General features: G+C 47.8%; 1 protein-coding gene across 1 annotated transcript; it reads right to left on the bottom strand.

The window, feature by feature from the left end:
• Positions 1-3535: 3535 nt before the first annotated feature.
• Slc28a3 (solute carrier family 28 member 3) lies at positions 3536-53071 on the bottom strand. Its single transcript, XM_032884905.1, has 18 exons — positions 52955-53071; positions 31852-31941; positions 29216-29301; positions 26976-27067; positions 24784-24973; positions 23701-23845; positions 21370-21483; positions 20642-20719; positions 19395-19475; positions 18591-18671; positions 16408-16533; positions 14120-14250; positions 11469-11637; positions 10499-10696; positions 6527-6608; positions 5923-6021; positions 5580-5691; positions 3536-3662 (listed from the first exon to the last, which is right to left on the bottom strand). The coding sequence occupies exons 1-18, from the start codon at positions 53069-53071 to the stop codon at positions 3536-3538; spliced, it is 2118 nt and encodes a 705-aa protein (XP_032740796.1).
• Positions 53072-63778: the final 10707 nt, after the last annotated feature.

The raw sequence follows: 63778 nt of genomic DNA, 5'->3' as shown, positions 1-63778 counted from the left end.
CCCCCTCAAATTCACACCAAAAGTGACCCGATTTCCAGTGGGCTCTGCCTCTTAAAATGTCTGCTACTTCCCAGAGGCAACACAGACTGTAGACCAAGCCTTCAATACACAGACCTTTGGGAAGTAATCAAGATCCAAATTGTGGGGAATGTCTAACTTCTTCCCCTCTTTGGCATGAAATCATTTGTATAGTGCAACACACACACACGCATCCAGGCATAAAGAAAAGGGAAAGTTGGGGTTGGGGATTTAGCTCAGTGGTAGAGCACTTGCCAAAGGCCCTGGGTTGGTCCCCAGCTCAAAAAAAAAAAGAACAAAAAAAAAAAAAAAAAAGGAAAGTTAAATGTCTAGTTTTACAAACTAAAGAGAAAAAACTTTTCTGCAAACAGTCATAACTGCTTCCCTTGATGCAAGCTGACAGGCCTCCGGGGAAGAGACCATTCAGAGAACCAAGAACCAGAATGAACAAGGACAGGCATGCTAGAATCAGCAAAGAGGTTCCGTCAGGGATTCTCAGGAAGAGAATATAGTAGGGGAAAAAAAAAACCCAGAGAGTTAAAAAGCATCAGAGAGGCTGGAGAGATGGCTCAGTGGTTAAGAGCACTGACTGCTCTTCCAGAGGTCCTGAGCTCAAATCCCAGCAACCACATGGTGGCTCACAACCATCTGTAATGGGGTCCGATGCCCTCTTCTGGTGTGTCTGAGGACAGCAACAGTGTACTCACATACTAAAATAAAAAGAGAGAAGATAGTAGCTATAGAAGACAAGAAAGAGCCAACATGTGAAGAATTGGCGCTCCTGGTGTTGTACCATAGGCTGTAATGAAACCTTCTTTACAAGGGCACACAAATGGGTTTTCCTAAAGTATAAAGACTGAGAAAGATTGATGCAAATAATAGAAAATTAGGAAGACCTTGATCTGTTGACCAGGGACAGAAAGTCCTTTGGATACCCAACCCTTCCCCCTACACCACTAAACATAACGCAAAACCAACACAGGACCCCAACTATTTATATGTAGATGACTTTTTAATTGCTCTTTTGCATGGTCAGAAGGGGAGATAGAATACAACATCTAACTGCATAACCCTTTCCCCACTGAGTCTCTTCCTCTCACTGTTTTCCTCAGGTTTTCTCAGGTTTTCCTCAGACAGTGTGGTCTCTGCACCGTGGATACCGACCGACTTCATTAAAGTGCGTTCTCCTGATAACCCTCAGAGCCATCGATGCCCAGTGAGCACTTGGGATGCTGGTGTCTTTGCTGATTGACGGGAGAGCCAATGAAAGCCATCCCTGCCCCAGTGGGCATTGAGTTTCCTTCATGGTTGGCCCTTACGTGGCTTTTTTGACCAAGGATTAATGTTTTACAATCCTATCAAGAATATAACATAACTGTACATCAACAGGCCCATATACACAGTCCACCCGGTGACAGAGTCTTGGGAATGTCAGGCACATCGGTAGTCTATTGGATTACTTCTTCAGAGTGTCCACTGCTTTCCTGTTGTGACCGGAGAGTTCACGTATGGCCACAGACACCCGCCTGCCACAGGACTTCCTCTGACTCACAGCACAGAGTGGAAATGTGGATTGAAGTTTGGCTGCTGTTGCTTGGAAACACAGTCTGGCTATGATTCCTATCCCGGGTTTTGAGCTCATAGCCTCCCTGTCCTGGCTGCCAAGAGCTGGAATACAGGAGTAATGCCACCAAATCCGGCTCCTAGCAGACAAGTTAAGAGCTATCCTACGGTTTCTGCATGTTTCCCTAAGGTCAGCCCGCATAGGGGCTGCTTCTTTAGCTGGGGTACTGAAAACGGACACGATTAAGCCCCACTTCAGCGATGCAGAGACTCACGGCCGGTCAGCGTGAGGATACATGACTAGAGTGCTCAGCCCCAAACCGGACATTTATATCAACTCTCCTGAGGCACAGGGAACAGGGCCCAAGATGGGGAAGACAGAATATGAGAGCCAGGGGCTGGGGAAGAACTGTGAGATGCTGTCTTCTGGACAGGACATAGACTCTGCCCTCATGAGCTCACTGTAGAGATGGCCGCTTGTCACCAGCAAGCCAACAGCACCAGGCAACCTCGTGGCAGGCAACCCTAGACTCAGTAAGGTACAAAACAGAAGAGGACAGGAACATGAGGTGAAGGCAAGCTGAGGGGTGTCTAGGAGGGTGGGGGGCAGCAGGAGTTGGGGGTAGGTGTGGTCAAAGTACAATATACACATGTGTAAAACTGTCAAAGAACAAATGAAAGATATTCATTAAAAAAAAAAACATTAACTTTAAAAAGACGGGGCTGACTGCAGGTCTCTGAAGTTGATGAGACGGAGAATCTTGAAGCTGAGCACTTCAAACGTTTCCGTAAGAGGCTCGAAGGTGTTGACGTTAGCGGGGAGTCTTCGGGGAGTCTCTGCAGCATAGGCTCACGGAAGCTGGCTACTTGCAAGTCTCTACCTTTACCGACTTAAGTATTGGTTTTCCTATGTATGGCCTGCAGGCTTTTCCAAAGGACTCTTGATTTATGAGAAACATCTGGAGGGGGGCCAGTGAGTGGGTCATTGTAGAATAGCCCTCGTTCACAGGCGATTCCAGTTGAAGGTATTTCAGGTGACCCTGAGTGAGGGTGGGATGACCTTGCCTGAGATGAGTTTATATCACATTGCTCTGGTATACTGGGAACACCATACAAGGGGACGGCTGAGTCAGAGCCCAACTATTGGGAACTACCATACCATACACACACACACACACACACACACACACACACACACACACACACACACACACACTATCTATCTATCTATCTATCTATCTATCTATCTATCTATCTATCTATCCATCCCAGTTGCTGGGAACTACCATAACACACACACACACACACATACACACTCTATCTATCTATCTATCTATCTATCTATCTATCTATCTATCTATCTATCTATCTATCTATCTATCTATCCATCCATCCATCCATCCCAGTTGCTGGGAACTATCATAACACACACACACACTATCTATCTATCTGTCTATCTATCTATCTATCTATCTATCTATCTATCTATCTATCTACCCATCCATCCATCCCAGTTGCTGGGAACTACCATATATATACATGCTACAAGTATATGTATGAATATATATGGTATGAATATATATGTGTGTGTATGTGTGTATATATGTGTGCGTGTATATACATACAGACATGTATGTATATTTGTGTGTGTATTTACACACACACACATATGTATATATATATGTGAAATGCCTTGAAAATATAAAGTCAGAAAATTTTGTTGGGACTTAGGGTCACACACCTCAGCTTGGGACATCCTCCTAGGAATTCTCCATGGAGAGAGGATGGGCTAAGGAGAGAAAGGGGAAGGGAGATGCTGTAGCTTGGGAGGACTCACTCCTCACTTCGTCCCTCCTTTGCCATTAAGTCCGAGTCCAGGATGGAGTTATCTATCCCCTCGGGAGCAGGAAATCCAGCATCTGCGCACAGAATCCCACCGGGTACATGGCTGAGATCACGGTATGTTAGGGATCCAACCGCAGTTCAGCGTTGGTGGTTTCAGCAGGTTGCAGCAGCTCTTCAAAGCGTAGAGGCTGAAGTTCTCTCCTGGGAGGATGTCATTTGGTCCCTTGGCAACAGTGCTGGTGGAGGCAGAAGGAACTCATTAGTTGGGCCTTAGATGGGAGCAGGAGGGAAGTAGACGAGGGTGCACCGGAAATGGTACAGGACAGGAAACTCCCTTGTTCCCAGTCTGGATAGGTGAGTTTGAGACAGACTCCTGGTGGTTAGTTAGTTTTGGTTCTCAAATTTTGAGTGGCCTTGAGGACTCCCCCTGTTTCTTTCAGAATAGCAATCAATGACAGGGTAGAACTAATTCTTATAAAAACAACAAACAACAAACAAAAAGGCATGTGTACACGGGCTGAAGAGATGACTAAGCAGTTAAGAGCACCGGTTGTCCTAGAGGACCCAGGTTCAATTCCCTTGACCCACAGAGACGCTCCCAACTGTCTGTAACTCCAATCCTTGGTGATCTAGTGCCCTCTTCTGGCCTCTAGGGGTACTGCATGCACTCAGTGCACAGAAATACATGCTTATACATGAATTTTTTTTTTTTTTTTTTTTTTTTTTCTGGAGATGGGGACCGAACCCAGGGCCTTGCGCTTCCTAGGCAAGCGCTCTACCACTGAGCTAAATGCCCAACCCTATGCTTATACATACTTAATACATACAACAAACCCAAAATCTAAAAAATAATATTAATTCGTACACGAATAAGGACAGGTGGAGTGAAGGTGCTGATTTTGCAAATAGAAACCAGAGGGAGATGGCTGGCAGGGATCACGGGTAGCCTAGACCCTGCTGCTATCTGTCTGTTCTGTTACACATTCTCTGAGGCCTTGACTGGGATCTGAGTCCTCTCTGTGCCCCTGGGATATTGTAAACTGCCCGGGAAACCCCTAACATTTGTAGCTGTTGAAGGCTTTCTGTGAAGAACAAAGCATTGTTCCGGATCTAAACAGGCCTGCCAATCACCTGCACAGGAAAACACTCCCCAGGAAAGGGCTTTAAACAATAGCACCAATACAACGCTTATCTAAAAATATAGGTTGGCCGTTATCCACGGCTGTCCCTCGAGGCTGCTCTACTTTACTCTGCAATGAATACTACGCTACATATCTCCCCTGAGGCCACTAGGACCAGGGACCCAGGCCAGCCCAAAGGGAGGTTCTAGCAGCAGTAATTAAGGACATTGGCTTTGTGCACAGGCCTGCTGGGGCTAATACTACTTGAGTAGACAAAGTCTCCTTAAGGCTTCATTGTGTCACGTGCAAAGCAGAGGAAAACTGGAGCTGTGCCCAACCTACACGGTGACCACAAGGTTTAAGTGAGCTCGTTCACAAGTGCGTGACGCAGAGGGGTTCACACTACACACTCATGAGCAGCCTAGAAAAGTGTTTTAGCTTCTCGCTTTCTAGTATGACCTGAAAAGGTAGGTTGCAAGGTTGTAAGAAAGGCCGTGAGTTTTCTCACAGGGCCAACAGTTAGGGGATTGGGGGTTGGGGGGGGCGGGTAATGAAAATAAACGGATATGGTCTTCGTACTGGGATCGTAGTGTGGCTGTTTGCTCCAAATACAACATGACCACCCTATCCGCCTGTCCATCATGGAGCAGAGGTAGGCTTGGCCCAGTAGTCATGGCAACCAAATAAGTGACCTAATGCTGTGACAGCCAGGCCTATGGCAACGATAAGGGAGCAATTCGCCTTCTCTACAAGAAGATGGGTGAGGAAGGTCGAGAGGCCTTACCCTGGGATCACCCCTACCACTTCCGACCTCTGAACTGCATGTGACTTTGGAAGGGTCTAGAATATGCAGCAGATGGAAGGCTGGCTACGGGGGGACTCTGTGACGCAGCCGTCAGTGTTGTGTGAGATTTTTCACTGACACGCCCATTTGGGGGCCACCCACACTTCTGTAAGGAAGCCTGATCGTCACCCCCCAGGAAAAGTACACAACGGTTAGATTTGACCATTACTAAGAGACCAGAAAGCTACCTGTTGAACAGGTCTTGACAGCAAGACGCTACTTCAGTTGTGTTGCTGAGTACTTTGCTGCTCTCTAGAACATGGTAGCAGTTGATAGCCACCGGGGTGTCAGAGAGCATGCCTGGAAAGGAACAGAGTGCCGTTTATTGTCATAATTTAACGAAATCTCAGAACTCTCCTTCTGTTCTCAGCTTCTCCACCCCATCCCACACATCCCACTCCACGGCGTGTTGAGCCCGGCTCTGACTCTCAGCTTCTGCTGCAGCATATGGTACATGTGCAGCTTGGAAGCCTGCCTCCCTGAGAGACTCCGTCCCGTGGGCGCCCGGGACAGGAGGGATGGATGGTGTACCAGCGATGCAGGCTGTCATGAAGCAGGCAATGGTCCCAGCAATCAGGGCTCTCATGGCTCCTGAGGCAATGTCTCGCTTTCTGGACGGAGCTATGGATGCTGGAAGAGAGAGAGGCATTTGAGATTAGGTTGGTTAGAGACCCATATCTGTAGCTTCTGATAATACTTTGGTGACTGAACTCCCGGTCAATTGAAAAGAGGGAACACAGCAAAAGCCAATGGGTTACTGGGAAGAATCAATCAGATGAGATGATGTCTAAGTTAGCTGCCCCCATCTATGCCTCTACCCAAGGCAGACATCAGTAATCGATGGCAGCATCTTCTACAGTGAACTTCCATGGGCCCCAGCCTTTTCCTTCAGATGCCTGTTATGGGCATTGGTACCAAGTGGCCGATGTTATCATTGGCTTGGGAGGAGTGGATGCTCGTATGTATTTGTCTTGGGTTTTTACGTGTATGCAGGAAAATGGCACTCCGGGGCAGGGATAAAACGTGGACCTTAGAGGACTTAACTACTGTCGAGGAGCCATTTTCCCTGACACAGCATTTCAGAGCAGGAAGGACTTGCAAAAGTCTGGTGTCAAGGGGGGTTCTTTTCACTTACTAAGTCCACCGATCACTATTCCTAGGGAACCGAAATTGGCAAAACCACAGAGGGCGTAAGTTGCGATGGTCTCCGAGCGAATCTGGAAGCAAGATAAAACAGCGATCTGTACACGATCTGATGTACCTCCAGAAATCTTCGCTGGCTACAGAATTAATGCCGATAAACAGGCACACAATCAACTATCAGATAACCATCGGGGACTCCCTTGTGCGCTTAGACGTTGAGGGACTGCGGAAAGAGGACTGTATATTTAAGGACCAATTTCCCATGCACTAGGAGTTAGCGACCTTGACATCTAAAGAGGCTACCTCCTGCCCACTCATCACATCTAATATTGCATGTGACTTGATCACTGCCGTCTTATACCAAGCACAGTACTATTTGCTGGAGATAAGAAGTTGGCCCCAGCAAAGGCTTACATTATGCGTGTCTGACAAAGGACTTAGAATATATAAAGAGCTGCTATAATTCAACAATTAGACTACTGCCCGGGTTTTTAGATACATTGCGGCAAAAGGCAAACAAGCGGGCAATAAACGTGTGCTCAACATCTGTCACCAGGCAAGTGCCAACCACTAAACAGGGAGCCAAAAGAAAGCTTTCTTAAGTTGGTTTACTTTAGGTATTTTTGTCAGTGAACGAAAGAACTAAAATAAAGAAGGAAGGAACTGTGTACTATATATACTAAGTATGCGCAGGATTTAGAGCATGTGGGATGCGTGTGCATTGCCGTTATGCTTGATACTCGCTTCTGGTGAACTGGCAGAGTCCACACGCTGGCCTGAAAGCGGTGGTGGAGAACCCACCCTCCACAGCAGTTCCTGGGAACCTTTGATTCATCTCACGGATTTTGTAACAATGATGAAAACTGATTGATACATCTACAATGGGGGGGGGCTCATTAGCTGCCTATAGGTCTTCGTGTGGGGGGCATGTAGGGGAGGGCAGAGGACATAGTCTTTTAAGGGCCATGAGGGAAGTTGGTTATCTCAGTAAACAGGAAGCTCTGAGCAGTCACAGGAGCTTCCTTACAGTCGGCCATCCTGCCTGCCCGCCTTTGTTCGTCAGCTGGGACAATGCATGGGAATGTGGGGGGTGCCCGTTTGGAAATGTAAAAGTGGGTGTCATTTCTGGGGTGTTGGGAAAACAGTGAGTTAGCAGAGGGATGTGTGTGGCAGGGGAGGGGGGCTCTGCTCCTACTTATGGGGGGCCACACAGGCTGCACAGGGCGGGGAGGGGGGTTACACGGGCTGCACAGTCTGATGAGTGTTGCTTGGGCTGAAGGACTGAGCACAGAGGTTTCTGCGGATTCAGTGGGCACAGCCAGTCTGGCAAAGGTTTGGCTGAGGTCAAGCTTAAGGCTGCTCTGAGTTACTCCGCACTGTCTGAACAGTGGGTTTCCAGACTGACCCTCGTCCTGAAAGGCCCCCCGAACAAACCTGACTGAAGAAAATATGCAGCACCCAACCCAGACCCCCATAGGAGACACCTGACGCTTCAACGGGCACAGCCCACGAAGCTGTGACCTGATGGGGACCTGGGGGGACGTGTGTGCAGTCATGGCTGTGTACGGTTTTAGCAGAAGTAGAAAAGGAAGCTGGAACAACGCCACTTTCTTTTGCCCCCAATGTAAACGATCGCCGGCCGGGTGGAACAAGGCGGGCTGAGCTAGGAAGATAATAGTCTCCTGTGTGCAAGCCAAGATGCTCGGAAATTTGGCGTAAGTTGCTCTTCCCCCCGCCACTCAACAATAGCAGAGGCCGCTGAGCTGTTTCCACGTGTACCCTGTGTGCCTGCCTTCCGCTGGGCTCGATCCCAAACAGGATCATCTCTGCAGTTGGGGCTTCTCCTTCCCAACATGCTTTTCGGAGAAGCAACTAGTATTGCCAGAACTGGCAGCTTGCTTCCCTCATTAACAAAAGAGCACTTTCTCCTGGCAATGGGCAAACAGAAAACTCGTCAGCTAATTTAGCCTGTTGTTTGCTCTGGGCAGGGAAACAAACTGGCTTAGGTGGCATCCAAACCGTGGAGACAGTTGGCCGAGTCCCTACTGTTGTTTCCTGAAAGATGAACAGTGAGGGCAGAAGACCCACAGGGTCTGTTCCTAGCAGATTTCTGGGGCGCGGTGCCCCCGACCATAAAATCACTCACGTGCAGATTTTCTTGGGGGAGGTGACCTCACTTACAGTAGTCTTATGTTTGGTCTCTGGGAGTCCAGGAGCTAAGGGGTGACCTCTGGGGCGAGTGTCTCAATACTGGGCAGTGTGCTTCAAAGCTGGGGACACTAATGGGTCATTTCAGAGAGGGACAGGGATGGTTAGAAACGTCTGTTTCTCTTAGTTTCTTTGGGAGACAGTTCTGATCTTCAGAGGGAAGTGAACTGGAGATTCAGCTACAAACGTGTCTCCACCCAAACTAAGCTCCTTGGTCCATCAAAGCCTAAGGTGGCATGAGTGCCTCTTGGCATGATTATAGGGTGACCGCCCCAAGGTTCCTGATCACAGAAAGAAGCGTTTTATTGTCCCTCCTCCCTTACAGGTAGCAACTGTGCCTCGTTAAATTTCGATGGAGAGGCTCAGAGTGACAGGCAGTCCGTTTCTTAGAACTCACGATGCTAGGGGAGGCCTTCGTGATCAGCTGTCGGCTCCGAGAAGGTAAGACCTGTCATATCTGGCCCCTGAATATCCTCCCAAGACCTCTGTACTGAGGTGGGAGGTGACAGACTTCAGGAGGTGTGAAGTCTAATCTTTTCAACTTGACACACCCTTGCCTGGGAAGACAGGCCCTCGACTGAAGAATTGCCTACAGCAGTTGACCCGCAGCAGGTTTGTGGGGTATTTTCTCCATTGCTTATGGATGTAGGAAGGTTCAGCCCACTCTGTGTGGTTCCATTCCTATGCAGATGGGCCTGGGCTGTGTAAACAATGGTAGCTGAATGAGAGCCTGTGTACAAGCTGGCAAGAAGTGTTCCTCCTTGGTCTCTGTCTCCATGTTCCCTCCCTTGGCTTCTCTCAGTAATGAACTTTCCTGTAAGTATAAACTGGAATAAACCTTTTCTTTTACCAGTTGCTTTTGGTCATGGTGTTTAATTACAGCAACAGGAAAGCAAACTAGGACAGGAAGTCAAGCCCAGGAAAAGAATTTAGGACCACATTCTTGAAGGGGACATTGGGACGCTGTCCCCTCCTCCTCCTTCCCTCTACTCCTCAGCTACTCTGTGGTGAATAGTCCTACTCTGTTATTTGGGTCCACTTTGATGAACTGCTTTGTACAGAAAGCAACAAGGCCAGTGGGTCATGAGCCAAGATGAACCTTCCTCATCTTAAATTGCTTACCTTGGGTGACGAGCACAGGGCCTCAGGCACAGAGGTAGCTGATAAATCTTTGTGCACTGATGTCCCAGCTCATGCGACCCTAGGTCTGTGTCTACTTCAGTCTTTAAGTTTCACCCACTCTCTCCCCCTTTCTCTCTTCCTCCACACAAATATCACTCAGTCAAGAGAACATGACTGAAGATTATGCTGTGCTCGTCATGAGCTCTATACGAGCAAGTGCTTGGATTGTTCTGTCCTGCCATCATTCAAGCTCCAGGCAGACAGAGGAACAAGTCACAGTGTATCTATGTGATAAGAATTACACTTACTGACATATATTACTGCACACCAAGTCACAGTGTATCTATGTACTAAGAATTACACTTAGTGACATATATTACTGCACACCAAGTCACAATGTATCTATGTGATAAGAATTACACTTACTGACATATACTGCTGCACACCAATTCATAGTGTATCTATGTGATAAGAATTACACTTACTGACATATACTGCTGCACACCAATTCACAGTGTATCTATGTGATAAGAATTACACTACTGACATGTATTACTGCATACCAAGTCACAGTGTATCTATGTGGTAAGAATTATATAACATATAGAATATAGACATGAAGAACTATACGTACTGACATATATTGCTGCACGCCATTCACAAATTTGGGCCCAGCCGCTTTCCTCAAATTGATGAATTTTGAGAGGTGTTCATAAGCCACAAATTCATTGAAGAACGTCTTGTAGCCTATGAGTTTGGCGACCATAAAGCTGTCTTGCCAGTCAACTCCCATCATGAAGGAGAAGGGCATGAAGATGTAAGAACAGATGAGCTGCAAGGGACAGAGGTGGTGACACTCATTAAACAGCGATTGCCTCAAATTCTGCCACATCCCCTCAGTGACAGAGTTGGTCCTGCTCTTCTGGGCGCAAGGAACCCATCTTCAGTTGCCCATCTTTATGTATCAGGGATGTACGGTTGGTCCTCAACAAATTGGTCTTAAGGCTTGATTCTCATGTGGTGATGTCAACGGGTACTCGAGCCTTAAAATCAACGAATGTCTTTCCTGTGGTATCGCATTAGTTCTCTGTGGAATGGACTAATTTGAGTGTTTAAACAAGGTCAGTGGCATGGGTCCCCCACCTCCATTCATTTTGAATGTGCCCTTTTCTCTTGTCTGTGGTGCACAGGACTGCGTGTGATCCTCGCCATGTATAATCCCCCGACTGGATTTTAAGCTTGCAGAGTGGCAAGTTAAATAAACCTTTTATCTTTATAAGGCTTCCCGATCCAGTGTTCTGTCATAGCACAGACTAAAACAGGAATTGGGTTGGAAGTAGCTTATATTTTTGGGAAGAGGTCAGGAAAGAATGATTGCTTTGGGGGAATGGTGGGGCAGCAATTTAGATGCCTCTATAGTGTGTGAGAGAGCACAACACGGCTGACTAGGAAAGGCTTACTCTGTAGCCCACGTTGGCCTGGGACTCTGGCAACCCTATCTCGGCCTCCTAAGTGATGGGATTTAAAGGTAAGCCACCATACCTGGCTTCTAAACGTGTCTTCAAATGAAGGTAGTTCAGAAACAAAACAAGGTAGAGCCATACCTCGAAACTCAGCTGTGGGTAGTCGAACATGCTTCCAAACCAAGACAGAGCGGAGTTCACAAAGGAAAGCAAGGCCAGGAAGGCGATCAGATTTGCAGCGATGTTTGCCACCAGGGGGATGGACGAAGATGCACCCTGCGTGGCCGCCTCCAGGAGATTCCGCGAATCACTACATCAAAAAATGGGAATTCTACAATTACCAAGGAATATCTGCGGTGGTTTGCATGTGCTTGGCCCAGGGAGTGGCATTATTTGGAGGTGTGGCCTTGGAGTGGGTGTGGCCTTGGAGTGGGTGTGGCCTTGTTGGAGTGGGTGTGTCGCTGTGGGCGTGGACTCTAATACCCTAGCCCTAGCTGCCTGGACATCAGTCTTCCACTAGCAGCCTTCAGATGAAGGTGTAGAACTCTCAGCTCCTCCTGCACCATGCCAGCCTGGATGCTGCCATGCTCCTGCCTTGATGATAATGGACTGAACCTCTGAACCTGTAAGCCAGCCCCAGTTAAATGTTGTCCTTATAAGAGTTGCCTTGAGGGGGCTGGAGAGATGGCTTAGTGGTTAAGAGCATTGACTGCTCTTCCAGAGGTCCTGAGTTCAAATCCCAGCAACCACATGGTGGCTCATAACCATCTGTAAGGAGATCTGATGCCCTCTTCTGGTGTCTGAAGACAGCTACAGTGTACTTCTATATAATAAATAAATCTTTAAAAAAAAAAAAAAAAAAGTTGTCTTGATCATGGTGTCTGCTCACAGCAGTCAAAACCCTAACTAAGACAGTATCTCTGGAACTACGGCATAGCAATGAGCTAATCATAGTGACTCGGTAAGGGGTGGACCCTTAGCCACATCCCTTGGTCAGAGTACGCAGTCTCTTACAGCCTCAAAATTTGATGGGCTTATGATCGTGGATGCTTGGCTGTGGGGATGTGGAGCCCACTGCTGTGGTACCTTTCTCTTGGTGGAGGCTGAATCCTGGGCTTTGGGTGCTAAGCATCCACTCCCACCTCTACTCCATTGGGTACATTTATAATAATAATAATAAAAAAAACCCTAAGAAGTGACAAAACCATATTACGTTTAACTACTATTTCAAAAGTAGTTACCTGCCAGGGACTGTTGATAAAATCTCCCGGGACTACCAACTAGCAGTTGAAAGGAAACCCACATCACCACCGCTTCACTAAGGACTGAACCCCACGGTGTGCTCCTCTCTGGTCCCCCACGAACCCCTCTCATCTGAGAGGTCCATCCCTAAAATCTAAGCCCCCCAAACCCCATTTCTTTACTATTTCCCTACACAGCTGCATCCTTACATAACACACCTGACCTATACACACCAAGCAAATCTTCATGGTTCCTGACTCTGTAAGTAGAACCTTCAGGATGCTACCTAACCTCCATCCCAATTACCCAGACCAAAAGCGTTTCCTAGTTTGGTGTTTGGAATAGTTGCAGAAATACATAACAAGAAGTCCTGGGCTGGAGAGATGGCTCACTGGTTAAGAGCACTGACTGCTCTTCCAGAGGTCATGAGTTCAAACCCCAGCAACCACATGGTTGCTCACAACCATCTGTAATCTGGTGTGTCTGAAGACAGCTACAGTGTACCTATATAAAAATAAATTAATTAATTAAAAAAAAGAAGTCCTGTGGGAGGAGGGGTAAGGATTAGAATTCAATGATGATTAACTAATATTTCATATGCACCTAATATGCAAAACCTGTGACATATTTTTTTATGCAACATTTTAAATGTTGATTTGCTATCACCGTGTGCGTGTGTGAGCATGATGTATGTGGTGAGGGTGAATGGGCCGAGGGCACGGGACAACTTCATGGAGCCACTTCTCTTCTGCACCTTTAAGTGACTTCTGGGCTCAGACACAGGTCTCTCACCTTGTACGGTGAATGACTTTACCTGCAGACCCCTCCTGCTGCCCTAGACGACTTTTTAATAATCTGTGTATAGAACAAAGCTGAGCGGCCTGGGTTTTCCCGCTTGTGGCATCGACATGGAAGTGAAAGACTTTTCGGGTTTCAGAGCGGTTTTGATTTTAGGTTTCTGAGTTTCGGACGCCTGCCTTTCACCTCGTCCCTTCCACAAGCTGTCTTCACACTCCGCTCCCAGTCATGAGTATTTCCACATGAATGAGGCCGCACATTCGTTAAATTGTGTGACATAATTCATATCTTACGGGTCTCACTCCTGAAATCCCTCTGAGGTTTTTATTTCTTTTTCACAGAGTGGAAGAAAACGAAGCTGCCTTTTTAATCCCATGAGGGAACCTGGGAACATCCATTCTGAAACTTTCCGATAGTCTTAAAGCTGGGCTCAGCGAACAGTGCGTGTGTTTATCAAGAAGCACTTCATAAGGAAGAGGTGTTTAGAAAGGCTTTCATGGGGGTTGGGGATTTAGCTCAGTGGTAGAGCGCTTGCCTAGGAAGAAAAAAAGAACCCCCCCCCAAAAAAAGAAAGGCTTTCATGGGCACTAAAGGGGGGGGGGTTGACTTCGTTTCCCAGGCAAAATCTAAGAGCTCACTGGGGAGTTAAATGTGAGGCATTCTAAGGCCACAACCGTCTGTGCTTTCTTCCCGTGATCAAAGCCCGATTCTGGCCTCCCGGCCTGTACGGTTGTTAATTAGGCAATACCTACCCATTTTCCATTTTCATGGCATTCTTGAGGGTTATTTTGGGTTTCTCTGTTTCAGGCCAAAAGAGTTTGGCCACAGCCAGGGCTGCGGGCGCCGACATGACAGAGGCGGTGAGCAAATGTGTAGATGACACCTGCAGCAGTGAAGAAGGAAGGGGCTGATCCAGTGCAGAGGCTGGGAAGACCATTCCAGGAGCCCAGTCAGAGGACAAGGCAGGAATTCAAGTCACCTGACTACCCCCTTGGGAGAAGCATAGATCCTCAATCTATGATTATCCGGGATGAGAATTAATCCTGCATTGTAAGAACTTTCAAAGACTTCTCAACCCCTCTGTTGTCTCTCTGATCATCCACTGGTCCCTACAATCCATAATTGTCACATCCTCCGTGCAGATGGGGTACGCGAGGTGGAAGGAGCACGGCCCAAGCAGAGACGGATGGTCCCCACTCTTCCCACCCAGGAACCCTTCCTGTCTTTACACAACATTAATCCACCCACTGTCCCTTTAGATGTAAACTATTTCTACCCACCATTTCTTACCCACCCTCGTAGTTGGATTATTCTGGATTTTCCCCACTACGGTGATGGCTAATCTTGGTCGTCAACTTGACTGTACCTAGGATCAACTAAAACCCAAGCCCAGGGCACTCCTGGGTGGGACTTTTTTTGATTAGATTGTTTGAAAGAGAAAGGGTTCACACTGTGGACCTCAGTTTCTGGTGGCAGCATGTTTGAAATAACATGAAACAAACTTGACTTTCTCCCTGCCTGCCCCCACCCTCTCTGTTTGCCCCCTCCCTCCCTGCTTGTCCGGCCCCCCCACCAGGCCCCTCCCCCCTTGCCCCCACTTCCAATGGCGAGTCCACCTATCCTGCTGCTGTGCCCTCTCTGCGTTGGTACTACAACCTACTTCATCCGGCTCCAATATCAGATTCGGACTGCTGAGACAGCCAGCCCTAAGGACTGAACAGCCATTGCATTCATAGCCCTTTGGTGTAAGACAGCCATTGTTGGACTACCTAGGCCATACTCTATCTTAGAGACTCCTGATTAGGTGTGTTCCCCACCCCATTCCTGTCACGCCTAGCTCATCGATGAAGGCAGCATTCCTACCTACGGGGCAGGAAACCAATCACTGGGTGAGGAGGCGCAACTTCCGGGTTGGGAAGCGGAAGAGGGAACAAACGCAGGAGAAAGAAATTTGCTTTTGGACTGCTCGAGTGAGGCGCTCACAATGTAGGAAGCCGGAGGCTGTTCGTTTGAGTGGTGGATCCACCACCGGAAGATTTCTAACTTAGAGTAGTTGGAGGGATTAGGATGCTAGCTTCTGCACCCAGCGATTGGGTTATCTGCTGATTCTAAGCTAAGAACGTGTGGTGTTTTCCTTCACGAGGCGACTCAACTGGGTTCCAGAGAAAGGTAACCGCGGCAGAGCGTGGGTTTGCAGCGAAGTGCGCCCCAGCCAGCCGTGGGAGCTTAGCAAGCAGGGTGGAGAGAGCAATTCTGGAGCTGAGTCAGAGCCAGCCTTGGTGGGACAGGCTTTGGCTAAAAGGAAAGAATGCGGTCTCAGCATGTCTGCCTGGCTGGAAACAGACCGAGGCTGCCGGTCCGTGCCTAGCTGGTGATAGCCTGGTTTTTTGTTTTTTATTTTTCTTTTAATATTTCATGCTACAGATGGCTAGGTCTCATTCCATGAAATTCTTGTTTAATTACACACGGGTGTGGGCCAGAAAATCAGGACCTTTAACAAGATTCATGTGAACCAAAACAACCCCTTTCCAGGTGGCCCTAATGGGTAAAGGTTTGCGACCCACTGCTCTTGATCACCGCTTCTTTCCCAAGAGTCAGGCCTTAGCTCGGTTGGCCGAACTACTCGACACACACAAGACAAAAAGCACAGGGTTGTCTAGTTTCCAACAAAACCTTCCACAAAGATCCAGTAGGGTCTGGATTTGGCTCATTAGCCACAGTTGGCTGACCCTTGGTTTACACCATCTTTGCTTATGTCAATAGTAGGTTCTGCTTTTCCACACACACACAGATTGAAGTTTTCAGGCAAAGTAACCTTGTTCATGGACCACCACTGTGTTGTGGTTGGATAGAATTACACGACGGTGGCAGGAATCTGGACTCAAAGCTCTCAGATTCCCTAGGTTACTATTGCAAATGCCAAAGCCACGGTGGGCTCCGTTTGCCATGCTCGAAAGTGTCACTTCCCATCAGCAACAAGAAGGAAAAAAAGAAACCAGAAACAGGAAGTGGGAGACTGAATCGACTTTGACCCTCTTACCCCAAAAGAGATGTACGCGCCCAACACGCTCCCAGCAATCGTGGCAAAACCAGCTGTCATGATGGTGTGCAGTTCTGACTTGGTGACGTGTGGTAAATATGGTTGAACCAGTAGTGGAGACTCTGTCTGGAGACAAAGAATACATGCTACCTTTTAAATGCTCAACGCCGTGGTCCCTAATGCATTTGTCAGAGTGACTCTCAGACCATGTCTGTCGGTCCCAGGAAAGGCAAGCCCTGGAAATTTCACCTCTGGAAATGGAAAGTCTCCAACTGGAATCGGAAACTCTGAGGGTGCCCTCCCTCCCCCCACTTCCCCGTCTGTACTTTGACAGCTTTCTCGTTAGTTCTGGTACCAACTCCTGGAGTCTCCCCACCCCCAATGGAAACACCAAAGTGAACTCTCATCAGCGAGTTTTTATAGTCCTGGGTAAATCCGTGATATTTGAGGCTGTTTAAACAGTCCTCAACCTAGCTTTGGGCTGGATGCGATGAGGACTTGAAACTCTCCCCTGAGAGTTAGCTGAGTAACTCCACCTGGTAGTCTGGACTTATGAACAGGATTGCTAGACTGCTGCGAGCGTTCATCTTCTGCCTTGACAGACCCGTACATGTCGTGTGGAAATGGAGACCGTTACAGCACAAAGACTAGGAGAGGCACCCACAGGCCCTTTCATAGCGGCCAGGGTATAGTGGAACAGGCTCGAGGCTCATTAGGGAGGGTGGGCGGGCAGCTCAAGATGTGGGGCTCTCCATTGATAATAGCAGCACTTTGGGCATATTAAATATCAGATCGAGGGCCACAGACACATGCGTGCAATCTTACAATCTTCTGCTCGTTATGCCTAATTGTTCTGTGAGATTAAATGTGTTGAGCCTCAATTTATAAACTGAATAGGAACCCGGCATGTGAGACCTTTTACCCTGCGGGTACCAGCAATCATCTAGAGACGGTGCCTTAATTAGTCCAGAGAGATTTTATGACTATAATTATTATAATTTCAACTCCTAGGGAAGGAAGCATTATCACTGTACACACCAAAGACTGCTTCGGGCTCAGCGTAAGCCTGGGATTTGGGGCCATGTGTTTTTCTGTGGCGTGAATGTGGTTTGAGTCCACTTTCTTGGGGCAGGGTTGCTGGCCTTATCGGGCAATTGTTTCCCCTGAAGCTGTGTGTCCCCAAGCATTGCATTCCCGACCTGTGCATTCTTAGGGTGGTTCCAGTTTTGAGGGATCACCTTTCTCTGCTCGAATGGGCCTCAAGCAAAAGGGTGTGTATCCATCCAACGTATTAGGGAAGTGATGCGGTAACCTACAAGCTTATCTGTCATGAGAAGAAAAGCATCTGAAAGCATTTCTGCAAGCTCAGAGGAGTGGCAGCTGATGAGGCTGGACAAGGCATGTGTCTGTGCCTGCAGGACTCTTAGTGGGATAGCTTTCTTTGTCTCCTTTGTTGTCACCGGCATTGCCGTAAAGCATGTGAGGTACCCTATTCCCTATCTGCAGCTTGAAGACAGGGTGACCATTTGAGCTGAATGGCTGCTAGCCTCTGCTGAGTTGACCAAAGGCCTCAATAATGGAGAGGAGGTTTTGGAGAATGTGTGCATGAGATGCCCTGTGACTTGACAGAATGGTGGTGTTCTTTCTCTGAGCTTTCAATAACTCAGTTCCATATTAACATAACCTCCCTCCCCTACCTTATCCCTTTTTTTCTAGACACACAAATGCACGCATGCACACACACATATACATGCTCACATGTATGTGCACATGTATTCATGCACACACATATGCATGCACACACATATGCACGTGCATACACACATAGATGCATACACATGTGCACAAACACATGTGCACACATGCACACACATGTACATGCACACCCATATGCTCACATGTATGCATACATGCATGCACACACACGAGCACACAGGCATACACACACATGCTCATTCACATGTATGAATATACATATACACATGAATGCATGTGCACACATGCACACTCACTCACATGTATGCACACACATGCACACACAGTACTAGGAATTTCTTATTTTATACCCTTCACTCTATCCTAAAGAGATAATGCATCCACAGGCTCCTTGCCACCCGTTTGGAAAGAGAGCATCCCCACCAGCAAGTGTTTTGCTTTGCTCGCTCTCTCTCATTACAACTTACTTGCCCAACAAATATGTTGCCAGCAGCTACTACGGACTCAATGGGAGATGACCCCATAGTGACAAGCATTAGCCACCCAACCTACAAGGAAGAAAAGGACAGAGTCAGCAAAGAACCACTCATATAGCAAAGGGCTTTTTCCACTGGTGCCCAGCAAGGCCATCCTCTGCTACATATGCAGCTGGAGCCATGGGTCTATCCATGTGTACTCTTTGGATGGCGGTTTAGTCCCTAGGAGCTATGATTGGCTGGTATTGTTGTCCTTATGGGGTTGCAAAACCCTTCAAAATATCTTATGCCTACAGAACTCTCTCCAGAGCAGAAGAAACTTCTTTTTTTTTTTTTTTCCCCTGGAGCTGGGGACCAAACCCAGGGCCTTGTGCTTGCTAGGCAAGCGCTCTACCACTGAGCTAAATCCCCAACCAGAAGCAACTTCTTGTTCCTATTTCCGTACTGCCTTCGAGAAAAGGAGGGTCTTGGGTACTCCTCGGGAAGCTGTGATTATGGAAACAGTGCTGTTTCTCTGGACAGGCATCTGATCCCCTGTCCCTTCACTGCAGAAGTAACTTCTGTGGTTTCACGGAGATATCCACTGGGTTGCAAATCCAAGCCACTTTGGAGGCTCCTGAGGTAAAAGTCTTGCTATGGGTACTGGAAGGATCGTGGGTTGGGATCTAAGGACTTAGATGGCGGTAGAGGAGAATCTGTAGAGAGAGGCAGGTGTGGTGCGAATACCTGAATCAAGGTGTTTGGATTGAACCTGAACTAACTGCATGGGCCCCGGAGCGCCCTGCACCCCAGTACCTTTCTGATGATCCACTGCATCAGTCCCAGATAATAGAGCATAGACATCACGGTGCTGAAGAAAACCACAATGGGAAGGATCTGTGGGTGGGGCATAAGCATGGGCACTGGTCAGGGTCAACAGTACTGTGAGCTTCCTATAGGCTTCCCCTCCACCTCCTTTCTGCACCTAGCAACATTGTAACAGAAGCGAAGTCCCTCTGGACGGAAGACTGCACCATCCACCCAGCAGACAGACAACCTCTAACTCTTAAGTTCTCTATTGCGTTGGTTTGAGTGTGTCTCCAAAAGCCCACATGGTGGGTGTTAAAATATCAGATGCAATGGTGACGGCGTCTTCAGAAGGTAGTTAAGGTCAGAGGAAGTCACAGGCTGCAGAACCGGCTCAGTGATTAAGAGCACTTGCTGCTCCTGCAGCAGACCTGAGTCTGGTAACCAGCACCTACAATGGCAGCTCACAGCCGCCTGTATCACACCTGCAACTGTGTTAGCATTCTGTCTAAGCTCCACCCTCACAGTTGCCTGGCAACAGCCAGGTATGCTATAAAAGGGGCTGCTTGCTCTCTTGCTTTTCCCCTCTTCTCCCTTTGTCCCTTCTCTACTCGTTCCCCTCCACTCTTCTCTTCACGTGCTCATGGCCTCCCTCCTTCTCTCCATGTGCTCATGGCCGGCCTCTACTATTCTCTTCTCGTCTTCTCGCGCGCGATCTCACTCTCTCGCTCTCGCTCTGCCCTACTACCCTCTTAACTCCCCTCCCTATGCCCTAATAAACTCCTCTCTTTATTTTTCTATCAACACAACATTGGTACGGAAACCCGGAACATACTCTCTTTTTATCTTTGTATAAACACATCAGTCTTACTATAACTCCAGTTTGACAAGATTTAAAGCTCCCCTTTGGCCTCTGTGGCTATTGTACGAACGGGATGCATATACATCTACACAAACAAAATGCTCATACCCACTAAATAAGGCAAACCAAGAAAAGAGATGGGACGCAGTCGTTGAAATGGGACGCCCACAGCAGATATTCCGGGTCCCTCCTCAGAGCCAGCCCTGCCCTGCCTCACCCTTCCCCAGTGTCCCTTAGCTTAACAGGTCAGAGGCAAGATGCCAGGACAATTTGTGCAAGACCTAACTTAGAAAAATCTGTTAGTAATAAAGACCCTTAGACACGCGTTGTGCCTGGGCATTAGGGTTCTTTTCATTTTGATAGGCGGGCATAGAAAAAAAGAGTCCGGACTTACCTTAAATGCAAAGAAGTGGTCTGTATACTTTTCTCCAAAGACAAACTGGGCTCCAGCATCAGTGTAGCCCAGAAAAGTCTGAGAGAGAGAGAGAGAGAGAGAGAGAGAGAGAGAGAGAGAGAGAGAGAGAGCGAGCTCGTCACATGCCATGAACCACAGGAAGGATGGATAAACACTAGCAAACCCATTAAGCAGAACTTGGGAAGTTATGGACGTCACGAACCTCTGTTTAAATCATCCCTTCAGGCAGACTTCCTGCCATTTCTGACGTCCAGTCTGCTAGACAGGGATGACCCTAGTTACCACGAGCTGCAGACAGAAGCTCTTCCTCTGTTTCGGGGGAGCCACCTCTGAAGTGTGGCACCGCTTGGGCAGGATGATGGGGTCGTAGGGATAAAGATGTGGCCCAATGGGTGACATGGCTAGAGGGCAGTGGCAAGCTTAGCTGACTACCTAGATGAGCATGTCTGACAGATGCAGCAAAGCAGCAAGCCTAATTAGCCTAATTAGTGCCATGGGAGTAAAATTAGGGTACAGTATTATAGATGAACCACCCACGTTTAAGATGTCCCGAGGGCTACATCCAAATGTTAAAAGTACAAGAAAAACAAAGAATCCTTTTTATTTATTTTTGAGCCAAGGTCTAATGAGCCTCAGGTTGTAGCCAAAGCTGGTTGTGAACACCCGACCTTCCTGTCAGCCCACCAGCTTTCATCTGACCCACTTACCTGAACTTGTTTCCCCATCCAATCAAAAGCAACAAATCCAGGCCTAGTCCTTATAATTAAGAGCCCAAGAAGAAACTGCAGTCCAATTCCCCAAAAGACAGGCCTCCAGTAAACCTGGGGAGAAAGATGGAGACCATGAAATACCGTGGTAACTCAAACACCGTAATGCTGCTAAAATGGGCAAAACTCAGAGTAACGCTGGGCACTCGGGGACTAAGCTCTCAGAAACCGAGACAGACCCCTCTTGATTATAGTTACCTCACTAGGAAGTTAACGGTGACCATAGACTTCCAAGGGGGCGCTGATCCCTTGGGAACATTCACACATGTCCCTAGGGAAGCCCAAGCAGACAGCACCAGAGGATTTTTCCTAATTTAATTTATCCTTTGACAATTTCATACATGTGTATATAATCACGCTGATCACCCTCCCTCCCTATCCTTGCTTATCTCCCTCCTAGCCTTGCCTACCCTCTTTTTCCTTACAAATCTCTCAGATTTCTGTTTGTTTTATTTCATAAACAGGGTCCTCTGTGTGCCGGGGGCTTTTGGGCTGGAGTCTGGTGGGTTTGGAAATGGCTGCACAACGGAAGACGACGACTCTGCCCCTCTCCAAATTTACCAGTACTTGGGTCTCAATGAAGGGTTATCTAGACCAGGTCGACCTGTGGTTGCATTTCTTAGGGATTCCCTTTATTACATTGAAGTGGGATGATTGTGGACTGTGGGTGGCACCATTCCCTACACAGCAGTTCCTGAACTGTGGCGAGGAAAAGGGAACAGAGTTCAAGCACAAATGCACCAATTTGTCACGCTCGATCGAGACTGGGAATAACATGCCTGAGTGATTCACGCTCCCACCGCCACTTTAATTCACCTGTGGTGATGGACTACACCCTGGAATCACGGACAAATGAGCCATTTCTTCCTTAAGCTGGTTTAGTCAGGGTATTTTATCAAAGCATCAGGAAGTGAAACTAAGACCCCATGCAAGTAGACACCACACAGTGGTTGTATTTTACGTTCTGCTGCTGCTCTTCCATGGTGCTCTCTGAGCCTTAAAGGAGATGTTAAAAATATCCGGGTACTCAGTCACTCATTCTCAGCACCATGGGCAGCTGCAAGGGTCTGCATTCACCACCCACACACCACTCACTCCAAGGGGAGACCCCAGAGAGCTTTTAGATAGATCCCAAACTGTTAAAAAAAAAATCAGGTTTGAGCTTATTCTTTATAAACCTGAGTGGAAAAGCTGAGAAAACTAGATAACCCCAAAGTCCTCACGAATGACCGGGACCCAGAGAATTGGCTACAAAAAACCTGGTCATGTTGCAAATGTTCCCCGTAAAATTATCTCTCCACTTGGGAATGGAAAGCTGGAAATTGATTTTTCTGTGCTCAAAGGCTGTTTATCTGACAATTTATAAGAGAATTAGATGAAATCCGGCTCAGTTGAGGGGCTCCTGTTCCACAAGTGAAGGGAGCCTATGACCTTGAGTGAAGACCTAAGAGATAGGAGGGATGCACTGTCCTCTGCGTCTAACCTCAGAGCAGAAACGAATGGCTTAAAATCTCAGGGTTTGTTGATCTGAACGGGGCAAATAATTTCCATTGTATCAGGAGGTCAAGTTGGTCTCTGGTTAATGCTTTCTCCGTGGGTCACCCTCTTAGCCAGAAGGGGCTGCCTCAGCTGGCCATCGGGATTCGCAGACAATAGCTTCAGTCTCAGAACCCGTGCCCATCTCATGGGCTGCAGGCTGATAAGGGGGGTTGAGGGGGCGGTGGAGGAAGAGAATCCGACGCAAAGGGCCAAGAGTGTAACAGGACAAATCTGAGAATGAAAAAGCCCAAATCTAAATGGAATCTTCATACGATACAGGACTGAAGGCTGGAGATACAGCTCGGCGGAGGACTTGGTTAGCTCGTGCAAAGCCCTACAGCACCCCCCTTAACCGAGCACAGTTGCCCTTGCTTAGAATTCCAGCACTTAGGAAGCAGGAGGACCGGAAGTTCGAGGTCATCCTTGAGCGAATTTGAGGCCAGCCTGGGATCTATAAGTTCCTGTATCAAATCTAAAGTAGCATGGGATTGAGTATAAAATGCTAGTAACTAACCATGTGGGAATACAGGCCAAAGGAATGATTTCCCATGTGTTTGTAATGGAACCCCGAGTGCACACGAGGAATGCTTTACTACTAGGAATAAAAGCAACCCCCGACAAGCACCCTCGCACCTCAAGGCCTCGAACGAGGTGGAAATTCTGCATAGTTAGATTCTTTTACAGCAACTGCAGTCCTGGTTTCCCCTCCTCCCGCGGTCGGTCTGTACTTACTCGGGTCGGATGCTTGGAAAACAGGAATAGCAGAACAATATACATGACGAGCCCACCAAAGGATATCAGCTGCTGTTGGCCCAGCCTGGCGGTGTCTAGAGCCAGCCAGAGAATGATCGCCAAGATCAGTGAGCACCAGACCACCCTGTGAGGACAGAAGGAGGGGGCGTGTTCTTTTTTTGGCCAATTTGAATATTGTAATGAGGCTTATGACACACCCCAGAACCAGCTTCAGACAGCGGTGGCCTTCGCTGACATCTGACCCTCTTACAAAATCCTAGCTCCCACCCTCAAGTCCAAGGTTACGCACATGCGCATCAGGTAGGAGAGTGGGTGTTTCTACGGGGATGTCTGGTCTGTGTTTAAAGGATCTTTGAGAGATACCTTAGGCTTCTCCTCATATATATAAAATAAATAAATCTTTAAAAAATAATGATAAACAGACTAATGATAATAAACAAGTGAAATAAAACATTCGACTGTATCAAATATAGTCCATGATTTCCATTTTGCAAAGTGAGATTATGGCATCACTGTATAAAAAGACAAAAGGTAGAGAAAAGCCCGCAAACTCACACTGTGAGCGACCCTTGCTGTCTTGTACTTGTGTGAACCAACCTTTAAGTCAGCACTGAAACCAGGTGGCATCTTGTGCTGTTCTCTGACCTGGGCCAGGACAGACATTACTGATTGATAACGATCTCTTGGCACTGACCAGGTCGGAAGAGCTAAAGCCACCCCTGCATGACTAAAACACTGCATTGTCCTGTGTTCTTATCCTATATCTCAGTATCTGGGCGTCTTTGTCACACAGACATGCAGGTGGGTGGGTTGTCTTGGGCTTTAACCAGCACCTGAGCTAAGGGGCTTCGTGTGACACTTGAATAATTTTAAGTGATTCATTATCTCATCCTGGTCTCATTTCTGGTTTGTAAAATGGAGGCACCATAACGGATCGCTTTTGAGGTTATTTCTAGCATCAGTATCCCATAAACGAGGACGGGAGTTTAGAACACACTTTTGGAACAGCGTTGGAGACAGCCAACATCCCATCCCCTGCAGCAGGGGAAAATTGGTATTTACCATTTCAGCCAGAACCAATGCCTCTCAAGCAGCCTTTTGCCGGGAGACAGGACATCATCGATTCGCTGTTCGTATTTGGCCATCAAGCGATCCCAGACGACGAAGAAGATGGTCACCAAGGTGATCACAAAAAGGGGAAGGGCTCGGTGGAAATTTAGTGCACAGGCTGCAATCACCAGGGCCAGGAAACCTGTCCGGGAGGCAAATTCAGATGTTTGTTATCACCGGACCAGTGGATCTGGGCTTCCGGCTTGGGTCTGACTTGGACAAGGGGAGGCTTAGTCAGGCACTTGCTGGAGGCAGGGGTGCTTGGTGTGGGCACCCACTTCTCTAGCTGAGCCTTTTGCTTTTCTTTCAAAGAAGTCCCTAAGATTTCACCAGGACGGAGAAAAGGATGCTGTCTTCCTTCCTTCTTTCCTTCCTTCTTTCCTTCCTTCCTCCCTCTCTCCCTCCCCCCTCTCTCTCTTTTTTTTTCTTTTTTCTTTTTTTTTGGAGCTGGGGACCAAACTCAGGGCCTTGCGCTTGCTAGGCGAGCGCTCTACCACTGAGCTAAATCCCCACCCCCCCTTTCTTTCTCTTAAGTATTTTCTAAGTTCTGCATTCTGACACTTGGTCCCTTGCCTGCATTCAACGAACACAGTCTAGGGTAAGAATACCAGGCATGGTAGTGCACACCTTTATTTCCAGCACTTGGGAGACAGAGACTGGCATATCTCTGTGAGTTCAAAGCCAGCCTGATCTGCATGGTGAGTTCCAGGACACCAGGAGATATACAGTGAGACACCGTCTTAAACAGTAAAGAGAGAAAGATAGGAAGGAAGGAAGAAAGAGAGAGAGAAAGAAAGAAAGAAAGAAGGAAAGAAAGAAAGAACAGGAAGAAAGGCTTCTTACTCTACAAAGTTAGCAAACTGTAGCCTACAGGATAAGTTACTAGGGAGGTGTGCAGCTCATTGCATTGACTTGTGTGTACGTGTGTCCTCCACTCAAGTAGAATTGCAACGCAGACACGCATTTCTACTTACACACTATCTGTGATTGTATTTCTGTTACAGTGGCAACATTGACAATCCAGTAGAGCCAGACCTGAGACACCGTGGCCTCCTAGAGGGATGATGGCCAGCCTCGATGTCGCTTTTCCAGCTGTTGAGCATCAACAGCACTCTTGGCTTTGGCAACGCCGCCTTCTTATTCAAAGGTCTATGGGCTTGAGTGGGAAGGTTCACATTTTACAGCCAATGTTTATTTTGTTTTGTTTTTGTTTTCATACACTGGGCTTTGAAGCCCTTTGCTTTGAGAAGACAGAGGAAAAAAATTGGGGTACATTCTCATGTGCCTGTAGGCTAAAGTCTGGGCTAGAAGGTCCAGGTCTTACCCTGTATTCACTCCCACAACTAATGTTCATTTGTGTTTAACTTTGTGTCATTGGGAAGTCTGCCAGTTGCCCAAGGAGGCTGGATTTGCATCAGCCAAGGTGTTTTCTTCCCATGAGCCCCACGAGTAGGGTGATGGTATGGTTTGAATGTATCCCTCTGAAGTTTGTGTTTTGGAAACTTAATCCCCACATTCGTATTGTGATAGGAGCAGAGGTGGGGCTTTGAGGAGATAATTGTGATTGGATGAGGTCCTGAGGTCGGGGATGCCATGATGTTACTAGTGACTTCATAAAAGGATGGATAAATAAAGACATGGGTTAGCCTGGGTTATTTAGTGTTTCAAAGACCCTCCTCTGTGTTTTGATGGAGTAGAGGGCCTTTGACAATGGTCTTGGTCTTAGACATCTCCTGTTCCAGGGCCTAAGTAAACATCTGTGACTCAGCCTGCAGTATTCATTTACAGCAACAGAAAATGAATGAAGACAGTAAGTGACTTTAAAAAAATGGCTGGTTGGTCTCATAAACAAGGCAGGGACAAACAGGCTTGTTAGGTTTTCCCTCCAGGGTTTTTTTTTTTTTTTCTTTTTTCTTTTTTTCGGAGCTGGGGACCGAACCCAGGGCCTTGCGCTCGCTAGGCAAGCGCTCAACCACTGAGCTAAATCCCCAACCAACCCTCCAGGGTTTTTTGATGGACTCCACCACTGCTCTGGGTGAGTCTGTGAGATCCAAGGAAGGGAGATTTCTTTCCTTCTACAGAAAGTAACTCTTAAAAGACCCCAAGGAAAGGCAACAGTCTTCCCACTCCCCTTCGGTATTTACCTGTCAGTAAAACTGCCCAGATGGTGTGCTGGAGAATGACTCTGTGCTTTCTACAAAACTCACAAACCGTATCATACTTCCTTTCCAAGAACCTGCAACACGAAAGCAAACAGGTCACAGAGGCGGATACCCCAACATGAAGTACCTGGCGTGTGAGGCCATGGTTAGGCCATGTAAAGCAGCGACAAACATGTTTCTGAAGCCATGTCCCCGAGCAGAAATGGGACGTTCATTTTAGCCGGACACTGGTCATAACTTGGACTGGCCAGCGAATGAGTGTGCCAAGGCCTGAGGGGGAGAACAGTGACTAACCAATCAACCACAGGAAGAGTAGAGCTTCTGAGTGGAAGGCCTCAGGGTGTACAATACCCCTGTTACCATGGGAAACGTTCATGACTAAAAGGATGCGTGAGAATTCGTGCTGAGAATCTGAAACTCCACCCTAGGAGATATCAGGGGAATTGCAATGTGGTAAAGACCAAGTTTCTTGGGGTCTAATTCAGGAGAAGGAAAGCCAATAGCCCATGATCCTCAGTTGAGGAGGAGACACTGGTTTCGTTCTTAAAGCAGCCATGATAAAGAGCCACTGGTCTAGACCCCCTCTGCTGTGCACTGGCTCCTACAGCTCTTACCCTACAGCAGCAGAGAAAGTATGTAATTCATCACAGCAGTCTGGCCCTGTAGCCCCGGCATAGACTTGCTTTGTTTGGTTGTCTGGGCTGAACAACCCACGGGTGATCGCGTCAGTGCCGTGACCATTAGTGAAACCTCGGGGTGCATGGTGCCTCCAGAGACCTTCTCAGCCCTGGGTCAGAGCCTCATAAGAAGTGTGGAACCTGGCAAATGTTCTTGGTGGTACTCAGATGTCAAGACTCTCAACCCCAACTCTGTTTTATTTTTAAAGATTTATCTATTTTTATGTGAGTCCACTGTTGCTCTATTAGGATGCACCGGAAGATGGCATCAGATCCCATTACAGATGGTTGTGAGCCACCATGTGGTTGCTGGGAATTCAACTCAGGACCTCTAGAAGAGCAGCCAGTGCTCTTAACCGCTGAGCCATCTCTCCAGCCCCTCCAATTCTAATTTTTAAGAGACATTATTCTGATGCCTAAGAATAAAAGTTCTTCAGGGACTGGGGCTGCTCGGCGAGGAGCTCACACCACTCCTGAAGAGCACCTGGGTGAGCTTCCTGGCACCCACATGGTGGCCCCCGATCATTTAATAGTCCCAGCTCTGGGGATCCGACACCCTCTTCCGGCCTCCACTGGCACCAGGTACATATGTGGTACACAGACATACATGTAGGTAAAACACACATACACTAAAAAAAATATAGATACACCTTTGAAAAGTTCTTTAGAGATATAGAAATTTAAGTAAAAACATTTACATAGGAATTTAGAAAATGCACATGTATATTACGATACGGTATCGGCATGAAATTCCAGGCTCTCAAGTAGACTGCCCTTCATTTCACTCACCCCACACCCAGAGAGCAATATTGCTTCAACCAGGTATGGTTGGCTCACACTTACAGCCTCAGGGTTTGAGAGCAGGCAAGAAGAGAATGGTAGAGGCATGTTCAAAGTCAGCCTGGGCTGGAGAGCAAACCCTGTCAAACACACAGCTGCCCACTTTCCTGTCTTAGGGATGGTAAGAACTTGGACTAATTCAAGGCTACAGTATAATAAAGGCGACAGTTTATAAAATTTTTATCACGCCTCCCTGTTTTGTATTTATGTGTGTGAACACGTGTGCCACCAAACAAATGGGGACGTCAGAGGACAGCTTTCAATAGGATGCGCAAGTCTGTCCTGGGGATAGAAGTCAGATCATCACGCTGGGCAGCCGTCTCCCCGGACCAGTTTTCTGAGATTTAATGTAGATTTTGAGAAATCAATTGCTATTAATAGGTATGGGGAAGATAAATTGACTCCTCATGTATGGATTGGAGCCATTAGTAGGTAATTTATACCTTTAATGAGAAGACTGTCCTGAGTATAGAAATAGATTCGAGGTTCTGAGAGCAACATTGTTTCTAATTGACTGCATCCATTACCCTAAATGGCCATTGCTTTTTCCAAGGGGTGCTGGCTGGGTGGGAGGTGATGGGGGTGGTGACAGTTTCTAAGGAAGCGTAGTAAAACTGAGGAGTGGAAGAGAATAAAACAAAAAGACAAAATGCAGGATAACCCCCACACGGGGTAGGGTGGCTGTAATTGGCCTAAGAACTGTACCCTTTCTGACGTTCATCTTCGCCCTCTTCCTCCGTGCCTTCTTTGGGTCCTACAGGCTCCTGCTCAATCGTGATCTGCCTGTCGTCCTGGAGATCAAACATCGGAGCAAAGACAATGAGAACCCGGGCGTTAGGAACTCTGGACTCCTTTGCTCAGAGTTCAGGCAAGGAATGTTCAACACTCTCTCTTAAATTATTATGCAAGCAACAGGTCATCTGTTTTCTACTGGATGGACAGTTCTTTTTCTTTTACAATTAAATCTGGGGCCATATTTATGTTCTCCTTTCACCCTTTGGCATTCCCGATCACCACTTTTTCTTGAGGGGGGGTTGCTTTTTTTTGTTGTTGTTGTTTTTAAAAGGAAGCGTGTTTGCATTTCTGATTTTTTTGTTCCAGTTTCTGCAGCAATCACTCAACACCAGACACCATCTCTGCTTTTTTTGGCGGGGGGAGGGCTAAATGAAGTTCACAGCAAGGGCTGCATTGTCCTCCCTTTACCTGGAACCTGCCCATTTCCAGAGCCCGAAACCAAACTGAGGCTTGGCTTGCAGATGTAAGCTCGTGCCTCATCCTTCAAGAGCTGACAGACTCCCTTGGGACTCACGCCCTCTAGCCTGGGAGCACTGCCCTTGCCCTGATGACTTAAGTGTCTGTGTCAGAGGCACTTTTCATGGGCAATTTTTTCCTGGAAACAGTATGAGCTTCCGCCCAAATATCCATGACCTATCTGTTTCCAGAACAGCTCCCCTCTCAATCCTGCAATTCCTCAGCAGGTGAAGCTGCCATCGTACATAACTGAGGAGTGTTCAGGTGCACGTGGGCTCTGAACACACCCGGAGCTCGGCTTCTGTTCTCTGACATATGCAGAATGACCCTTGATCCTCTGGGCTTAGAACATCGGATCCCCAAAGATACCAAGGATGCGGACCCCATAGCACGTCAGACAGACACTATTCTTTCTGTCTTTCGTCACCTGTGTTTTCCACAGTGGTCCTCAAGAACTAGAGAGGCTTGAACCATGGGGAAAGAGGCTGAGTCCAAGGCCCAGCACTACAGTCAGGGCAGAGGCGAGTCTGCCCTTTACGTCTTCTTTTAAAAACAGATTTACTTATTTTTATTTTGTGTGTATAAATGCTTCGCCTGTATGTTTATGTACTATGTGCGTGCATTGCCCATGGGGCCAAAAGAGGGTATCAGGTCCTGTGGAGCCCAGTTACGGATGGCTATGAGCTGTCATGTGGGTTCTGGGAATGGCCAGCAGGTCCTCAGCAAGAGCAGCCAGTGTCCCTTACTGCCGAGCCGTCTCTCCAGCTCCTTATCCATTTATCAATGACGACATATAGCTTGACAGTGATTTGGTAAATATTTAATTTAAATGATTGTGATGTTCTTAATGTATCCCAAGCTACCAGACACCTATGGAGTTCTTTCTTTTCTTTTTTCTTTTAGACTTATTTATTTATTATGTATACAAGGTTCCGCCTGCCTGTATGCCTGCAGGCCAGAAGAGGGTACCCGATCTCATCATAGATGGTTTCGAGCCACCATGTGGTTGCTGGGATTTGAACGCAGGACCTCTGGAAGAACAGTCAGCGCTCTTAACCACTGAGCCATCTCTCCAGCCCTGTTTAATTCCCTCTTATCTTTTTAAAATGGACATGCAGGCCACCCTCAACTCCATTATCATAGGTTATGCTCCATTTCCCGGTCAGCGCGGGCTCTGTGCATTCCCAGCTGCTACTCAGCTGCACAGTCCTGCTATGGCTGTGAAATCGAAGGCTTTGCTTTGTTCTTTTGTGAAACAACCAAAAAGAGCAGACCTTTGAGAGAGACTGCAGCAAAAATAAGCCGTAAACATGGAGATTTCCCATACATCCTCTCACGGCCCATCCTCTCCTGACCACACCCACCTGAGTGGTGGTCCATCTGTTACCTCAGATGAACCTACTCCACCGATGGTCACACAAATCCCATAGTTTACCACCAGGGCTATGACCGTGGGATTTTTTTTTTTATCTTAATTAAATTAAAGTGGGAAGGCCCAGTTTTAATCTGAGTCTTTGGAAGTAGGAAGATCCACCTTAAATCTGGGCCACGTATCTCTCTCTCCCTCTCTCCCCTTCTCCCCTTCTCCTCCTCTTCCCCTCTCCCCCTCTCCCTCTCTCCCTCCCTCCCTCCTTCCTTTCTCCCTCCCTCCCTCCCTCCCTCGCTCTCTCTCTTTCTCTGGCAAGCCCATTCCTTCACCAGCATTAGAGCCTACATCTTCAGGATTCCAGTAAACGCTGCAGCTAAGGTCCCCTAAAGGATTCAGGCTTGATGGGACCAAGGGCGGGGCGCCTGGCTTGCCTCTTTCACTGGTGTATTTGGTCTTTGACACCAGGCTAGCCCTGACTCCTGCCTCTGCCCCTGAGTCGCTGGGGCTACAAGGATGAAGGTCCACGCTTGCCTACGACTAGACCTTTTGCCTTGAGATGATTTCCCTTTCTTGGAAGTCTGAGGCTGCTCTGCAGAAGTGAAATTTCAACGGTAGGGTACGTGAGTTTTCTTTCTGGCTCTGCCTCAGACACACTAACCACACAGGCAGCGCAGTTTCTCCATGGTAACAGGTCCCGGATCATCCTCCACACCTGCCCTACCTGTTTGGCCCGTCCTTGCTCCCCACTCTGTACAACTCTGCTCCTGACTGTGCTGTTTCCTGGAGCGTTCTGCTCTTCCAGGTCTTCATCCTAGGGAAAAAAAAGCAGAGTGAAAAACACGACGTCAGGGCCCTACACAAGTGTCCTTCCGCAAAGATTCCTGGAAGGGTCCCGGAGAGCTGCAGAAGCCGAGCCTCTGCATTCAGAGGAGGCACCGGGTTCAAAGAACTGACAGGGACTCACCGGCCCAAGGAAACATGATTCTTGCTTTGTTTTGCTCTGATGAGAACAACGCAGACTGAGGAAGAACAGCCATTTCCCACCTTAGGGAAATACACGCAGCCGTACCAGGTTGGGGTCCTAACATTTCAGCTGGGCAGGTCAGTCACCCCTCAGGAAGGCAGATCCATCCACCTTTAAGCCATGCTCAGTCTATAGAAGGAATAATTATCCCTTTAATGAGATAGTGTGCCTGTCCTTCCTAGGATTCCTGGCCCTAGCGCCAGCGTGCACAGAGCTCCCGCAGCAGCTTCTGAATAAATTTGAGAAGCAAAACCTTGGTTTTTCTTTCCATCCTTTTTTTGGTGTGTGTGCGCGTGTGTGTGCTTCTGCCTATGTTTCCCTAACATGTCTAGCTTCTTTCTCTGAAGTTCCCTTCTGGCAGAGTGGCTGTTTGCCCAAATGCTGCTCACCTTAAAGATGCCAGGGCTGCTTTTCTTTCTTTCGGGTAGATGCTGCGATGTACAGTTTGCTGCCCTGGGGTTTTAATTTTAAATTCTAATAAAATCGTCCTTGTGGGTCTGTTCTTAAGTCAGTCTCAGTCTCTCTCTCTCTCTCTCTCTCTCTCTCTCTCTCTCTCTCTCTCCCCTTTCTCCCTCTCCTTCCTTCCATTTTTCCTTCCTCCTTCCTTTCTTCCTTTCCCCTCTTCCTCCTCCTTTTTCCTTCTCCTGTTTGTTTTTTTTGAAGCCTGTACTCACTATGTGGCCCTGGCTGGTCTTGAACAGAGATCTGACAGCCTCTGTCTCCTGAGTCCCGGATTGAGGCGTGCACCACCGTCCCATCTTTGAATTCTTGTAAGGAGACTAAGGCCACAAGAGGGCACCCCAATTTCCCTGTAACACGTGGTACCTCTGATGGGGCTCCCCAGAATTCCTGGTAGTGGTATGGGAGGAAATGTATGATTATACAGAGAACGGAAAGCGGCAGAACCGTGACTGTGGTACTCAGTAGCCCTGGGGACTCCACTTCTCTCTGCGTTCATGGATTTTCCTTAACGCTAAACTGAAAACAACAGGACCCGGGAAGCTGAATTACATGAGTGAATAAGCCAGGGTCCCTGATTACACGTGCGACCCTCAGCAGGTCATATCACCCCGAACTAAAGGCATCTTATTCACACAGCAGTGTGTTCTTCCGGGCTGTCTGCAGAACCCTCAAGTTTTCTCATTGGCTGAGCGAGCCTTAGTTTTCCGTTTTAAGCCGCAGCCTTCTGTTGCCCCCTGCTGGCAGCATCTGAAACCTTTGCTGCATGAATAAGTCAGCGAACATGGAAAGTGCTGTTGTATTTGGGGGTGAAGTGCACGCTGTTTTGCATGCTCACAGAGGAACCCTGGACGTCTCCCCCACCCCCGCCCCCGTGTTCCCAATTGTTTTGTCCAGTGGCCTTGCAGCTTGGGCACAGAAATAGGAGTTATGGTGGGGGTGGGGTGGGTGGTAAACAGCCAGCTCTTCTCTTTCTCTGTAGGTTGGAACTGTGGGTCTGTAAAAGAAGTTTCAAGGGCTGGAGAGATGGCTCAGCGGTTCAGAGCACTGACTGCTCTTCCAAAGGTCCTGAGTTCAACTCCCAGCAACCACATGGTGGCTCCCAACCATCTGTAATGGAATCTGGTGCCCTCTTCTGGTGTGTCTGAAGACAGTGACAGTGTGCTCACATACATAAAATAAATAATCCTTTAGGAAATAAAAAAGAAGCTTCTAACCACTTATTAGCCAACATTGTTCTACTTACTACGCCGATTACTGACACCTCTCTACCTTTAAATTTTTAAAAGTAATATTTATATATATTACACCGTAGTAGTCTTCAGTCAGTGCTCTTAACCACTGAGTCATCTCTCCAGCCCTGTACCTAACATCTAGAACCTCGTCAGTCGCCGACTGAGTGGGAGAGTTGTGGGGACCTAAAAAAAACTCATATGCATAAAAATAAATAAAACTTAAAAAGATGTTAAAAACATTTCTAATAGAGTGCACATACATCTTATTAACAGTTAAAAATAAAATAAAACCCCGAGGTCGGGGAAGGTTAATGCATTGTGGGAATTCTCTCCTCTTGGTCCCTGGGAGTGTAATGAGCTGTGCCTATACTGAAGTCTTTCCCTCCCATCTGCTTCATGCATCTGTAAATTAAGAAATAGTTATATTTTAAAAAAATCCCAGCTGAGGGGCAGAGACAGGTGGATTTCTGTGAGTTCAAGGCCAGCCTGGTCTATCAAGTAAGTTCCAAGACGGCCAGGGCTACATAGCTAAATCCTATTTGAAACATCTATTTATGCGTTGTGTATTTTATGTGTGGGTGCTTCCCCTACGTGTATATATGTCTGCAGTTCCCATGGAGGCCAGAGGAGGGCACCAGATCCCCAGCGCTCTTAACCTCTGAGCCATCTACGGAACAATTATAAGCGGACAAATCTGTGAGCACAGGAGCCCCTTCACCTTAGTTGCACATTGGGAAGTCTTGGGTTTGCCTCTGGAGCCATCCATACTATGGTCTGGAAGTTTACATTGTGATCATTTAGATTCTTAAACAGGAAGCGAGCGGTTTGGACATTGTGCTTAGCTGTCTAAAATCCTATTTCGTGGTTTCTCTAACAGGGTTGCTTTTTCCCACTGGGATTCGTAAGTCCTGGTTATATGCGCACTGTCCACTTGGGGGCTCCACTCCACCCGAGCTGTTGGGACCGCGGCGCAGCTGAGGTGACTCCACCCCCCACCCCGCCCCCGCCCCCGCCCCACCAGCTCCACTTTGATTTCAGCGGGCTCTTGGAGCAGAACCTGCTTAGGAATTAACACACTAACTGGGCAGTTAGCCAGGCCTTGTAGACTGCGCCCTCACCAGCGTTCCAGCTCCCACGTATAATATGTAAAGATGGAGACCTCAGGGGAAGCTTTCATCTTTGGTCAAAAGAATGGGGATCGGGAGCAAAAGAAATGGCTCAGTGGTGAAGAACACTGGCTGTTCTTGCGGTTCAGTTCCCAGCACCCACACGGCGCCTCACAACTGTCTAGAACTCTGGTTCCAAGGGATCTGATGCTCTCTACTGGATCTCATCAACACCCGGCAAGCATGTGTGCAAAGACAAACAAGAAGGCAAACGTTCACACACACTAAATTAAGCTGAATTAACTATGTTTATAAACAAGGAAGTTATAAACAAGGAATCTGGCCTCAGTGAAGAACCAACATACTGATCTGCCTTAAAGGTGAAGATGTCAGATACTGTGATCCTCTCCCACCCAACTGCCTCTGCCCATCACCTTGCTAGAACACTCCAACGATTTATTTGGAAAGTGTGTTGATTTGTGACTGCGTTTGCTTTGCTACTACAAAAACTTCAGGAAGCTGTTACAGAGTTTGGGGTAACTTAAATCTCTGTCCCTGGGCTGCGGCCACTTGTATTTGTCTCCGGAATAAACCACCCCTCCCCCTTTTCGGTGAGAGCTGGCTTGCTTGCTTGTTTGTTTTTCCCTCCCTTTAGCCTGAGTTATTCCAGACGCCACTGCCGAGGAAAACAAATACACACAAGTACTGGAGAATCTGGTAACTGCAAGAAACCAAAGAAACAACCAAGCCAGCCTCGTGTGGTGTCAGCCTGACAGGAGCTGGCATTGCCTGAGCTTCCAGGGAGAGCTGTGAAGGTGATGCTGACCAGGTGAGCTGAGGTGGGAAGACCCACAGTAAGAGAGGGCAGCACTGCTCTCTGAGGTACGGGAGAGGAAGAAGTGAGCCCAGCATTGCTTCAAGCCTTTGCTGCCTTGATGTTTGATGTTCCTGCCACTGGGAGTCCCCAGGGTTAAGTCCTCTCTTCCCTAAACCGCTTAAAAAAAAAAAAAAAAAAGTACAGGGTCTCTATGTAGCTCTGACTGTCCTAGAACTGAACGTGTAGACCAGACTGGCCTTGAGCTCAGACCTCCCTGTAGGGATTAAAGGCGTGTGCCACCAATAGGCCTAAAATGCGTTTGTGACATGGAAACATGTCATGGTGACCATGGTGACAGGAAAAGGAATTAGTGTAGAAGATATCTCTGGACTCTTGAAAAAAAAAACAAAACAAACAAACCGCAAACAACCCACTTGACGCTGTTGAACTGAAGTGTGCTGTTTGTTGCTTTTCTGGTGACTAAGGAGAAATCAGCCACTCTTGTGAACCCAAAAGGAACTCCAGACTGACCGACTAGGGCAAGGTTAGACGTGATGGCTGTGGGCATGCACATGTTCTGGTGGGAGTGCGGTTTCCAGCATGTGGAAGTGGTTAACGACAAAGGCCAGACTCTGGTCAGGGCCCTTTACGCCTTAGACCTTTGTCTTGACCTATGAGGAACCGTAGTCTCTCTGCACATTTTCCCACAGGAAGAGACTCAACAACCACTAACGTGACGTCTAAGAGCTGACAGCACAGAGGAGGCAGACTCCTGAACAGCCAGAGAGCTAATTTTCTCTAGTAAACCCTTTCACTGCCCCCTGGAGGTCTCCACCTAGCTTCTCCGCCCAGAGCTGACTTAGACCCTTGGCGAACGTGTGGGGGTGGGGAATGTGGGGGCGGGGAAGGCAGCCAAGTCCACTTGGCCATAGGAGGAGCCGGACTTAAGTAACTGTGGGTTAGCACATCCTCCTACCCTTTCCTGCTTTTTGCAATGTCCACACCTCTGACTGGGCCGGAACCTCTCCCTGTTTCCTCATTCTTCCTCAGAAGGCCCACTCTCCTCTGGAGAAACTGAAGCTAATTACGGAGTGAAATCTGTCTGCACTGATTTTCCTGATATCAGTGTCTTGACTCGTTCTTTCTGGGAAAAAATATCCAACGCTCTGAATTCAGACTCTATGGACCGCTTCTGAGATGTCGTCCAGATGACGTCGCTGAGGCTAAAGTTGTACGGTCGCAGAATCCTCCATTCAGTCACGGTGTAGACCACTAACTTGTCTTAAATTCTTTTTTTAAATACAGGGCAATTATGAAAGACGATAACCATGATTCAGACGATAGAATAGGGTGGGTGTAGATGAAGAGGCAGTCTACTTTAACAAGGAAAAGCAAACTTAGCTAGCTGATCGCGTTTGCTACTTTTCAGTTGGTAAGTATGTATCGGTCATACGGATTTGGGAGCAGCAAGAGATTTTAACTTTCAGAAATAAAAGATTTCTACCAGTGTCTGTGCTGCGGCTGTCTGTAATGCCCAGCACAAGACTATAATTTCAAACCCAAACAAATCTTCACACAGAAGCTCATGCGCTGTATTAATATCCTAAGCAATATAGAATTATGTATGAGATACCACTGTGGACGAAGAGGAGATGCACAAGGTGAATGTCACATTCAAAGTATGTCAAAAGCACACACGAGTGTCTTACAGCACTGCCTGCTGATGAATACATGGCCCCGCCTTTCCAATTATCTTAAAACCTGCTGTTTCTCTTGCCAGATAATGCAGTCAATAACGCCCATTAGCAAATGATTTGCAACTTTTACTACGTGTTAAAGATATATTTAATTCTCTTCCATTTAATTAGTGTGTAAATGATTCCCTTTCAAACTTAAGGATGCATACTGCAACCCTTGAGAATTTTATCTACAGATTCATGTGCCCATGTTAGCTGCTTTAGCTTCAAGAATTAAAAGAAGGAAGAAATGGCTTAGCGGTTCAGAGGACCTACTGCTCATGCAGAGGGCCTAAGCCAGGCCCCAGCACCCATGGGATGGCTCACGGATGTCTGTAACATTGGTTCCAGGGTAGCTGATGCCTTTTTCTGGACTCCTCAGGTAGTACATATACTCAGTACACATACATGCAGGCAAAGACACTCAATGCACACAAAATAAACAGGGCTCAGTGGTTAAGAGCACTGATTGCTCTTCCAGAGGTCCTGAGTTCAAATCCCAGCAACCACATGGTGGCTCACAACCATCTGTAATGGGGTCTGGTACCCTCTTCTGGTGTGTCTGAAGACAGCGACAGGGTACTTATATAGAATAAATAAACAAATCTTTAAAAAATATATTTTAAAAGCTTAAACATTATTTTCAGAGAGGAACGAGATTGGTTTGTAAACAACCACCTTATATTTTAAATCTGTAAAAAAAAAAAAGCTATCATGTTATTAGAACATATTGAAATAAGGTAAGGCCTATATTTTTCCAAGTTCATATATGGAGAATGGAGAACATAGAACCATAATTCTACAATAAATCAGGTCAGTGTTTTTTTAAAGAGCAAACAATGAGCTTTTGGGTTCACTTGTACATTTATAAACAGGAAAATTTACAATGCAAACTTCACACATTAATAGAACTTAATGGCTGAGCCTGGTGGCACATGCCTTCAGTGCCAGGACTCAGGAAACAAACAGGTAGACGCCAGCTTAGTCTACATAGTGAGTTCCAGGACAGCTGGAGCTGCATAGATAAGCCAACCAACCAAACAAACAAAACCAAAACAAGAAAAAACAAAACAAAACAAAAAAAAAAACCCAAAAGAACAACAGAAAACAAAAAACAAAACCAAACAAACCAAGCAACCAAGTGAAAACCAAAACCAAACCAAGCAACAGCAAGCCCAGCTAGGAGGGTAGCGGAGAGGGTCAGTAGAGCCCTTGCTGACCTTGCAAAGGACCCAACCTCCATTCCAAGCTCGCACACAGTGGCTCACTAACACCTGTAATTCAAGAGGACCTGATGTCCTCTTCTGGCCAGTGTGGGCACCTGCACTCCTGTGACGCAGGCCCACACAAACACACATAAGCCATAGGAATAAAAAGTAAAACACAGCCGGCCCCGGTGCAGCGCATTTTTAACCCCAGTACTCAGAAACAGGTGGCTTTTTAGACCATTCAGGTCTATGTAATGGGTTCCAGGTCATTCAGGGCTATATGGTGAGACCTTGTCTCGAAAAATTAAAAATAAATAAATAAATAAATAAATAAATAAATAAATAAATGGATCTGTATTGGGTTAGAGAGATGGCTCAGTGGTTAAGAGCACTGGCTGCTCTTCCAGAGGTCCTGAGTTCAATTCCCAGCAACCACATGGTGGCTCACAACCATCTGTAATGGGATCTGATGCCCTCTTCTGGTGTGTCTGAAGACAGCGACAGTGTACTTATATTAAATAAATAAATAAATAAATAAATCTTAAAAAAAAAAAAGAGCCTATGCTTACCTTATAAGGCAAGCGTATTAGTAAGGATTACTGTTGCTGTGATGAAACACCATGACCAAAAATAACGTAGGGAGGAAAGGTTTATTTGGCCTACACTTCTACATCAGGGCAAGAATTCAAGCAGGGCAGGAGCCTGAAGTCAGCGGCTGACGCAGAGGCCGTGGAGGGGTGCTGCTCACGGGTTTGCTCCCATGGCTTGCTCAACCTGCTTTCTTGTGGAACTCAGAACTACCAGCCCGGGTGTGGCTCTGCTCACAATAGGCTCAGCTTTGTCCCCAGTCACTAATTAAGAAAATGCCCTAGGGGAGCAGTCTCGTGGAGGCAGTTGCTCAATTGAGGCTCTCTCCTCTCAGGTGACTCGTGCTGTGTCAGGTCCACTCAGACTAGGCAGGCAGCCGGGCTGTCCAGAAAAGCGGCATTGTGTGCCACAGTGTTGCCATTGAATACCTTACCTTGCAGATTCATTGTTATTCTGTAAAGTCTGATGTTACAGAAAGATACAAATACGTTAGTCTGTTTCTTACAATGTTAGTCTGTTCCTTTCCTAGTATGCTCCCTGACAACAATCCCCTGCCTCCTCCTCTCAAGTGCTAAGACGACAGTGCGTAGCCATGCCTGGCTCTCCCATTCTCCTAAGGTTGGTTGACTTTTGTGCTCCCCAATAATTTGTGTTGTATATGATGACTTCTGCCTGGTTCTGATTTCCTGTATGATTTAGCCTGTGTGATGTAAAGGTAGATAGTCCTGTCAGAAGGTCTAAGATACATCAGAAGGGAGAGGACCAGAGAAGTCTCCAAGCACCAGGCAGCTGATCCTGAGAGCAGGTGTATGGCCAGGCCTCTCTCAGGCAAGCCCCGGTGTGATTCTCCACGTGTAGCTGATGAACCTCTTCTCCATGGTCTGGATAGGCCCTACAGTGGACTGGGCCCTCTGACATCAATCATTAGTCAAGGTAAGTGTCCCCCAGACTTGCCTGCAGGGCAATCTAACTCCTCAGTGAAGAGTCTCCCTTCCCAGGTGACTTTCACTGGTGACAAGTGGACAAAACATTGGACAAGCATAACCATGACTCTGAGGGCCGCTCTCTTGTTCTCTCCCCTACCCCTGTCACAGATTTCTGAGCCTCCAGAACTGTGAGGAAATTTCTTCTTTTCCTTTTAGACTGCTCTCTGTTACTTTATTATTTTAACCCAATTTCTGTTGTTTTGGTATAGCAGGAGATGGGTGTGCAGCCTTCCTCCTGTGCACCTTCAATATTCCCGCTGTTATTAACTCTTTTTATCCTGAGGCCAAGAATCCTTAGGTAGCCAGTCACCTTTCCTCGCTGAGGAAGTCAGCCTTTTCTTTGAGCTCACTGCTTTTACGTCTGTTTCCTGAGTTTCAATGTTTTTCTGTGTCCCTAAATCCAGTTTTTGTCATACAAGGCCCTAGTCCTCTTTAAAATGTCCTTGTCCCCTTCCTCTGTCTGCCCGATGGCTATCACAGTTCGAGTGTTTCCTCCTGGCTTCAGACTGCCTCCTCCCTTTACTGTGCTTCTAGGGCCCTTTTTCCTCAGCCCTGAATGTTCTGGAAGTGTCCTGAGTTTTCTCATTCATCCTTCCAGCAACTAATAACTGTACACCCGTGGGAGAGGCACCTGTGGCTAGGTGAAGGAATGGCGTATGTGGCTCCTATGGCATGGGGTTCTGGCACCAGAAATCAGATATTTGATTGCTTAATTGTAGTTGTGACGACAACTGTCAAGACATTCAAGGTGCCTGTTCATTTCCCCCTCTTCTTTCTCATGGTGCTGGGATCAAACCCAGGGCACTGTACTTGGGAAGCAAGTGTCCCCACCAGTGAGCTATGTCCCCAACCTCAAGATGCCATGTCGTAGGCTACTTGGAATGAACTTGACTGTATCTGTAATTTCAAAAGCATAACTTGCTTATCACGTGGAACAGGCACCAGCAAATCACCAGATGCTGGGGAGAGAGAAAGTAAACAAGGACTTCTGGGCAACTACAGGTGAGTTTTCATGTTTATAATTATCCTTTTGGTCTGCCACACCCAATCATGGTGGGAAGTCTTTTCTCTTTAAGGCTCCTGATAAATGTTTGTGATTAGGAATGCTTATATGTCGTCTAATTCTCCCTCCCTCCCCCCCTCCCTCCTTCCTTCCTTTCTTTCTTTCTTTCTTTCTTTCTTTCTTTCTTTCTTTCTTTCTTTCTTTCTTTCTTTCGAAACAGAATCTTATACTGTAGTCCAGGGTTTCGACCTTCCTGGCAGTAGAGAAGATATTTTAAAGAGAGACACTTCTGCTCTCAGACTATCTAATAGAATTCAAAATACTCCAGGAATCTCACGCTGGGGGCAGGGAAGCCTGCCGCTAGCCAGAGTGGGAAGAGATCGCACACAGTTCTGACAGTAGGTCACCATGCTTAACTGACCAGAGCAGACACAGGGAAGGTCAAGGATGAGTGATGGGCAGGAATACATCGTGGCCAGGATCACTTAATTACACAACCCCCACCCTTTGCTTAGACCTGCACCTCATATGGAGGGCCTTGAAGATGACCAGTTCCCTCTTCTTTCCAATAAGTCTCCTTTCTCTGCTTGTCACCAAATGGTGACTGGTGTACTGGGGACAGGAGGCTGAATCGTAACTTGTCGGGCCGGGCAAAGTCCAGGTTAGACCTTAAAAACTCCTGTAACAGGATGGGCCACGGACACACCATTTCCCAATCTCTGCCTTCCAGGGGCTGGGGCCCCAGGTATACACTGCCTTCGTAATGCCTTAGTGATTTGCCCCAGTGAGAGACAGGAATAAAACATCATGGGTGAAGTGTGGATGGGGGAGGGGGGGTGCCAAGAGACAGTGGCAGTCATCACAGACGCTGTCAGTCTGCAACTTCTCTCTTGAAACAGTTCATAAAATTGCGGGTGCTTCTGTAATGATTAACATATGATTATCACAATTTGGCTTGAGGGCAGATTTGTCTATATAGTGAGTTCGAGACCAGCCAGGGCTACATAGCAGAGAGTCTCTCTTTCTTTGTCTCTGTCTGTCTGTCTCTGTCTGCCCATCTGTCTGTCTCTGTCTTTCCTCTCTCCCTATCCTCCTTCACTCCTCTTTCAAAAACAAATAATAAACACAGGTCATAAGTTAGGGGCCTACCTGCATTGCATATTCAGTGACATTGAACTCAAGTTACATCTGGAACATAGTTCTTTTGTGGGGGGTTTCTAAATTAACTTGTAAATCAGGTACTCACACATCAAAGGGCTGCTGGTTAAATAGATACAGACTAAACAGAAACACATACAACACACTTATATACCATAAGCATTTTAAGAAAAACATTTGCCTAAATAATAAGTAGGTAGAAACGAGCGTGCCACTGTTTGCTTCAGATGTCAACTTGACACACCTGGGAAAAGGGGAATTCAACAAATTTCCAGTCAAAGTTCTCTCTCCCTGGGTAATGCTCAGGAGGCTGGGGCAGGAGGATTGTACATTCAAGGCCTGCGCTGTTACCGCATTAAGACCTGGTTTCCCGTAAAAAGGGGAAGGCTAAGGACAGATCTTAGTGGTGGAGCATTTATGAGAGCCTGGACCCGAAGCTCAGGATTGCGGGGAGTCACGTGGGGGAGCATGGGGCTTGGGGCGGCGTCTTCCCGGCCTCACATCAGTGGACCCCAGAGTTTGATACAAGAGGCGCGTGACTTCACACTCAGACTTCTGACTTACTTTATTCTGATCCCAAACAGTGCGTACTAAGTGGTGTGAGATCATTGCTGACGTCTGCGCTTTCCACGCACTGCCCATGCGCATTGTGGCAAGAAGCGGGGCCTCTGGGGGCTCCAGCTTTGGGGCCTGGTATCTGCAGAGGTCAGATATCCTGGAAAGGGAATGTTGGATGTGAGCTTCCCCGTGCCTGCTGAAAACTGAACACGCCTCTCCTGTCAGAGCCACGAGTGCTCTTAAGCCACCGAGCCATCTCTCCAGCCCTCGCCTGTTTGCTTTTTCCCTGAGAATTTCTTTTTATTTTTAACTGCGTATGTGTGTGGATCCGCCTGTGGGGATGTGCATATCAGTGTGGGTGCCAACGGAGACCAGCAGCCTTGGATATCCTGGCACTGGAGGTTAATGTGACCCTGGTCCTCCTCTGGAGGAATAGTTCCTGCTCCTCTTAACTGCTGAGACATCTGTCGGATGAGACTCAAGTAGAGAAGTTAGGAAAACTTGTTTGAGTGGTGTGTACATGCCTGTGTGTGTTGGAGTGTGTGTGTCTGTGTATGTGTGTGCACACATATGTCTGTGTACATGTGTGCATAGTACATGTGCGTATATGTGTATCTTCCTGCATGCACTCATGTATGTGCACACGTGCGTGTGCGTGTGTACTTGTGTATGTGTTTGTAGGTTGCAGATCCACATATCCTGACTCAAGTCTGCCTGCACGACCTCTGCTTTTCCTACCTTACCTAGAGTGTGGCTTTTCTCTTTCCCATTTGTGGTGCTTCCTGCTCCAGATTTATCACTGTCTTCCCATTGGCAAGAGGACGCTTGTCCAAGCGACGTCTCCACCACATGGGGTACAGTCAGTACCTGGAGGCAGGCTTTCCTGCCCCCTGGGCTGCCCTGGCTTGCTCTCCCAGATCTTCCTCCTCTTCTCTGACGTGAGGGAGGGCCTGTGCTTTGCATGGGGAATGAGGAACTGGCCACATGGGCCAAGAGGAAGCGGGATGACTCTCATCACTCCGTTCTTCCCTGCTGGATCCGTTACAGGTCACCAAGGACCCCCTCCCCTCTTTGTCCCCTTTGCTTTGCCTGTACAGGCCAGTGACTTGGTGAGATCTTTTTTCTTTTCAAAGCCTACAAACCAGGTCGGGGGGATCTCTAACTTCCTCTTTCCCAGTGTCCCTGACACAATCAGGTTTGATAGAAACTCTGAATTCGGTTACTTTAGTTAGAGATGTTTAAGTTGGGTGTTGTGGTGCTTGCCTTTAAGTCTGGCAGGTTGTGTGTGTGTGTGTGTGTGTGTGTGTGTGTGTGTGTGTGTGTGTGTGTTGGGGTGGGTGGGTGGTGTAGGCGGGAGACAGAGGCAGACAGATCTCTGAGTGCAAGGTCAGCCTGGTCTATAGAGCTAGTCCTAAGACAACTAGGCCACACACAGAGAGAAACCTTTGAAGTGTTGTAAAGCTCACAAAACTCTAAAATGATAAAGTTGACAGGTAGGACACTGAAGGAAGCTTGGGGGTTGGGTGGTGTATTGGGTCACAACCCACAGCTCCTGTGGCTTTGCTATTCTCCCAAAGATGGGGAGGTAAGGCTAATGTGTGACGTCACGGATTTGCCCATCTTGGCCCCCTTTGGGCTGTGACGACACCTTCTCGTGGCATAAAGAGCTCACCTCACATCAGCAGGCTGCTCTCTGACCATGCTTCATGGAGAATTCATGCCATTACTTTAGATCCAACTATCCCCAGGCTTGCTGGTTTATTCTAGCATGTTTTTGAGTACACAGAATACGGAAATCCAATTTTAAGTGTTTCACTGGTTTTAGAACTGTGGGACCAGGATCTTGTACTGAGCAGACAGCCCTGAGATACGTCGGGGGCCATGGGTTGCATTGTGTCTGCCTCCCTTGTCTACCCTGTCCATCTCCAGCGTCTCACCCCTCCTACCTTCCCATTCTTCATAAAATACAACATAGAGGGGCTGGAGAGATGGCTCAGTGGTTAAGAGACCTGACTGCACTTCCAGAGGTCCTGAGTTCAAATCCCAGCAACCACATGGAGGCTCACAACCATTTGTAGTAAGATCTGATGCCTTCTGGTATGTCCGAAGATTTACAGTGTACTTATATTTAATAAATAAGTAAATCTTAAAACCCCAGATACAACATAGAAAATAGCTTGGCAGTAACATCCTGTGCTCAGTGCTCTCCCCCTGTCTAGCCTGGGATGGTATCTCAGCATAGTTTGTGCATTGAATAGAAGAATTAAAATATATATAAAATGTATATAAAATGTTCACTTGGCACAGGTGGGAAGTGACTCCCTGATTTCCCCCAGGCAAGGTGAGGGCACCTTCTATGCCAGGAATAGATTTTTGTACACACGAGTGGTACTAATTTGTCACTGTTTGATGACAGTCAAACAGTGGCCTTCTGTTTGTGGCTCTTGGTCTAATGGCTGGCACAGCGTCAGGGCTCGGTAAACGTCTGCTGAATCTGTAGGCCGCACTTTAAGTCAGTCAGCTTTGGCTCTCAGAAGCAAAGTAAAAGAACAAAGGTTTGAGGGCTGGAGAGTGGCTCGGCTAAGAGCAAGAGCGGTTCTCGTAGAGGCCTGCAGTTTTCTTCCTAGCATCCATGTGATGGCCCAGCTTGCCTCCATGTTAAAGTGAAGAGCTGTCTCGTTGTAAGGCCGCAGTAACTTCTTTTTTGTTTGCTGCACAATTCCAGTTGAAGGCACTTTTAACAGTTGCTGGAATTTGACTTGCTCCCTGCTCTATAAAGTTTGACTCACACAACCTTGATTGTATCCTACCCTGATAAGCGTTTCTTCCAAGGAATCTTGAGATATCTTGAGACCTTCTGACAAGAGGATCTGCCTGCTGTGTGCTTCTGTACAATCTACTTGCCAAGTCCTTGTGTCACCGGACTCCTTCGAAAACCCCCCAGCTTGCATTTTTCCCTCTACAAAAAGAGGCTCTCTTAAATCCCGCCTTGGAGAGTCAGTTAAGACACGGACAGTCTTGTGAAAACACTTTCTCCCTCAGCCACAAAGAGAAGCTGGGAGACGCCAGCCATGGAGGGAGCTTCCCCAGACAAGTGCCACTCTTTAATCTGTTTGTCGCAGATTCAAGGCCTACTGGAGCTACAAAGGAAGCCCCTGTCTCAAAGACAAAACCAAAATAAATAAACAAACAAAAAAATCTCTAATTACGAGTGCGTAAGTAGTTTTCATAAACTGCCACATTACAGTTTTGAAAGCTCAACTTCAAATAAAAAAGTCGTGAGACACACAAATGGATGTGATGGCTCGCACTGAGGAAAGGAGCAGTAGTCGGAAATGCCCGGAAGGACTTGATGTCGGGACTTAGTCGGCAAACACGTTATAGTATCTAATTTAAATGTGTTCAGAAGGCTGAAGGAAACCAAGCCTTTAAAAGCCTGGCCTCTCAGCCAGAATATTCTCCAGAGAATACTGAGAGGCAGCTTCAGAGCTCAGCGGGTAGAGCATTTCCTCAGCAGGTTCAAGCCCTGCTCCAGCTCCAGCATCCCATAAAACAGATGTGACTGCCGTGCCAGTAATTCCAGCACAGGGCAGGATTCAGGGACCCGGCTGAGACAGGGGATTCAAGGCCACCCTCAGCTGCATGGCAAATTCAAAGGCAGCTTTGGCTATGTGAGACCCTGTCTCCTCAAAAGGGGAGAAGGAACTATCTAGAAATGTATGGCTGGGGGGCTGGGGATTTAGCTCAGCGGTAGAGCCCTTACCTAGGGGCGCAAGGCCCTGGGTTCGGGTCCCCAGCTCCAAAAAAAAAGAACCAAAAAAAAAAAAAAAAAAAAAAAAAAAAAAAATGTATGGCTGGCCATGATGACACATGCCTTTAGTCTCAGCATTTGGAGGCGGAGGTAGGCGGGTTTTTGAGTTTGAGGCCAGCTTAATGCACATCCTGAATTTCAGACCGGACAGGGTATCACAGTGACACTCTGTTCTGGCTAGATTTATGGTGACTTGGCACAAGCTAGAGTTGCTGGAGAGGAAAGGGCCTCAATTGAGAAAATGCCTCCATAAAAATCAGGCTTTGGTAAGCCTGTAGGACATTTTCTTAATTAGTGATTGATGTGGGAGGGCCCAGCTGTTGTTAGTGGGGACACCCCTGGGCTGGTGGTCCTGGGTTGTATAAGAAAGCAAGCTGAGCAAGTCATGAGGAACAAGCCAGTAAGCAGCACCCCTCCATGGCCTCTGCATCATCTCCTGCTTCCTGACCTGCTTGAGTTCCAGTCCTGACTTCCCTCAGTGATGAACAGTGATGTGGCAGTGTAAGCTGAACAAACCCTTTCCTCCCTGAGTTGCTTCTTGGCCACGATGTTTTATCATAGCAATAGTAACCCTAAGTAAGACACTGTCTTAAAATAAGTTAGAAATAAATACATACAACTTACAAGACAAAGCTAACGTAGTGGCTGGAGGGAAATTCAGAGTGTGTAATTGCTTGTATCACAAGGAAAAATATCTTAAGTCACGGGCTGGAGAGATGGCTCAGCAGTTAAGAGCACTGTCTGCTCTTCCAGAGGATCAGGTTGGACTCCCAGCACCCATGTGGCGGCTCCCACTTCCAGGGGGTCTGACACTCTCTTCTGTCCTCGGAGGACGGCAGGGGAGTACCTGGTGTAGACATACATGCAAGCGTTCACATAAAATAAAAATAAGTCATAAAAAGATCTTTGCTCTGTGACCTAACCTTTCACAGAAAGAAACTAGGAAAAGAACAGGAAACTGAATCGATGGACAAAGGATGCTTAGAAGGGTAAGGGATGGAGTCCGCCGGCGATGCCTTACGCGCTCGAGCACATGCAAGGTCCTGGGTGACACAGAAGCAGAGAAATCCAAGAGCAGAACAAAGACAGAAGAGAGAAGCTAGAGCAATAGAGTACATCAGCGAAACCAAACAGCGGCATTTTCAGAAGAACAAACTGGGCAACCGTTTGTCTGACAAAGAAAAATGGAAAGAAAAAAAAAGAGGTACCTAGACTTAGAAATCCAAGTGTAGGCGTCAGCAGAACATAGAAACATTGTGCCAAGGGAAGAGGTGACCAATGGCGTTGACGTGGACACTCTGCCCCATGTTCTCTGCTTAGGGCCTAATCCCTGAGGATCAGGAGGCTCTTCTCTGAAGTAATCACTTTAGGAGTGTTTGAACCGAGGACTAAGCCCGAGAGCTCCTCCTGAGGGCATCACGGATGTGATTCTGGTTTTAGTCCAGTGGACTCTTTCTCTCCAGACGTAAGTTGGCAAAGGCACACTCAGGCCCATTTTAGGAAACAGTAGGCACTTAATAAAAACCTTTCTTTACCAAAACAAACAAATAACCGGACAGGAAGATGAGAGAGGATAAGTTGACATATTATAGCGGCAGGGAACTGGGGAAGGGGGTGCCGGGTTTGGATATGATCAAGAGACATTATGTGTATGTATGAAAAAGATTGAATAAAGATATTAATAAACTGTCCCTTAGTGGAAGTCATTGGGCAGAGGCAGGAGGATCCCTGAGTTCTAAGGCTAGCCTGGTCTACAAACTAAGTTCCAGAAGGACAGCCAGGGCTACAGAGGGAAACCCCTATCTGGAAAAACAAAGAAACAGACAAACACACAAACAAACCCAAACCCAAAACAAACAACAAAAGCAAGTCACGTCCTGCATTTTCTGCATTTTAAATCGTGTGTGGAAAGTCGAAAGGCAGTTCCAGTCAGGCTCCTGAGCTTTGAGAACCCCCCTGAGTAGCCTGCCCTGACTCCTTACGGTGATGGCCCTCCTCCCTGATCTTTGGGATTCCACCCGACCATGAACTCATGCACACCTGCTTTCCTGCAGCCCTCGTCCCTGACAGGACTTCTCCTGTGACCTCTCCAGTGCGATCCCTGCCAAGCAGGCTTTCTAAACCTGCCTGGCTGGGTCCACAGCCCATTCATTGAGTCACTCAGCTGTGCTGTATGTGCAGACTCAAGGTGAATTTCCCGACTGGTCCTGCTCCAAGCCTTGCCTAAGTGGGTCCCACCCAACTGACTTTTTGTTTGTGTTTTGTCATTGTCTGTGGTGCTGGGCCTGGAACTGGGGCCCTTGTGTGTGTGTGTCAGGCAAGCCTTCAATCAATGAACCATACAGAGGGCAGTCCACGTAGCCCAGGCTGGCCTCAGACTGTGCTTCTCCTGCCTCAGCCTCTGAGCGCAGGGACTATGAACAGGCACAGTCACACATGACTTAGCCGACTTCAGAGCAACTGTAGGGTCTGAGGGTCACCTGGGTAGGACAGAGGACAACTTGCCAGGGTCCCTTTACTTCTCTCATGGCTGAAACTCAGTCACCAGGCTTGGCAGGAGCCATCTTGTCTGCACTCTCTGCTGTTAGGGTTAGATCTTTCAACTCACAAAGGGAGGCTGTTTATGCTGGCACCTGGCTTTTGTACCTCTTGCTAACCGCTGGCCTACACTGTCTAGGTCTGTGGAGAGAGGACATTTTTCACCACAACAAAACTGCCTGACAACCAACAACGATAACAATAATGACAACAACAAACCCCACAACAGCCCAAACCCTGGTCAGTGATAATTGTAGAACTGTATTACTCCACACTCACCAGACTGGCCAAACTCACAAAGCCACCGAGAACTGGTGAGGCCATGGAGGGAAAACAAGAACTCACGCCCTTCTGATGGGTCTAAATGGGCATGAACACGTAGGAAGCCAGTTTGGCATTATTAGTGGACGTCAAAAGTATCTGGGCTTGGCGGGGTGCTTGTTCAGCATGCATGATGTTCTGCTTTTGACCCCTAGGATGCTTAATTCAGGCATTGTGGCCTACACCCCTCTCATCCCAGCATCCTCAAATACATGGAGAGTAGGGAGCTAGCCTGGGCTACATGAGATCCTGACTCAAAACAAAACAAAACAAAACAAAACAAAACAAAAAAAAACCATAAACCAAAGAACAAAACAAAACAAAACACCAAGGCAGCAACCAAAAAAAGCATAGCTCTATTTCGGTGCCCCAGAGATTCCACTGCTAAGCATGACCTAGAGCAAACTGTTTCTGGTGTTCTGGGAAGGTGTTACGAGTGTGCCCGATTCTACAGCAGTTTTAGAAGCTCCAAGAAAATCCCCCAACCTGACAACGCCACGTCCGTTTGCATTAATGTGTACGGGACAGAAACTTTACGTTAATGCAACCGCAGGGGACTGGAGAGTCGTCCATAACATCACAGTGAAATCTTAGAACCGCTATGGAGGCCAGCAGGAAGCCTTCGTCTTCATTCTGCCTAATTCTGTGTGTTTAAAGACAGACAAGGGTGCGCCTTGTGCTTCTGGCTCTAAGGTTTAAAAGCAGCACAGATGGTGTGTGGTATTCATAGCTGGAGGTTAAGGATACAGCGCGTGGGGCAGGGTTAGCCAAGGATAACAGCATGGTAGGGTTCGCCTGCAATCGGCTGTGTGGAGCTGGGCCACGAGGATTGTGGTGTCTGGTCCTTCCCACTTCTCTGCGTTTTGACTTTTGGTTGACTGTGGCTCTCTCCTGCCTGACTCTGCTTGGCTCTCTCGGTGGGTGGCGCTCTCTGCTCCCTTCTTCCAATCCTCTATCTTCCTCGTTCTTTAAGCCTCACTGGTGGACCTACCCCTTGATGGAGATGCTTGGAATCCCAACCAACAGGCCTCAAGCAGAGCTCACTCCTTGCCATGCGACAGCCTTTCTCTTGGAGGCCCTTGCTAAACAAGAGGAGTGTCTTCCAAGCTGAAACTTTCCATGGCGGAAATATATTCACATGTTGGGTTTTCTCAACAACCTTGCCATAGGCAGCATTCTGATCCAATCTAGCAGAGGAAAACCAGAAGTGCAGAGGGAGAACATCTCTTACCCCTCCCTGTCCCCACCCCAACCCTTCTTCACTCTGGAGCAAGCAGTTCATTCCGTGTCTCCACACACACTCATCCTTCAACAGGGTCACAAGAAGCATCTGTAACAATCTGCCCGTAGACTTCCTCTTACGCACGTTAGCTCATGCGGGCCACATTGTGGGGTGCCACCAGCCTCCTCCATGCCCTGCACGCCTGCCCCACCTCCACTGCAGACTCCAATTCCTCTCTTAGGCCCTTTAACCTGTAGAGCCTGTTGCCGCTCTTGCTCTGCCAACCCCTTCTCCTCTCAGCAGGCAGCCCCGCCTGAAGCCTCACTTCCCCAGTGCGTTCAGCTCCGACTTGGCGCTGGCCAGCGTTTTCTGTTGTATCTTCCTGTGATTGCCCTGCTCTGCTTCTTGAGGGCAAAAGCTATGACTGTCTCCTTGAACTGGCTTTCCTTCCCTCTTAGGGCGGACCATAGTAAGGGGGGCACCTGTGATTCTACCCAATAAATACGGGTCTACAAAACCCTGGTAAACAAGCTTCAGAAAGAGCAGCTCGAACTGTTTGTCAGGATGGCATCTGTGCTTAAGACATCGAAGAAAAAGCAACCTCTGCCCTTCTGCTCTTCCTAACGAAGCCCACAGGTTTCCCTCCCATGGTGCACTCAGAGAAGAGGTGTCAGCAGAGATGGTTCCAAGACAAGTCCTCACAAATAAACTTCGAGACAACGACCCTTAACTCCCACCAACTCTCCGACTAGTTCTCATCACTTTGCATTAATTTACTGGGACCCTAAAGCCCCAGCCCCTAGTCTTTTCTGGTTGCTTCTCCACATACACGTAAATGGTACTGTGCACACTACACATAAATGGTACTGCACACTACACATAAATGGTACTGCACACTACACACAAATGGTACTGCACACTACACATAAATGGTACTGTGCACACTACACGTAAATGGTACTGTGCACACTACACACAAATGGTACTGTGCACACTACACATAAATGGTACTGCACACTACACACAAATGGTACTGTGCACACTACACACAAATGGTACTGCACACTACACACAAATGGTACTGTGCACACTACACACAAATGGTACTGTGCACACTACACATAAATGGTACTGCACACATGCCCTGGAGTTCACTCCTGTGGACACGTTGCCTCTTTTTTGTGAGACACCACGCCTGTGAAATTTAAAACGCTAGTAGAGATTACACACTCCCTTGCCCCCTTCCCGTCATCCTGTCTTTTATTGGTTTAACTTGCAGGCTCCCTTATACCTATAAGCTGTGGGATGGGCGCTGCTGTGAATAAAGACCAGTCATGGTGGAGACCAGGCTCTACAGGCACCGTTGCTCGCCACTTTTTGTACTATTATTTAAAGATTATGTTCTGCCCATTAAGTGCCCAGGAAACCCAGGGTGGCTGAGACTTCCCTATCGTTTCAAAGTTCTCATGTTGCATGCCCAATAAGGAGCAGCTCAAATCCAGGTTCCTGGCAGGCGGGGTACAGCTCAGGGACCCGCCTCCCTCACGGGCCACCTGTGGCACCCAGCCCCGATACATACGATACTAGGTGTATTAATCACTCCGCAGTCTTGGCTCAGAATACGCTTTGCATAGATTGGACGTCCTGGGCAGGATTCTGGGCTACATTCCACCGGGGTTTCTGCAGCCTCCACCGGGGTGAGAGGTTGGTGGGGGGGAGGCTGGGGTGCCTGCCCTTCCCTTGCCCAGGTTTTGGGGAGGAACTCGAGGGTAGATCCTGAAACGCTCTGTGAGTCCAGGGACAAGAACGGGGGAGGAAGGCAGTTTGTTTCCGGAGTTAAGGAGGGAAGTCCAGATCGAGACTAGACTTTGAAAGAGACATTTCAGGTTTACCAACCCACATGAGTCCAACTCGGAAAAAAAAGAATGGGCTTAAAGCGTACCCATAAAAGAATTAACATTCTTGCTGCAGCTCAGAGAGCCCACGGCTCTATTTACTCAGCTTGCCAGATGTGAAGACAGCAGGCTGCTTGGTCCCCTTTCAGCCCTGCTCACCTGGAAGGCTTCGTTGAGGCGGCCCTGGTCGCTGGGGGCTGTTGGCCTCAGCTCCAGGCTCATCTTGCTCTTACTGGGCTCCGAATTCTTTCCAGGGTCTGCGTCTGACCTGGACATCCTCTGCCTGAGAGAGAGCAAGCACCACCTCCGCTCTGTCAGAGGGCCACCTGCTGCTGCCTCAGTTTGGAAACCTTTCCAATAACCTTTTAAATGACTTGGGCTGGAACCTGGTTGGGGTGGGGCAGGCGGGGCGGGCAGGAGGGCGGGGTGAGGCCTCTTTCTGAGCACGTCCACCCCCTTCCTCTTTCCAGGGATGCCAGCATAGATAGATTTCTCCTCACAAACGGGAACCGCCACCGGTTTCTCTGTAGTCCTTTGCAAAATCGCCCGCTTCCTGTGGATGGCGTTGGGGGCTAGGCAGGTGTTACTGCATCTGTGCCTGACGTGGGGAAGGTACAATGTGCACGACTTTGTATCCTGCCTGGAGAAACTTGAGATATGGGAGAGACAATAAAAGGATGAGAATCAGGTGCAGGTCTGGCCCCTGCTTCACCCCGAGGATCCCCAAACCCCAAGAACAAACGGAATTGCAGAGATGGGCCAGCCGCATGCGCAGAAGGAGACTGTTCGCTCCTTAAGTATACTTACTAGTGTTTTAAATGGACCACTCACTGTATAGCTCCTTCTTCATCCTTGCCCCGTTCTCCTTCTCCTCTTTCTTCCTCCTCATCGCTGTTATCAGGTAGCTTCTCATTAGTGAAGAACTAGAATTATAAAATTCAACCCCGGGAGACAGTAGACATAAAAGTAGGAGAAACCCTCTTCCTACAGGCCGAATCTGGGTGATGGTTTCATGAATGGTTGCTAAAGTGACCTTTGTGTTTTGCCGATTTTTCAATAAAGCTGTGGCTTTAATTTTCACCACCCGACCCCGGATAACACTGACAGACTCATGCGAGCCTGTCGTGCCGGTTCTAATATGGCTTTCCCTGTCTCAAGTCACCGAACTACAACGGAGGAATTAAATCCAACCCGCTGACCGTTTTTTTAAATATGGCTTAAGGGCTAAGAGTGTGTTTTAGGTTGTTGAATGAATTAAAAAATAATTAAAGGGGAAAATAGTTTATTTTTTTAAAAAAAAATTAAGTCAATGTTTTAAGAGCAGAATACAAAAGTAACGGGCTTTACTTTTGCCGTGGCGTCTTCATATGTATGTGTCCGAGGGCATTCCACTTGGTTCCCCTCCCCCACAGCCTCGTTGCCCCTCCCCCTTCCAGCTGAAAGTCACATGAAATTCTGATTTTAAGCGGGGTGTGGCAATGGTGCTCTCAGAGGTGGCTGCTACCAGCTTGAGGCCAGCATGGTCTAGAGAGTGAGTGGGTCTCTGCTAGGCCAGGGCCAGCAATAAGACTCTATCTTAGAAAAAAAAATCAGATCAGTAATCAAGTCTGAGGACCCAAGTCTGGTGTTGGGGAGGGTGGAAGGAGAGAGCCAACCCCTCACGTTTGGCACTGTAGCTCTAGGAGGCCCCCTACCTCCCCGGCCAAACACACACATATGTAATAATGAAGTCTTTTTAAAATGTCAAATTCTAGTGTCGGGGATGGTTCGACTGGTACACAAGCATGCCCGGCTGCTTATGCATTGCTCCTGGTTGCTTTACTGAAATTGCAGGAACTTGACTGACAGCTGACATTCTCGTAGGCATCAGTAAACGCTGCCGTCCTGGAGCTAAGTCACACACCGTGCTTCAACCCCCAGCCTGGGGCAGTAAGCCGGTGTGTTTTCTCCCCACTGGCTGAAGACACAGTACGTGAGTGGTTTTGAGCCCTACGGCTGAAGAGGCCGTTACAAGTTTGATTATAGGATATGGTGTGCTGGATAGGGTGGGGTAGACCTCAGAGAGAGGAGAGAGAATCATGGGTTCAAGATCAAACTAGGGGGGTGCTGGACAGACAGCTTAGTGGTTAGGAGCACTGGCTGCTCTTCCGGAGGTCCCGAGTTCAATTCCCAGCCACCACATGGTGGCTCACAACCATCTGTAATGAGATCTGGTGTCCTCTATTGGTGGATCTGAAGACAGTGTATGTATATACATAAAATAAATAAATATTTTAAAACAAAAGGATCAAACTAGGCTGTGCACCCAGACCCATCTTACCCCTCCGCACCCCCACACGAAGATACACACAGTATTGCTTTTCCCATCTCCAACCTCACCATGAAAACTTGATACCCCAGGCAGCTGCACATATAACTTTGACCCTAAGATACCCCAAAATGGTCACGCCCAGACTACAGACTGATCTCCTGTGCAACCTGCAGCCTATGGAGACAAAACTCTCAGAACCAATGGGAACCCAGCTTGTTTTGAAACACCAGAGTTGACGGGAATTACGGGTCTCTCAGAGACAATGGCGGTGCCTTTGCTATGAGCTCCGCATGGCTCATTGTTCTCGCTCTGGAAACAAGTCATGTAGCCAGAAAAAGAGATGAAAATTCTTTCCAGTTTCCCAGGACTGGATTTTATATCATCTGGAGTGATTTCAAGTCCTGGTTTGTTAGAAGTAGCTGTGTCTCCTAACTCCTCTGGGCTGTTTTCATCTTGGAGTCCCCAAATCTCACTTTTCTTTGTTTGTTTTTTCGACACAGAGTTTCTCTGTGTAGTCCTGGCTGTCCCACAACTTACTATGTAGATCAGGCTGGCCTCCAACTCAGAGATCTGCCTGTCTCTGTGTTGGGACTCAGGGTGCACATACACCACCCCACCCTCCCCAGCAAACCCAATCTTAATTTTAAATGTTAAATGCACCGTGGAGAAACCAAGTCAATGGGCTTTTTGCTCAACAGATAACTACACTTTTTGCCTCAGACGGCTGAGAGACTCCCTGTGTGTCCACTGAAACCAATGATTGCCGGAAGTACAAGAACAAAGTTAATAAAACACACTCTTCCCCCTGCCGTATGCTTGCCATTCCGTGACCGGGTCGCTCTGTACGACAGCATTTCGAAAGGGAGAAGACGTAAGTCAAGGCTGCTGCGTGCGACCTGTGTGCCGTGATGAGCAGGGGTATCAGGTGCCGCGCTGGTGTTCTCTCTGCCTCTGCCGCTGTCTGGAGACTGCTCACGCGTCACACATGATCGTCTGTGCGCTTGCAAGATAAAATAGCATTACTACCGACGCTGTCGGTATTAACACTAGAGTAAAGTGTACCAGGTGTGCTGGTATATAACTGTGATCCCCACATCCGAGAGGCTAACATGGGAGGACGGTGAGTTCTGAAATTAAACTGGGATGCACAGTCAAAAACATAAAAGTAATCCTGCATGGCTTATAAATCACTAAACCCAAGAAAACAGTTGACCTACGTTATTTCTTTCTTTAAGAATTATTCATTTATTTTATGTCTATGAGTACACTGTAGCTGTCTTCAGACACACCAGAAGAGGGCATCAGATCCCACTGTAGATGGTTGTGAGCCACCATGTGGTTGCTGGGAATTGAACTCAGGACCTCTGGAAGAGCAGTGAGAGCTCTTAACCACTGAGCCATCTCTCCAGCCCAACCCACTTTAATTCTTCAGATTACCTAGAAGCAGAGACGTTTGTATTGGGGGATAAAGGTGCATTGAGGTGGTAGAGAATGTGTCAGGTCCTGTGGGGCCACCAGGAGCCAGGATGGCCACAGAGGCCGCCTACACCTTTGGCACTGCACTGAGGCCTGTCTGCATGGCTTATTTGGCTGTCTGGTCCACTTCAGTTAAAATTCTAAGAAGGACACTTTTGCAGGCAAGGAAGGGAGAAATGTGACGCGCGTCAGCGCACCGGATGCCATTAGACTTCTGTGTCCTTCCCATGTCAAAGCTCAGGCTACCTCTTCCTCCAACCTGAGAAGACACAGTGAGTTCCCCAAGGGCCTGGCCAACCAGTTGAAAAGCTAAAAGGTGGGCTCACGTCTCTGACTTCTACCTAAGCTCCACAAAGCAATAATGCCTACGGGACACACAGGAGAGTTAATATCCCTCGTCCTCCCTGTGCAGGGAGCAAGCTACACACGGTGTCAGAGTCAGAGTTTAACTTACGTACACACTGGAGATGCTTGGTCAAAACTCAGGTCCCAGCTGGCTACTAGAAATGAATGTTCGGAACAGTGAGTGACAGAGCACAGAGGTCAGAGATCACAGTCCCCGCTGTATCTGTGCTGCTTTGCAGGGTTCTAGAAATGGCTGGGCTCTACGGTAAAGGGTGAAGGACTTACTCATTGACCGAAGGTGAATGGAGGACAGAACTCAGATCTCTGGGGACTGAGAGGGAAGCTCAGTGAGGGGTCCCTCTATTTGTGTGTCCACACACACAAATGCACACATGCACACACACGCACACACATCCTTTGACCTGGGTTGGCAGAGCTTTAAATTACACACAATTGACATACCAATGGATTGCTCCAGAGGAATGGGACTGGCGCTATTGCTAACCGAGGTGTTTACAGATAGAGTTCTATCCAAGACAAGTGGGAGCTAAAGTGGGTCTGCTGCCCACTCACAGAGCAAGCTGTCCTCTGAACGTTACAGACAAAGGACTAACACTACTAAAAGGAAAAACTTTATCTCGGCCCATCTTTCTCAGAACGGGTTTTCTGGAAGGTCCTGATTGACCCAGAGGTTTACTGTTGTTGCTAAGCAAGTCAGGACAAGTCACTGTTTGTTCTCTCCTGCCTCTGTCAACCGTATCTGCCTAGGTGCAATGTTACCGTTCTTCTACACACATCCAGGGTGAGAAGCAGTCCACACCTCATCAGGGACTCAGCTGAAAGGCCACCGGCAGGTTTGCCTGCAGTCCTTTCTCAGTGGACATATATGTTATAACATATATTCTGTGAGCTAACTACTCTGCAGACCTCACCCAGTCTTCATCACAGACCCAGAAGTGTAATCCTCATTTTACAACTGACACTGGCTAGGGCCTATTGGGAGTGGCCTTGCCTGCAGTGATTTAACATGAAGGGAAAGCCCGTGTCATAAGCAGGTTAGACCCATTGCTTTCAGTAGAGTGAGCTCAACAAGGTACCTCCCTAACAGAGCCAAAGCCAGTACAGTTCATGTCAGCGTGAAGCCCTGCACTTGACCATGAGAGTGACTGTCACACACACACACACACACACACACACACACACACACACACACACACACACACACACACACACACACACACACACACACACACACACACACACACACACACACACACACACACACACACACACACACACACACACACACACACACACACACACACACACACACACACACACACACACACACACACACACACACACACACACACACACACACACACCACACACACACCACACACACACACACACACACACACACACACACACACACACACACACACACACACACACACACACACACACACACACACACACACACACACACACACACCACACACCACACACACACACACACACACACACACACACACACACACACACACACACACACACACACACACACACACACACACACACACACACACACACACACACACACACACACACACACACCCCACACACACACACACACACACACACACACACACACACACACACACACACACACACACACACACACACACACACACACACACACACACACACACACACACACACACACACACCACACACACACACACACACACACACACACACACACACACACACACACACACACACACACACACACACACACACACACACACACACACACACACACACACCACACACACACACACACACACACACCCCACACACCACACACACACACACACACACACACACACACACACACACACACACACACACACACACACACACACACACACACACACACACACACACACACACACACACACACACACACACACACACACACACACACACACACACACACACACACACACACACACACACACACACACACACACACACACACACACACACACACACACACACACACACACACACACACACACACACACACACCCCACACACCACACACACACACACACACACACACACACACACACACCAGGTATTTGCACCATAGGCTCTTAAGCTATTACCAGCTCAGGCTCTTGAGAAGGACTGGCTGGTACAAACTTGCTCCCTAATCATTCATTTGGAAACGCACACCTAGTCCTTAGGACACAAGGGGAGGTGAATGTTTCAGAGCAGGGCAGCGTTTGTAGCAATAGGTGTCAAACCAGTGAAGTGTGAGCAGAGAAAGTGCTCTGGGCCTGGGTGTGCTGACACAGGCCTCTGATCTCAGCACCGGGAGGCAGGCAGAAGCAGGTGGAGCTCTGTGGAATATCTGTGGCTTCAGGGCCAACCTGGTCTACGTAGAAAGTTCCAGGACAGCAAGAGGTACATAGGGAGACCTTGTCTCATAAAAACAAAAAAAGGATGCCCTAGGAAAGAATAGTTGGGCATGGTGGTGCATACCTGTAAACCCAGAGCCTGAGGCAGGTGGATTGCCAGGAGTTTGAGGCCACTTTGGGCTGAATAACAAGTACCAAGCTAGTCCGTGCTACATAGTGGGACTCTCTCTCAAGGAACAAGGAAGGGAGGCTAGGCGGTAAGGAAGGTCTGTGAATGTGTAAGTGCACACACGCGTATGTTGTGTGTGTGAGCGTGGAGGCCAGGATTCGATGTCACGTGGCTTCTCAACCCCTTTCCACCTTATGTTTAGGGTCTCTCCTGGAAGCTGAAGTTTGCCACTTTGGCTAGGATGGCTAGCTAGCCAGCCCCTGGAATCCCCCTGCCTCTGTTTTCCTCACTTTGGAATTACAGCCATGCTGGGGACCTGAACTCACGCTTGTGTGGAAAGCACTTTGTTAACTTGGCTGTCTCTCTAGGCCCCCCAAGCTGTTTTATTTTTGTCGTTGTTATTTTGAGACAGGGTACCTCTACGCTCTGGAATTAGACCGGAAGTAGCTCAGGTTGCCCTCAAACCCTCTGCAGTGCTCCTGCGCCAGCGTCTTGAGTATCGGGTCACATGCATACACGGTGACACTTGGGTCCCAGCCCAAGCTTTAAACACATCAGTCTTGCTCTGCTCTGCAGAATTGCCATCCTGCCACTCTGTTGGGAGCAATAGCCCTGCTCCTCCTCAGAGTCTTTGGACGGTTGGTTGTTTGTTTTTTAGGGGGCGGGATCATCTTTTTTGGGGGGTGGATCATCTTTGGAAAAAGTGAATACTCAAATACAGCAAACGGTTTTGCTGACTACTTTATAACCACCACAGCAAGAATTCTGAGTGGATGCTAACACTCGTAGCAGAAGCTTTATGACAAGAACATTTGCAGAGATGCCGAGAACCTTCTCCTAAGAGACAAGTTTGTTCTTAGTCAAAGTAAAGGGGGAAACGAACATTCTATGGGGAAAACCAGAAGAGACCCCTGTGATCAAATATCACTCAAAAGAGGACCAGGAAGACTCTGCTCCTTCAGACAGGACACGCTGGGGACATAGTATATCCTGTTATTCCTTCCAACGGGAGACCCTGAATGTAATGAGAGAGAGAGAGAGAGAGAGAGAGAGAGAGAGAGAGAGAGAGAGAGAGAGAGAGAGAGAGAGACCGAGTCCAGCTGAGGGACATCTGCCCAGACTTATAATCTTCATGTGTAAGATCATTAAAGACAAAGAAGGCAGACACTTCCAGCTTACAGGACAGCAACCAGACATGATAAATAGATGTGACACACCCTCCTTGGGGCTCCTAGAGCAAAGGAAATATTCGTTAGACATTATGGAACTGGTGAGGTGGCTCAGAGACTAAAGAAGGTTCCTATGGCCAAGCCTGATGAGTTTAGTCCCTGGAACCCACGTGGTGGAAGGAGAGAAACAGCTCTTGCAAGTTGTCCTCTGACCTCCACTAGTACACACACACACGCGCACACACACGCACACACATGCACGCACACACATACACATACACACACATGCATGCACATGCGCGCGCACACACACGCACACACACACACTCACACACACACACACTCACACACACGCACACACACGCACACACACACACACACACACACACACACACACACACACACACACTCACACACACACTCACACACATGCACGCACACATACACGCATACACACACACTCACACACACGCACACACACACACACAAATAAATGAATGAATGTTAAAAAAACAAACAAACCCAGGAGAACATCGACTCCTGGTTCTCATGCTGTGACTGGAACCGCAGCAGAAGCTCTCAGTCTCCAGACCACGCGCCGCCCTCTCCCGAGGCTCCAGTTTGCAGGCACATTCCTGGGACATTTCCGTCTCCAGGGCACTGTGAGTCCAGCTCACAGATACCTGCACGTATGCTGCCTTTGCATCTGTTTCTCTACAGGGGACAAAATGGGGATCCGAGTGCTTTGGGGTTTATTGCTCTAAATAAGGAAAATCCAGTCCTAGATTCTAACGGTGAAAGCCACGTGCTCTCTAAGAACCTACTCTGTTTCTCAAAAGGCGAGGTAAACTGGGAGAACCGCACTGTGGAGAAGGCAGGTGGATTTCTGTGAGTTCAAGGCCATTCTGGTCAATCATCAGCCTAACTCCATCTCAGAAACAAACAAACAAATGAACAATGCAAACGGACAGCACAGGAGCACACTTATCATCTCATGCCTGGGGCTGGCAGGCGAGCCTGAGACAGGAGCTTCTGTCACGAGTTCAGGACATCCAGGTTATGTAGAGAGGTTCTGTCTCAAAGACAAAAACAAACAAACAAACAAAAAACGGGAAAAAACAAACAAACAAACAAAAAACCCAAAAACCAACCAACCAAACAAACAAAAAGCCCAAGGGGGATTGCAGTGTAAGGACAGCTGACCAAATCTGAATTTTGGATTTTGTTAATATATGTATGTCCTGACCTTAAGAATTGTACTTGGGGCTGGAGAGGTGGCTCAGTGGTTAAGAGCACCGACTGCTCTTCCAGAGGTCCTGAGTTCAAATCCCAGCAACCACATGGTGGCTCACAACCATCTGAAATGGGTTCTGATGCCCCCCCTTTTTTAAAGATTTATTTATTTATCTTACGTATGTCACTGTGTTTGTATGCGCATGCAAGTGTGTGTGCGTGTCTATGTATATGTATGAATGTTGGTGTGTGTATGTGTATGTGTATGTGTATGAGTATGTGTGTGTATGTATGTGTATGAGTGTGTGCATGTGTATATATGTGTGTATACAAGTGTGTGCATTGTATGTGTATTTGTATGTGTGTGTATATGTATGAGTGTATGTGTAATATATATGTGTATGAGCATGTGCATGTTTGTGCATATGTGTGTTTGAGTGTGCATGTGCATGTGTATGTGTGTATGCATGTGTGTATGTATGTATGAGTGTGTGTGTGCATGTGTGTGTGTGCAAGTTGGCCACAAACTTGCAGTCTCCTTCCTGACTCTGGATTCCGACTTCTGGCTTGCTCCACCATGTTCTTAGAAGACAAAAAGAAAAACAAGCCTAGAAAAAGTCTAGCAGGGAAAAGTTAGCATTTGTACTGCTGACTAGCTTCCGTTGGTAATGAGTTAAACCTTATGCAGCAAAGAGGGGATGGCAGAATTTGGGAAGCATGATTTTGAGGCCCCTTTAACAAGGATTAGCAGTTGGTGTCAGGCCTAAGTTTGGGTGGTTGGTGGGGGTCAGAATCATGGCTGGCATCCTGGCACAGGGGACAGTGACACAGCAGGAGGTAGATGTCAGATAGTCACAAGACAGGGGTAGTTCGCTTCAAGTGGGCCCATTGGACACAGTGAACCTCTGCTTTGGAACCACGAAAGGTCCACACTGTCACTTCTGTTTCTATGTATTTGCCTTTTATTAAGAATGCCTAAGGGCTGGAGAGATGGTTCAGTGGCTAAGAGCACAGAAATAAATCTTTTTTGAAAAAAGTCTTTGGGCTTCTATTGCTGCAGTCAAACACCATGAAAGTTGGGGAGGAAAGGGTTTATTCAGCTTACACTTCCACACTGCTGTTTATCACCTAAGGAAGTCAGGACTGGACCTCACACGGGGCAGATTTATATATTTTATGTATATGAGTACATTGTAGCTGCCTTCAGACACACCAGAAGAGGGCACCAGATCCCATTACAGATGGTTGTGAGCCACCATGTGGTTGCTGGGAATTGAACTCAGGACCTCTGGAAGAGCAGTCAGGGCTCTTAACCACTGAGCCATCTCTCCAGCCCCTAACTAAGACTTAAGTGCATATAGATATCAATGTGTCTTCCTCAGCCCACGTTGGCTCAGATCACAGGATTCTAGATTTCCAGCAGGTACCAGGCAGGATTCATCCTCGAGCCTCTCTGGCCAGAGAGCCGTCTGTGGGACTTGTGTAAACCACTTAAGGGACTGGAAGTCAGGTGTTCAAAGGTGGACAGGACCTGAAAGGTATGACATCGGGGAAGAAAGGGTATACACACACATACACATCTCAACACACCTGCACACACGCGTGTACATACACAGGGTCAGGAAGGTTACCCAGAGTGCCTGTGCTCCTGGCGTCTGGAAATCATGCCTAAGGTGACTTGATGGTTGCCCTTCTGAGGAGGGAGTAGGAGAAGGAACGCTGTACCTATTTGGTTGGTTTTCTGGTCTCCCTTGCTAGACTGTGGGCCCCGTGAAGGCCCACACTGATGAACTCTGAACCTCGACCGTCCTGGGCACAGCAGGTGTTTCCAATGGTCAGGGAGGGCCTCCT

This window comes from Rattus rattus, chromosome 14 (genome assembly GCF_011064425.1).
Source record: "Rattus rattus isolate New Zealand chromosome 14, Rrattus_CSIRO_v1, whole genome shotgun sequence".
In the NCBI taxonomy this organism is placed as follows: domain Eukaryota; kingdom Metazoa; phylum Chordata; class Mammalia; order Rodentia; family Muridae; genus Rattus; species Rattus rattus.
Note: the sequence above shows the minus strand (reverse complement) of the source record. Positions and strands in the feature narration are given on the sequence as shown.

Excerpts from the sequence above, each read along its gene's own strand:
- Slc28a3 (XM_032884905.1), bottom strand. The coding sequence starts at position 53,071 with ATGTCCAGGTCAGACGCAGACCCTGGAAAGAATTCGGAGCCCAGTAAG. Across the intron at positions 18,672-19,394 it reads TGCAGTGGATCATCAGAAAG|GTTGGGTGGCTAATGCTTGT; the intron begins GTACTGGGGTGC and ends TCTTCCTTGTAG. Across the intron at positions 10,697-11,468 it reads ACCCACAGCTGAGTTTCGAG|CTCATCTGTTCTTACATCTT; the intron begins GTATGGCTCTAC and ends TGTCCCTTGCAG.